Source organism: Budorcas taxicolor, chromosome 20 (assembly GCF_023091745.1).
Source record: "Budorcas taxicolor isolate Tak-1 chromosome 20, Takin1.1, whole genome shotgun sequence".
Taxonomy (NCBI): Eukaryota; Metazoa; Chordata; class Mammalia; order Artiodactyla; family Bovidae; genus Budorcas; species Budorcas taxicolor.
The window spans coordinates 43,825,145-43,897,233 of NC_068929.1; positions in this window are offsets into that span (position 1 = coordinate 43,825,145).

Consider the following 72,089-nt stretch of genomic DNA (forward strand, 5'->3'; position numbering starts at 1 on the left):
TAATAAGCTATTTTAGGGTGGAAAAACTGGAACACTACTTTTAATCAATCTCTCTTATGAAAGTAAGAACACCAGAACACAAAAGTAGATGTATATAGGGATATTTTAGGATAATCTTTATGACAGTCCAAAAAATAGCTTTATTATACAATATATTATAATCAATTTCATTTCTATATGCTAATAATGAACAGTCTGAAAAAGAAATTACAAAGGCAAGTCCATTAACAATAGTATTAAAAAGAATAAAAAAGAATTCACCAAGCAGATGAAAATCTTGTACAATGAAAACTACAAAACATTGCTAAAAGAAATTAAAGACATAAGTAAATAGAAACAAATTCCATGTCATAGGTTGGAAGTCTTAATATTGTTAAGATGTTAATGTTACCCAAAGTAATTTGTATATTGAGTATAATCCCTAACAAAATCCCAAAGTCTGTTTTTGCAGCAACAGAAAAACCCATCCTGAAATTAATAAGGACCTCAAGGGACCCACAAATAGCCAAAATAATCTTGAAAAAGAAGAACAAAGCTGAGGGACTGACACTGATTTTCAAGTTTATTACAAAGCTACAGTAATTAAAACAGTGTGTTACTGGCATAAAGACAGGCATATGGTATAGATGTGGTCAAATGAGTTGTTTAAGGGTGAAATAACAGTTTAATGGTCCTCAATAGTCTTTTCAAAAAATGATGCTGAGAAAACTGGATATCCAAATGCAGAACAATGAAATTGTACCCTTACCTAACAATGTATACAAAATTAACCCCAAATGGGTCAAACACTTAAATGGAAGATCTTTGAGTGTTTGAGTGTCTCCTGCAGTGGCATGGGTCAGCAGTGGCCTGCCACAGTGACAGGGGCTCTGGCTTCAGCAGACCTGGGAGGTGTGTAAATCCTCTTGGAGGAGGTCGCCATTAGCCCCACCATAGAACCACTGAGCAGATGACCCACAAACTGGAGAGCAATTATACCAAAGAAGTTCTTGCACTGTTGCAAAAGTTCTAGGGCCCACAACAGATTTCCCAACCTGGGGATCCAGCAAAGGGGCTGAGAACCCCCAGGGAATTTGACTTTGAAGGCCAATGGGATTTGATTACAGAACATCCACAGGACTAGAGAAACAGACTCTTGGAGGGCACAAACAAAATCTTGTGTGCACCAGGACCTAGGAGAAAGGAGTAATGTAAGATCTGAAACTATAAAACTCTTAGAACAGAGTACAGGGCATAAGATGCACAGTGTTGAATGTGGCAATGATTTCTTGGCTATGACACAAAAGAAAAAGCAATAAAAGAAAGATAAGATAAACAAACTAGACTTAATAAAAAATTTTAAATTATGTGCAGTGAAAGGCACTATCAACAGAATAAAAGGGTCACTCATTTTGGAATTGATCTGTGAGTTCTTTTCTGTGGGATCTTCAAAGATCCCAGTTCTCAGGGAGTTGATTAGTGGATAATTTTCCCACATGTCTAAAAGTGGAGAATGCTTTTATAATATAATGATTTATTTTGTGTGGGAAGAAGTGATTGGTGAAGGGGGGAAATGCTTTGAAGCCTAGGGATCTCTCTCATTAGTACTGAGGCTGTAGGTCTAGGAATCAAAAGAACTATGCTCTGATCCTAGTTCTACTGGTGACTAGCTGACTTTAAGCAAAACTTAACCTGCTCTGTACCTCTTGTTTCCTTACCTGTATATAGAGATATGACAGAAGAAAGATTGTCTTTCACTGACTACATAGAATGGTCACAACGTTTGCTTCCTTATAGGAGTTTATAGAAATGAGTAATGTCTTGCCATTGCAGCAGCTAGATGGCACCATCACCTCTAACATTTGTTTTAATCATTCAAATTTAATTGCAGCTGATGCTTTCTTTGGCAACTTTTAGATTAAAAGAAATGTAGGTGTGTTTCTTTGAAATATTATGGATATTTTCAAAGAAGATTCATCATAGATAAACCTGAAGTCTTTTAAAAAACTGAAAGTCATCCTTTAGTAGAGGATGTATGTGTGTGTGTGTTAGTCACTAAGTTGCGTCCAAATTCTTGCAACCCCATGGACTGTAGCCTACCAAACTCCTCTGTCCATGGAATTTTCTGGAAAAGAATATAGGAATGGATTGTCATTTCCTTCTCCAGGAGATCTTCCCAACCCAGGGACTAAACTTGCATCTCCTGCACTGCAGGCAGATTCTTACATCTGAGCCACCAGAGAAGCCCTTAGAGGATTGTTGTTGTCCAGTTGCTAACAACTATGTGTCCGAGTCTGCACCCCATGGACTGCAGGATGCCAGGCTTCCCTGTCCTTCACTATTTCCCAGAGTTTGCTCAGACTCATGTCCATTGGGTTGGTGATGGTATCCAATCGTCTCATCCTCTGTCATCCCCTTCTCCTTTTGCCTTCAATCTTTTCCAGCATCAGGTCTTTCCCAGTGAGTCAGCTCTTCGCATCAGGTGACCAAAGTGTTGGAGCTTCAGTGTCAGCATCAGTCCTTCCAATGAATATTCGGGATTGATTTCCTTTAGGACTGACTGGTTTGATCTCCTTGCTGTCAAAGGGACTCTCAAGAGTCTTCTCCAATGCCACAGCTCGAAAGCATCAATTCTTCAGTGCTCAACCTTCTTTATGGTCCAACTCTCACATCCATACATGACTACTGGAAAAACCACTGCTTTCATTATATGGACGTTTGTTGGCAAAGTGATATCTCTGCTTTTTAATACAGTCTAGATTTATCGTAGTCTTTCTTGCAAGGAGCAAGCATCTTCTAATTTCATGACTACAGTCACTGTCCACAGTGATTTTGGAGACCATGAAAATAAAATCTGCCACTGTTTCTACTGTTTCCCCATCTATTTGCCATGAAGTGATGGGACCAAATGCCATGATGTTAAGCTTTTGAATGTTGACTTTTAAGCCAGCTTTTTCAGAATCACCCTATTCTAATCACTTCTTGGGTCATAGTTGCCCTAGTTTCATCAGAGTACTCTCTTTTCACTCCAGATGCCAGACTGACAGGCCAGCCTGAGGGAGTAAAATTATGTGAGAAAGGTTGTGTTTATTCAGGAAGGTTCTGTCCTTACCACATCTCCAGATCCAGGGGAAGAAATCTACAGAGTTACTAACTATATGCTTTACTGCCTGCCAGGCTCCTCAGTCCATGGGATTCTCCAGGCAAGAATACTGGAGTAGCTTGCCATTCCCTTCTCCAGGGGATCTTCTGGACCCAGGGATTGAATCCAGGCCACCTGCATTGCAGGTGGAGCCTTTATCATCTGAGCCACTGGAAAAGCCCAGTTAAATCATAGGTTTTAGCAATACCTGAGCAAGCCAGCTTCTGCATTTTACAACTAAGTATTTGAAACTATAGAGGTTATGTGATTTGTTCAAGCTTAACACCCACCCCCACCCTAACCCCTGCAAAGTAGTAGTCTTCAGACTCCCATCTCTTGTTTTCCCACTAGGCTGCTTTTTTTTTTTTTTGAGTAAACTTAGCTGATTTGCCTTGAGTGTTACAACTCAGTGGGAGTTTGCAAGATCACTTTATATCTACCAAATAAATAAATAAATTGAATCTCATAAATGGATGAAATATTTAAACCAGTTCTAGCTCCTTTATCACCAATGAGCTCTAGATCAAGGGTGCTTTGGGCACCTGGGAAATTATGTGTGATCAAACTCTTTGTGATTTAAGTTCTCTATTTCTTAAAAATGATTTAAGAAATATCTCGCCCTTCTTTAAAATATTTCACTAAAAATATAAGAAAATTAAGGAGATAATGAAGTAAAATTTCTTTTTAATTTTCTAAAATAATATAAAAATTTAGCTCACTGTCTTTTTTCTCTTAATTTTTCTTTTAAACTTATGTCTTAGTTATTTATAATATTTTTTTCAGTTCACAAGATACCTAGAAGAACATACTAAACAAGGAGGTATCTTCCACCTCACCTCTAGCTTTGTTGATTTAAACAGGAGAGATTTGTGGATTTGGCTTCATCTACTTTCTGATATGACTGCCTTAAAATTATGGAAGTCTCGCTATGCCAACATAATGCTTCTTTTCTTTGGCTTTTCTTTCTTCAAGTGTTTTGTTACTGAATCATGAATTTCAAAGAGACGCTAAGACTTTAGAAATCTGCTTGAAAGACACTAGCAGTTTTGCTGGATAGTACATTGAGCAATAGTCATATTTTTTCTCTTTTCATCAACTCTGTCCCTTGCAAAACAAAAGATTACTCAGCAATTTATATTTTTTTATGGTTTTGACAAACCGTTCCTTTTTTTTTTTTCAATGTGTAATATGTCGTGACTATAAATCACTTTTCCCAGAACTCTGAGAAAGGATGGTGAATAGTTTTAGGAAATGATGATGATAGTAACTTGATATTCTGAGAGCAATGTTTCCCAGTCTGTTTGAAACCTTTAAAATGAAGAAGATAAATTGAAGGAACTTTGCATGATAATAGCTATATTTATATGTGTTGACTGTGAAAATATATAAAAACAAAAAGTAACTATAAATTCAGTAATACTGTTTACTTGAATTAGTGTTTTAATAGTCATAAAATATCCATATATATTTGAAAAATAGGAGTTCTTCTATGAGCAAAATATATCATGTATTTAGTTGAGAGATAGTACTAGATACCCCTAGAGATTTAGATTCCAGTTCTCTATTGCTTCCCCAAAGCTGTAAATCGGAAGCCATTGTTGATAAATATCTCCAAGTGAACTGGATTTTAATGATAATATTCAGCTGCAGTCACAAGTATATGGGAACTTAATATGTTCTGGAATTATGCAAAGTTGCCTTCCATGTGTTAACTAACTTAATCCCCATAATAGTCCTATAAGGTAGGTATTACCATTGTCTCCATTTTATAAACGTAAAGAGAGAAGCTTAAAAGGTTTGAGTCACCTTTTCAAGGTCATATAGCTAATCAGTGGCAGATCTAAGCCCCAATACAAGAAATTCCAAAGCATGGCATTAACCACAATACCTTTTTCCTTCACTTAATTGAAATCTGGTTCTCACTTGAAAGTTTAAGATGATTTTAACCTATAGGTAATTCTGATCTTCATGCCTGTATCACACAATCAGAGGGAAGCTGAGATAGCTGTCAATTTAATGCTCTTGGAACAAAAGTGTATTTTAATAAAAATGCAGAGTCACCCAAAACATCTGGAAGGGACTTCAGAGATCATACAATACAGTGGTTCTCAAGTAGAATAGGGGGACACTTGGGTTAGTATTAAATCCAAACTCCACCGTAGACTTACAGAATCCAGGTTTCTAGGGGGCAGATGGACTTAGATATGTATGTTTCAAAGACAGCCCCAACTGAATTTAATGTGTGTATATATATACATGTATGTGTGTGTGTGTATATATATATATATCTGGTAAGAATCACTGGTCTAATTTACCTTCCTCTTTGAAGAACTTGAAGTCCAGAGGGAGAATAAGTTACTCCTGTTCTAGATCTAATTTAAAATCTTTGCAATCATCACCATAAATATTTTTTTCTCTTTTCTGAAATCTAAGAGATAAAAAATCCTTTTGAATGTCTTATAATCTGAATACAGAGGAAGAACTTAGGCATAAAAACATAAAAATTGAAAGCAATGAATGCTATGTAGAGAAATGAGTGGTGGCAGAAAGAGAAGGTGTTTAGTTGAGAGAGACATCTCTAAGGTAGGCTTTAGGATGGGGGTGAGTTTTGAAAGAAGAGTAGAACTTAGTGAAGCAGAGATGGGGAGAAGGAAGTTTTTCAGACAGAAGTGGTGTAATAAAAAGACAGGGAGGGAGGCAGGAAGATGAACAGAAGTTTGGTGTAAATGAAAAGACCATGCTAGCTATGATAGATGGCTTTCTAGGGGAAGAAATAGAAGACAAGTAGAAAAGTAGTTGGAGGCTAGATTGGTGGCCTTGTGTGCTAGCCTAAGAAGTTGGCACTTTTCCTATAGGAAGAGGAAAGCTATGAAAGTCTTAGAGGATGAGTGAAAATGATATTTGTAAGTCCAGTGGCTGAGTTTGAGAGTATAAAGTTAGATTCACCTGATGATTTGGTCTAATGATGGCCCAGCAGGAAAAAAAAAAAAAAAACATCTTCCTGCATTACAGGGGACACAGGAGACATGGATTTGACCTCTGGGTCAAGAAGATCCCCTCAAGAAGGAATGGCGACCCACTCCAGTAGTCTTGCCTGGAGAATCCCATGGACAGAGGAGCCTGCAGGGCTATCGTCCAACGGGTCACAAAAAGTTGGATATGACTGAGTAACAGCATGCGCAGTACGGAGGAAGAACTTGCATACAACTAGAGAATAATGGAATGGGTTGCCATGTCCTCCTCCATGATGCCCCTCTGGATCTTCCTGACCCAGGGATTTTGATCCCTTGTTTCTCACCTTTCCGGCATCGGCAGGCGGGTTCTTTACCACTAGCGCCACCTAGGAAGCTCAGAACTTCTAATATTTGTGTTTAAATAGATTAGTATTTTAAATTTCAGAGAGAGTTGAAGCGACAGAATTTAGTCTGAGGTTTTAAAAATTTGCTCACTACTGTTTTTATTCTCACTCTAGCCAAGTATGCCTATTTATCATTCTACTTTCACAAAATTTCAGTCAGTGGTGACATTGGTTTTGCCTCAGAAAGAGAAGTAAACTAGAAAGCCATGGTAACTCTTCAGGAAGAATTTATTTATTTTTGTCCACCTTTGTGGAGTTTTTTAAATTAAATGTTTTGTTCTGGGGTAGCCAGAGATCCACACACAGTTGTTGCCTCTAATACAGAAGAGTTCTATGTACCCAGGTTCCCCCAAGGGCAACATCTTGGAAAACTGGAACTCAGTATCATAGCAGGATTCTGGCACTGGTACAGTCAAGATACAAAATATCACATCACCACAGATATTTCTGCTCTCCTCCTTTTATACTAGCCATATTCAGGTCCCTCCTGCCCTTAACCCCTGCTTTACCTCAGCAACTACTAATGTAGTCCCCATTTCTCTGGTTTTTTAATAATATGCATCAAAAATGTTATATAAATACAATAATATAGTATTTAACATTTAGGGATTGACATTACTGAGCATAATTCTCTGGAGATTCATCCAGGTTGTTGTACATATCAGTAGTTTGTTCCTTTTTTATTATTTTCTATAGTGTTTTAGAGTGTACCTCTTTGTATAGCTTTTTTAGTAATTTAGATATTATATTATGTGTGCATTGCTCATCACAGTCTACTGGTGCCATCATTTTCCCAGTTTGAAGGAGTGTTAGAGACTTACCTCCCTTTACATCTTACTGCTTTCCATCATTTACAAAGTAATTATCTTAAATATTTCCTCTATATGTATTTAGAATTACACTGGATAGTGTGATTTTTGCTTCAACCATCAAACATAATTTAGAAAACTAAATTAAAGTGTACTGAACTTATTCACATTTTTGCATTTATTCACATTTATTAAGTGTATTGCATTATTCACATTTTTGCTTACCATATTCTTTCTTCCTGATGTTTTCAGTTTTCTTTTATAATTTTTGGTAAAAAAAAAAAAACACAAACTTTTAGGGTAGGTCTACTAGTGACAAATTCTCTTAGTGTCCCTTTATCTGATAATGCTTTGATTTCTACTTTAATTTTTTAAATTTAAATTTATTTATTTTAATTGGAGGCTAATTACTTTACAATATTGTATTGGTTTTGCCATGCATCAACATAAATCCACCACGGGTGTACACGTGTTCCCCATCCTGAACCCCCCTCCCACCTCCCTCCCCATACCATCCCTCTGGGTCATCCCAGTGCATCAGCCCCAAGCATCCTGTATCCTGCATCTTTTTTCTAATAGTTCTTGAGGTACCTTAGATTCTTAATTAGGTAATCCTTTTGTTGTATCTTCTGGTTTGCTGAGTGTTCTGTCTCTTTTCTGATATTGAGCTTGTCCACTAATTTTTTATTTCAGTAACTATTTTTCAGTTCTAAAATTTCCATTTGGTTCTTATTTATATCTTCTATTCTTTGCTAAGACTTTCTATTCTGTTTCAAGTGTATTTGTAATTGCTCATCGAACCATTTTATCATGGCCGCTTTAAAATCTTTGGTAATTCTAAGTTTTCTATCATCTTTGTATTGGCCTCTGTTTATTTTTTTTCCATTCGGTTTAAATATTTCCTGGTTCTTTGTACAATATGTAGTCATCAGTTGAAACTTGGATATTTGGGATACTGTTATGAGACTCTAGATCTTACTTGAATCTGTGTTTGGTTATGGCTTTCTCTAACACCAAGGGAAGGAGAGATGCTACCTCCTTACTGCCAGGTTCCTCCCTTCTGGCTCCTTTTACACAGGGTCAGGTATTCCTTGATACTGGGCAGAAATGTGTCTTCCAGCTCCCCACTGTGTCTTCACTGATATACTTCTGTCTGGGAAGCACCTCCTTATTGCTATCTATCTGGCCACCACTGACACCACAGAGACAGGGGGAGTGATCTCATTTCTCCTGGAAAATGGCGGAAGCCCTCACTCTGTGCTAGGGCTCTTTGACAGCACTCTAGCAGGAAGGCAGTGTGACACGGTATTACTGCTGGGTGAGGACAGAACTCCATGCTGCCGTGTGGTCTCCACAGACATTGTGGATGTATGTATGAGAGGGTGGCTCATCACAGCCCAGCAGAGATAAATATCCCAGTTTCATACTTCTTTCTTTGATATTACTATGTTGGTAGGTGTTGGGCTGTCTTATTACAGCCTGATGACAATGGCAGTCTAGGGTCCTCTCTTGTCCCCTGCTGGTGGAGGTGAGGGTGAGGGTAGGGGTCGGGTCAATTTCTTCTGTGTGGCTTATTTTCTTTAGTGTTTATTTTCTACACATTTTCTCTCTTGTTATACTACCCACTTCCTGGACCTTTGGCTAAAGAAAGCAGGCTGTCCTCAAGGTTTCAGTTCAGTTCAGTTCAGTCACTCAGTCGTGTCTGACTCTGTGACCCCATGAACCACAGCATAGCAGGCCTCCCCGTCCATCACCAACTCCCAGAGTTCACCCAAACCCATGTCCATTGAGTCAGTGATGCCATCCAACCATCTCATCTTCTGTCATCCCCGTCTCCTCCTGCCCTCAATTTTTCCTAGCATCAGGGGCTTTTCAAATGAGTCAGCGCTTCATATCAGGTGGCCAAAGTATTGGAGTTTCAGCTTCAACATCAGTCTTTCCAAGGAACACCCAGGTCTGATCTCCTTTAGGATGGACTGGTTGGATCTCCTTGCAGTCCAAGGGACTCTCAAGAGTGTTCTCCAACACCACAGTTCAAAAGCATCAATTCTTCGGTGCTCAGTCTTCTTTATAGTCCAACTCTCACATCCATACATGACCACTGGAAAAACCATAGCCTTGACTAGACAGACCTTTGTTGATGTCTCTGCTTTTCAACATGCTGTCTAGATTGGTCATAACTTTTCTTCCAAGGAGTAAGCATCTTTTAATTTCATGGCTGCAATCACCATCTGCAGTGATTTTGGAGCCCAGAAAAATAAAGTCAGCCACTGTTTCCCCATCTATTTCCCATGAAGTGATGGGACCTTGTGCCATGATCTTAGTTTTCTGAATGTTGAGCTTTAAGTCAACATTTTCACTCTCTTCTTTCACCTTCATCAAGAGGCTCTTTAGTTCTTCTTCACTTTCTGCTGTGATGTCATCTGCATATCTGAGGTTATTGACATTTCTCTAAACTAAATTTGTGTTTCTGGGTTGCTGACTTCTTCACCTTCAAGTCTGGAATATGCCAGGCTAAAAGAAAAAGAAAATGCAGAGAATTCACCCAAGTGAGTTTTCACCCATGTGCCTTCTTCTCTTCACTTTTCAGTCTTCTTACATTTGTTTTATATATAATATCCAGGGGTTTCTATTGTATTTAATGGGAGGAATAAGGAAAAATATATCTACCTTTTTGAAGGTAGATATCTACTCTACCTTTTTGAAGAGAGGTTGCCTGCATGATTTATTTTTAAACATTCATTTAGATCTTCAGGATTCCAGATATTCTGAGTTGTTTTTTATGTTGGTTTATCCCTTTAAAAGTTAATGAATTTTCTCTAAATAAGTGAGTTAGTACTTTTTTAAGATATTATTTTTTGCCACTTTAATTTTTTTAATTGATGGGTAATTGCTTTATAGAATTTTGTAGCTTTCTGTCAAACATTAACAAGAATCAGCCATAGGAACTAATTTCTACTGAAGCATTAAATAGGAACTTAAAAAAACACACACCTCTATAAAGTGGCACCTTATTCTCTAATCAGTGTTTCTTATTCTCTTTTGGAGGAATGGGAGAAGGTGTCAAAAGGCTCCTCTGTTCATGGAGTTCTCCAGGCAAGAATACTGGAGTGGATTGCCATTCCTTTCTCTAGGGGGTCTTCCTGACCTAGGGATCAAACCTGGATCTCCTGCATTGCAGGTGAATTCTTTGCCATCTGAGCCTCCAGGGAAGCACTGGGAGAAGGTGTCAAATCTGATTAAAGAATCTGATTAAAACAATACACTTTATATTCCCAAATGTTTCTTACCATTTAGGATGTCCACAGATAGGATGTAGACCCATGGTAAATAACCCTATTCTATGTATTGATAATATAGGCTAAACTACCACAAATGGAAAAGGGGGGAAATGATTAGGAAATACAGAAATCAAGGCTTTTTCTATAATAGGCTGAGGAGTCCTCACAGCCAGACTCTACAAAACTCCATTTCTGTTGGCCAAGAAAGATGTACTGGAAAAAACTTCTGTCAATTTCTATTAATACAGTCCTTAAAAGCAGTGGAGCTACCATTTCAATGTAGGTTTTCTTTACTTTAATTCTTATGTTCTATTTCTTATGTTTTAAATGCTCAAAGTATTTTCCATTTCTTTTATTAACAGCTCGCTGTTTGGGAGGTTTGTAGTCATGTAGGCCACACCCCTACCTTAGGATTGACCAAAATTTGGTGTTAAATACAACCATTATGTGATTTAAAAAAAAAAAAAAAAAGAAGAAGAAGAATGTTTTAGTAAAGACTGAGATTTTCTTCCCTCTTGAACAGCAGATTGAGGTAAAGTGCTGGATAACTGTTGCCAAGGAAGGATTGGTAATGACAGCTTTCTACACAGCTGTTATCTTCTGTTATATGACCAATCACCCCAAAACAGTAGTTTAAAGCCACAGCTATTTATAATTTTTTTCAAAATTCTCTGAATTGACCATCTGGATGGCTCTTCTGCTGGTCTTGACTGGGATCAATGATTATATTTGTATGATGACTTTCCCTAGTACTTCTGGAAACTGATGCTGGCAGTCAACTGGGCTACCTCGGTTCTCTTCTACATGGACTTTTATCCTCCCTTTGATGACAGTGGACTTCTTCCAGGCATGGTGGCCTCAGGGTTCCTGGAAAGAGAGAAATTAAAGTTGTAAGGCCCTGAGGGCCTGGCCCATAAAGTCACACAGGATGCTTCTGCATTCTGCTGGTCAAAGCAAGTCACAGGGGTGAGCCCAGATTTAAGTAGAGGGTTAAGGGACTCCATCTCTCAGTGGAAAGAGGGACAAAGTCACAACTCAAAAGGGCATATGAGATGAGAGAAATTGTGACCATTCCTGCAAACTGTCCACCCCAGGGAACAGGGAAGTGAAGTGCTGAGAACACAGAGAATTTGTACCAAAGACTGCAGTGAGTGGGGGGTGAGCTACTGACACAAGGCCATGTGTCCTGGAGCAAACTCAAGCTGTGAACAGCAGCCAAAGAAAAGAGTGTGAAGCAGCTGGCAGGGAAACATTCTGTGATGATTTTAGATAGCTCTGGGGACTATTTATTGAGACTCAGCCAGTGGACAGAACTAGGCTTTTTCTTCCCTAGAATTTTTCCCTTACTGCAGGCAAAGGCTGAAATCAACAGGCTACAGTTCAATTTGGATACATTATCAGACTGAGACAAAAAGGTTTTTCCCAAGCTAAGCACCTCATGGGCTTAAAAAAATTCAAATATGAAACAAAACTGTCTGCAGAATACCTATTATGCAAACATTTTGGCTGCTAAAATAGTGTTGTAGGCAATGAAAAAATGAAGACTGTGAGATTTTGCAAAATAAATTATCTTTTTGGTGCATTCAATCCAATTGATTAACATCAGTAAACTAGCTCTAAAAAAGACATCGTGGCTATTTCTTGATGGTGTTGGTACTGTACCATCCCATAGTGTGCCAGCTGGATTGCTCTAGTGAGAGGCTCCTATCACGCATTCACTTTAGTGGTGTGACAGTGCCTGTGATAGAATCAGCTGCAGCCAGGAGGGATGTGCACATGATGAATCGCGTGGGTGAATTTCAGTGCTCCTGTGTCTCCAGTCCTGTCTTTTATAATGCCAGCCTTGCAAGTCTCACCATTTGGGATCTCTGAGCACTAGATATACAACCTTACTCTATCACAGCATTGAGGAACAGCCTAGTACATAACAAGACCAAAACATGGCAGTGATTACTGAGAGCTCTTCAGAAGTTACCTTATTGTTCTGTATGTATTTCATTCCTTTAATTGAACTATTTCTAGGTTGTTGGCAATAGGCAAGCCACTGTCATGGAAGACAAACATAGACAGTGTGTGAAGCTGTTCTTATACATGTCTGGAATAGCACAGTGATCTGAAGGATTTTAAGAAAGGAGCATTGGTCGCTCACTCATGTCCAGCTCTTTGCAACCCCATCGGCTGTAGCCCACCGGGTTCCTCGGTCTGTGAAGTTCTTTTTTTTTTTTTTTAGTTTTTTATTTTTTTAATTTTAAAATCTTTAATTCTTACATGTGAAGTTCTCTAGGCAAGAATTCTGGAGTGGATAGTCTTTCCCTGCCCCACAGGATCTTTCCAACTTAAGGATCAAACCCAGGTCTCCTACATAAGAGGCAGATTCTTTACCATCGGAGCCAGCAGGGAAGCCCTTTAAGAAAGGAGTTAATTCCCAAAGAGTATCCTTTCTGGCTCATTTCTGACATCTGAAATTTTATCACTAAAAAATTCTTTCTTTCCTTTCTTTCTAAAACTGTTTCCTGTAGGTTTTCTATTTTAAAATGCAAACATTCCCGGTATGTTGCTGTATGAGGCTTCATGATATAGTGGAAACCATACAGTCCTTGATTTCTGACTCTGTTCTTATGAGCCATGTGATCATGGGCAAGTTACTAAACTTATGTTAAATCATTGGGTTGTGTGAGGATTAAATTTTAACATTCTCACAAAATGCAGTGAGTGAGTAAATTTGGTAAATAACATATGTTCAATAAACATTAGTTTCCTGCTTCTTTTTTTAAATTTACTTTTATTGAGGGATAATTGCTTTACAGCATTTTGCTGTTTTCTGTCAAACCTCAACATGAATCAGCCATACATATACATATATCTCCTCCCTTTTGACCTCCCTACCAACATCGGCTGGATCATTGAAAAAGCAAGAGAGTTCCAGAAAAACATCTATTTCTGCTTTATTGACTATGCCAAAGACTTTGACTGTGTGGATCACAATACACTGTGGAAAATTCTGAAAGAGATAGGAATACCAGACCACCTGACCTGCCTCTTGAGAAATCTGTATGCAGGTCAGGAAGCAACAGTTAGAACTGGACATGGAACAACAGACTGGTTCCAAATAGGAAAATGACTACGTCAAGGCTGTATATTGTCACCCTGCTTATTTAACTTCTATGCAGAGTACATCATGAGAAACGCTGGGCTGGAAGAAGCGCAGGCTGGAATCAAGATTGCCGGGAGAAATATCAATAACCTCAGAGATGCAGATGACACCACCCTTATGGCAGAAAGTGAAGAGAAACTAAAAAGCCTCTTGATGAAAGTGAAAGAGGAGAGTGAAAAAGTTGGCTTAAAGCTCAACATTCAGAAAACAAAGATCATGGCATCCGGTCCCATCACTTCATGGCAAAGAGATGGGGAAAGAGTGGAAACAGTGTCAGACTTTATTTTTGGGGGCTCCAAAATCACTGTAGACAGTGATTGCAGCCATGAAATTAAAAGACGCTTACTCCTTGGAAGGAAAGTTATGACCAACCTAGATAGCATAGTCAAAAGCAGAGACATTACTTTGCCAACAAAGGTTCATCTAGTCAAGGCTATGATTTTTCCAGTGGTCATGTATGGATGTGAGAGTTGGACTGTGAAGAAAGCTGAGGGCTGAAGAATTGATGCTTTTGAACTGTGGTGTTGGAGAAGACTCTTGAGAGTCCCTTGGACTGCAAGGAGATCCAAGCAGTCCATTCTAAAGGAGATCCGTCCTGGGTGTTCTTTGGAAGGACTGATGCTAAAGCTGAAACTCCAGTACTTTGAACACCTTATGTGAAGAGTTGACTCATTGGAAAAGACTCTGATGCTGGGAGGGACTGGGGGCAGGAGGAGAAGGGGACGACCGAGGATGAGATGGCTGGATGGCATCACTGACTCAATGGACGTGAATCTGAGTGAACTCCGGGAGTTGGTGATGGACAGGGAGGCCTGGCGTTCTGCGATTCCTGGGGTCGCAAAGAGTCGGACACGACTGAGTGACTGAACTGAACTGAACTGAATATTCCATTGTGCATATGTATCACAATTGCTTTATCCATTCATCTGGCAATGGACATCCAGGTTGCTTCCATGTTCTAGCTTTGGAAATAGTGCTGCAATAAACAATGGGATACATGTGTCTTTTTCAATTTTGGTTTCCTCAGGGTATATTTCTAAGAGTGGGATTGCTGGGTCATATGTTGTTTTTATTCCTAGTTTTTAAAGGAATCTCCATACTGTCTTCCATAGTGGCTCAATGAGCCTACATTCCTACCAACAGTGCCAGAGCATTCCCTTTTCTCCATACCCTCTCCAGCAATGTTTGTAGACTTTTTGATGATGGCCAGTCTGACCAGTGTGAAGTGATATCTCATTGTAGTTTTCTCTAATAATGCATTTCTCTAGTAACGAGTGATGTTGAGCATCTTTTCATGTGTTTTGCTAGACATCTGTATGTCTTCTTTAGAGAAATGTTTCTTTAGGTCTTTTTCCCACTTTTTGATTGGGTTGTTTGTTTTTCCGGCATTGAGTTGTATGAGCTGCTTGTATATGTTGGACATTAATCCTTTGTCAGTTGTTTCATTTGCTATTATTTTCTCCCATTCTGAGGGTTGTCTTTTCCCCTTGCTTATAGTTTCCTTTGCTGTGCAAAAGCTTTTAAGTTTAATCAGGTCCTACTTGTTTACTTTTGTTTTTATTTCCATTACTCTAGGAGGTGGGTCATAGAGGATCTTGCTTTGGTTTATGTTATTGAGTGTTCTGCTTATATTTTCCTCTAAGAGTGTTATAGTTCTGGTCTTACATTTAGGTCTTTAATCCATTTTGAGTTTATCTTTGTGTGTGGTATTAGGAAGTGTTCTAATTTCTCCTGCTTCTCTTAAAACAGCAAATTACCAAAATGCCTAGGTAGTATTTTCTTTCACTGTTCTTTCCTGACAGTAAGGCAAAGGTTTGTAACTTGGGGTCCATGAGTAGAAATCTGAGGATTCTGTGAACATGGATGGGGAGAAATTACATCTTTACTTTTATTAATCTTTAACTGAAGATTTGCATTTTCCTTCAGTATAAATGTAGGCTACAAGCAACAATATTGACAATAATAGTGATTTTTGTCATCAGTAGGAGTCACAGATATTCTATAACATTATGAGTCACATAAATTTTGAAACATGATTTATAGTCATGACTTCTTTAAAATTGATAGTTATTAGATTGCCACTAGATCTTATTATTGAATTTATTGGTATGTACATATATTACTGTCTCACAGATTTGTTTACTGATTTGATAAGTATATCTCATTATAATTGATTTCATTTTTAACTAATGTGTTTTATTATATACATTTAAAAACATTATTCTAAGAAGAGATCCATATATGTTAAAAGAAAAAAATGTAGTAACACCTTAAGCTTGTTGCTTGCACTTGCCCAGTGGTGATGTTTTGATACTAACTTACAACTGTTGTAAGGCTTAATCATGTCATCACTTACTTTTAGGATTTTTGATCAATAGGCTGTAGACATGGCTGTCTTTTAATAATTCACCATTTCCTTATTTCAAGCAGTTTTCCACAGTAATTCAGTTTATTATTGAATAGCTAAAATACATATATGTAGCATATCTACATAATGAAATACAAACTATTTTAAGGAGAAGTGAGGAGTAGTTATATATACAGCTATGGGGGTCATCTCCAGGATTTAATTTAAAAAGAGAAAAATGAAGAGAAATCTATATAGTATGCCATATTTTCTCTAAGAAATAACTGTATAAATATAGAAGTAAAATATATGCTTGCTAGCTTATTTACATAAAAATGGCCTACATACAATGGAATATCAGTGTTAGATCCTGGAATAGAAAGAGGACATTTGTGTAGAAACTAGTGAAATCTTGGGGGGGTGGGGGGGGAAAGAAGAAGCCTGTAGTCAGTTGATAGTGTTGTGACAGTGTTAGCATCCCATTTTGCCAAGTGTACCATGTTTATGTAAGGTGTCAGCAAGGAGGAAAGCTGGCTGGAAGACCGATGGACCTTTCTGTACAACTCTTTTGAAAACCAATAATTATTCCAAAATAAAGTTGAAAAAAAGAGTAAGGGAAAAAAATGAAAGGATAAACCAGAAAATAACAAAAATGTACTTATAGTGGGGAGGAGGAAATAGGATAGAGGCAGTATGGATAGCAACTAGAAGCCTCCTAAAGTATCTTGTTTTGTAGATTTAACTCAGCCAAACCACTGAGATGTTTTATGTTACTTGTAAGACAAATTGAGTAAAGAAAAAAAAAGTCCTTTAATAAAAGGAGAATTAAATAAAAGTAGAATTACTTTTTGCATTGCTGGCTTAAGGACATAGAGAGGAATCGTTTTAGAGGTTTTTGAACAGTAATTTGACTGCACACATGTAGTGGGATGTATCCTATGGCCAAAACAAACTGCAAAAAAAAAAAAAAAAAACACCTTAAACTATCTTTAGTAATCATATTGTAATAATATTGCTACTGGTATTTTAAACTGATGTATTATTATGTGTAAGTATAGAATATACTAGGTACTTTGAACCAACCTATTATTATGTGTATGTACAGTATATAGTAGGATAACACTAATAAGTATGTTGCTGTCATTGTATGTGTGTATGTGTTAGTTGCTTAGTCCTATCCAACTCTTTGGGACCCCATGGACTGTAGCCCACCAGGCTCCTCTGTTCATGGGATTCGCCAGGCAAGAGTACTGAAGTAAGTTGCCATTTCCTTCTCCAGGGGTCTTTCCGATCCAGAGATCAAACCCAATATAGTAGAAGAACACTAAGTATATTGCTGTCTTTACTAGTCACTATTCTCAGTTTAAGAGAAAGAAATAAAACATAAAATCAAAGAAGTAAAAGCTCTGCAGTCATATAAGTGAATTGTAGATATTGGTGTGAATTCATGAGAATTTTCTCATAAAGGATATCCAGGACAACATGATTTCTTACTTTCCTGGTGTTTAGAAGCAACAAGTTAGATGGTGGTAAGAAGGAGGTTCTGCTCATTACAGCCACTGCAAAATGGGAAGAAAGAATACTCTCCAGGTAATGAGTATAGGACAAAATAATACTTTATACCTCATCAAATGAGCATATTATAGTAAAATGAATGATATTCATAATCATGATTTGAATCAAGAAAACTCCGATTATGACCATATCCCTCTGTTGGAGAACAGTTAAATGTTTTAATATATTTGAAAATAAATAACACATGTTTTGGCATTTAAAAATGTTTCAGATATGTTAAAATTTACTTATATGGTGTTCCTTATTCTCAGATGATATTGAAAAATGAGGAGTGGTTATATTTAGAAATACTTCCAAGTGTGAGCTAATGTCCCCTATTGATTTGCACCTTGTGACACCTTAAAGCATCTTGGTAGGAATAATAAGTGTCTGGCCTGAGTCTATGATTATGAAAGGAACTGGCTGATAAGTAGTTTTGTGACTCCACATGTCTCTCAGACTGTACATGCTGCCTGAAGAGGTCATTGCAAGATGATTAGGGCTGTCTAAATTTACAGCTAATCTTGAAAAGAAATCAGAGTGTCCTTTCGTTTACCCACTATGCCTTGCACACTAGAGATGACTGTGCTGATTTAATTTTTTTTCAGTCTAACTTCCTTATTTACCTCTTTATGTCTGTTTTTTTTTTTTTTTTAAACACCAAAAACATTTGTATCAGGGTATAGCCAATTAACAATGTTGTGGTAGTTTCAGCTGAACAGCAAAGGGATTTTTATGTTTTAAAAAGTTGTAGCACTGTAACTTGTTTCACATTTTAACCTTATGGTTTGTGAGTCACTAGGCTCAGCTACCAATGGCATAGTGTTATTTGAACTTGTCCTGAGGTTCTCAGTCATCAATAGCTTTCCTTTTTGGTCTAATAGTTAAATTCTTTAATTGCACTATTATGTTATCTGTTTCCTGGGACTAAAGGTAGAGAAATATACTGAAATGATCACATTATAAGGAGAACAAATGATCTTATTTTTTGAAAGAAGGGCAAAAATGTACTCCGTTGTAAAAAGTGTATTAATTTATTCATTCCTGAAAGTGAAAGTGTTAATTGCTCAGTTGTATCTGACTCTGCAACCCCATAGAATGTGGCCTGCCAGGCTCCTCTGTCCCTAGAATTCTCCAGGCAAGAATACTGAAGTGGGTAGCCATTCCTTTCTCCAGGGGATCTTCCTGACCCAGGGGTTGCGCCTAGGTCTCCTGCATTATAGGCAGATTCTTTACATCTAAGCTAATACCTATATACCAAGCACTATGCTAAGATACTGTAATATACAGAGATGATATACATAGAGAATGCTCCTCATTATATTCTTGCCTATTCCTGCCATTTTCTGATATTATCTAAAATTCACTACGTAGTTATATAAACTTCCTCATTTGCTATCATATATGTTTTTTTTTAATGTGTATAAAAGTTTTAAAAATATGTTAGAAGACCATCATCATCTTAGTGTTAGCAGATTCAGAGTTCTTCTGTTGTAACAACTCTCTGAAGTGAATCTCATTGAGAAAATGAACTTTTTTTCTTCAAAATGAGATTTGTAGAAGAAATTGATAATCAGTTTGGCACATTAGGTATTAGCAGTGGGGACACGCAGACAGCTATAAAACAGACAGTGGGTACCTAAGGAATCTAGAGTAAGGAGGAGAAAGGGGTAACGAAAGGAAGATCCGTTTCTGAGGACACACTGCTTTGTAAAGCTCCATGGACTGACATGGTGTTCCATCTCTGAGTTGTTTCCCTTGGTGTTACATCCCTTGCTCCAGGTTCTCTCCCATCTCTCCCCTTATCCTTCTCATTTGTTGAGGCTCTTCTTTAAGACATATCAATCGGAATATTCTAACAGTTTTCAAATCAACAAATCTGCCAGATTAATCTTTTAAAAACATAAACCAAATAATTTGTTTGTTGTTTAGTCGATAAGTCTTTTCCTACTCTTATGCAATCCCATGGACTGTAGCCTGCTGGGATCCTCCGTCCACAGAGGACTATGAGCAAAACCAAATAATATCACCTTGCTTAAAACCTTCCAATGGCCATTTCCCAGTACACAGACTTAAGAGTCAAACACTATGCCTCCACCTACGAAGTACTACTTGATCTGGCCCGGGCCTGTTTTAGGACCTCATTTCCCCACTGTTCTCTCTTTGTGCTTCAGTCACACTGCCTCTCTCTCCAGAATTTGCACATACTGTGTATATTCCTTGTTCATGGCTTTGAACTTGTAATTATGTCTCTAAGCCTATTAACTCTTTCCCTAAGCCTATGTTTTCATCCACCCAAAATTTACACTCTAAATGGAATTAGCATATACTTTGTTTACTTTTCTATTGCTTCTCTTGTCCTACTAGAATATAAGCTCCATAAGGGTAGAACTTGTTCTGTCATATTTTCCACCATTCATTAAAGATGTGTTAAATTAATCAATGAAACAAATTTTATTTTGTTTTATTTAACTTTTTATTTTAGAGAAATACCATCTGTAAACAATGTCACATTTTAATTTAATTTACTCTTCAAAAAACCCCCACAGCTTCCAGATAATATACAAATATATGCATAAACTGAAGAGTCTTTGTCTTACTTTTAAATCTCGTTAATTTGGAGCCATTGAAATGGTAAGAGAGCACATAGCTAGCTCTCTTGTTCTTATAGTTCATATTTATGCTGAAGGGCAGAAAAAAATATTCTTAAATTCATGGGATGTATTCCCAGCGGGTCGACCAGTGGTTGGCAGAATATCCTCTCTTACTGAATACCAAAATGGGCAAGACAGATGTCAGAGCAGCAGTACTGCTCTCCGTCTTATGTGATTTTATTCTTACTGTGCCAACATCCTTCTTACAGATCCTCCAATTAGTTTGGAAGCTCCTTAAAGATGGAAATTTGATGGTGTAGTTTTCTCCCCAGTAGTGTCTGGTGTCTAGCATGGTGCTAGAGGCATACTAAATAATCAGTAATCATTTTTGATCAAATAATAATAATAATGAAAATAACTTCAGTTTTATGCAGATCTTTATAGTCTCTCGAGATGTAACATATATTTTCTTATAAAAACTCAGCAAAGTAGCAAGGAAAATATTCGTTTCTTCCTTTTACACTGAAAGACTGCAATTGCAGAGTTTACCAGAATTAAGTTCACTCAATGGGTAGTGAACTACCCACTGAGTGAGTAGGTAGCTGAGTGGGTAGGCACTCAGTGGGTAGCCAAGATGAGTCTTGAATACTTTCTTAGTGATAATGATATCACTTAAAACTTAAAATGATTAAATTATTTCAGCTAGGATTTAGTGAAATGACTGTTCATCCTTTGATAACAGAGTGAAAATGTGAATAAAGTACTTGAAGGACAGTGTACAGTACTTTCAGATACCAGTGAGGCCTCTGAGTGTCTGCTGGCATTGTGGTGGGGGAAGAACAAATGATTCCCACTGGGCCTCCTTAGCCATCAAGGCTTACTATTCTTTCCAAACTTACTTATAACCCGCTCAATATGCCACAAAATACTCCACTATTGATGAATGCAGTGATATCCAACAGATTTTCTTTTGCTTCCAAGAGAATTTTGAAAAACTGTAACTGTTGTTGTATGTTTTAAAAATTGACATCCAAAATTGTTATTTTAAGTGAAATAACCACAAATGATGCATTGTATTATAAATACTGACATATTAAAATAAAACTACTGTATCACTTTTGGAAATGTGGCCCAATGACATTTAAGTGCAGTTATTTGTTAAAATGCAATAATCTGTTTTAAAAGTTCATGAATAAGCTCTTTTTAATAGTTAGAAAATTTTCTCTCGCTTTTTCTCCGAAAACCACAATTCGCATTCCATTTTTCTCTCAGAAGTCATAATGTAAATGGCTTTATGTTTAACATCCTTTACAGACCACTTATGATACTCCTCTTTAAAAAGATACATATTCGTTTTAACGGCTGAGTACTACTCCATTGTGTATATGTACCACAGCTTTCTTATCCATTCATCTGCTGATGGACATCTAGGTTGTTTCCATGTCCTGGCTATTATAAACAGTGCTGTGATGAACATTGGGGTACATGTGTCTCTTTCAATTCTGGTTTCCTTGGTGTGTATGCCCAGCAGTGGGATTGCTGGGTCATAAGGGAGTTCTATTTGCAATTTTTTAAGGAATCTCCACACTGTTCTCCATAGTGGCTGTACTAGTGTGCATTCCCACCAACAGTGTAGGAGGGTTCCCTTTTCTCCACACCCTCTCCAGCATTTATTGCTTGCAGATTTTTGGATCGCAGCCATTCTGACTGGTGTGAAATGGTACCTCATTGTGGTTTTGATTTGCATTTCTCTGATAATGAGTGATGTTGAGCATCTTTTCATGTGTTTGTTAGCCATCCGTATGTCTTCTTTAGAGAAATGTCTATTTAGTTCTTTGGCCCATTTTTTGATTGGGTCGTTTATTTTTCTGGAATTGAGCTGCATAAGTTGTTTATATATTTTTGAGATTAGTTGTTTGTCAGTTGCTTCATTTGCTATTATTTTCTCCCATTCAGAAGGCTGTCTTTTCACCTTGCTTATATTTTCCTTTGTTGTGCAGAAGCTTTTAATTTTAATTAGATCCCATTTGTTTATTTTTGCTTTTATTTCCAGAATTCTGGGAGGTGGATCATAGAGGATCCTGCTGTGATTTATGTCTGAGAGTGTTTTGCCTATGTTCTCCTCTAGGAGTTTTATAGTTTCTGGTCTTACATTTAGATCTTTAATCCATTTTGAGTTTATTTTTGTGTGCGGTGTTAGAAAGTGATCTAGTTTCATTCTTTTACAAGTGGTTGACCAGTTTTCCCAGCACCACTTGTTAAAGAGATTGTCTTTACTCCATTGTATATTCTTGCCTCCTTTGTCAAAGATAAGGTGTCCATAGGTGTGTGGATTTATCTCTGGGCTTTCTATTTTATTCCATTGATCTATATGTCTGTCTTTGTGCCAGTACCATACTGTTTTGATGACTGTGGCTTTGTAGTAGAGCCTGCAGTCAGGCAAGTTGATTCCTCCAGTTCCATTCTTCTTTCTCAAGATTGCTTTGGCAATTCGAGGTTTTTTGTATTTCCATACAAATCTTGAAATGATTTGTTCTAGTTCTGTGAAAAATATGGCTGGTAGCTTGATAGGGATTGCATTGAATAAATTTTTAAAATTCTCCTGTATTGTATTATCACTATAATTATTGTTAGAACATGATTAGTCAAAATAAAATAAATATATTAGACTTTTTGATAATTAGTAACATAAAAAGAAAAAATTTATTAGAAATACACTAATGAAATAGGTAAAGCAGGTCTTTCTCCTGTAATTCATGTATCTGTGGATACTATAAGTTACTATGACTAAACAGAATTTGGTATCAGTTTTCTTCTGTTTTTAAATGCATAAATGCTAATAAATTAATTTATTATCACAGTATTACTTAAGGTGATATTATAGCAATATCACTCAGTTCTTTTTTTTTTTTTTTTTTTTTGTAATAAATGCCAAAATCCACATAGTGAATTTTTTATGAAGACTAATGGTCTGTCAACTAACAAGTTGATTTTGGTCCTCCAATTTTTTTACTTAAAAGTAAAGAATTTAAAGCCATCTGATTTACAAAAACTTTTGCTATACTCTCATTCAGTTCAGTTCAGTTCAATCACTCAGTCGTGTCCAACTCTTTGCGACCCCATGAATCACAGCACACCAAGCCTCCCTGTCCATCACCAACTCCCAGAGTTCACTCAAACCCATGTCCATTGAGTCAGTGATGCCATCCAGCCATCTCATCCTGTCATCCCCTTCTCCTCCTGCCCCCAATCCCTTCCAGCATCAGGGTCTTTTCAAATGAGTCAGCTCTTTGCATGAGGTGGCCAAAGTATTGGAGCTTCAGCTTCAGCATCAGTCCTTCCAATGAACACCCAGGACTGATCTCTTTTAGGATGGACTGGTTGGATCTCCTTGCAGTCCAAGGGACTCTCAAGAATCTTCTTTAGAATAGTTCATTTTCTCAGTACTGATGCAGGTATTTGAAAAAGTTTCTTTGTGTGGTGTCCAGAAATTTTGACATTCGTTGATCATGAACCATGACCTGGTAAGTTTACGTCTGGGAGAAAGTTTCACATGTCTTTTGTAAAGAGGGAGGAGACTGTGAAAGAACAACCATAAGCATCAGCTTTAGAATGTATGGAAATTGAAGATTTGGCAGTAAAATTATTTATAAAGCCATTTTGAACACCCCTGGATTAATGGATCAGCTGTGGGAGTTTAATGAAGCACCTTGGTAAATAGGATTAGAAAGAGAATTATCACAAGCTGCCACCATTCACATTTTCTTACCCCCAAGTTAGAGAAAAGCTCCAAAAGAGGGCCAAATACATTGACTTTTCATTAATATCTCAGAAAATTGCTAAGTCAAGACGGGAGGGATGTTCAAGTGGGAGGCAACGTGGGTAAACCTATGGTTGTTTCATGTTGATGTTTGGTAGAAACCCATGAAATAATGTAAAGCAATATCCTTCAATTAAAAACAAATAAATTTAAAAAAAGAAAATTGCAAAGTCAGTAGAGGAAAATAAGACATATCTTCAACTTTTATCATTTGAAAAGGTTTTGCTTGTGTTTTGAAGATAGAAATGTAGTGTTTGCTGAAGGCAAATGGGTGTGAAGTTTTTGCAGGGATAAATAATAGGATATAACAAAGTTATCAGATTGGCATATTCTCATATCCTGCTTCAGCATGTCTTTCTTTTCTCTTATTCTTCAGTTCTTCAACTCTTGAGCTTCTAATGATCTACCCACTCCCAACCCCTTCCCCTGAATTTTAAGAGGAAATTCCTGAAGAGTCTAAAACCTACAAGACATAAAGAACACAAGATAGAAAAGAGTAGTGACAAGGAGTGAGGAATATTCTCTTAAACATACTTCACAGATAATGCTACTTCGTTCTTCCATGGTCAGTTCTGTGGGGCTGGGGAGGATAAGTAAAAGCCAGTGTCAATTCCCTGTGCTGGGTCAGTGGATATTCTGTAGTCCACAAGTAGTATTTTTTTTAAGCCAATTGATCGCCTTAGATTGCTATCCAAGACTGGGTTACTCAGATAGATTCACGTAATATAAACATTGCATATCATATGAAACTGAAGCCCATGACCAGATACTAACTTCCCAGAATATGGCACCAAAACATTAATGAATGGGTGAAGTTTGGGTTTGTGATGTCAACTTGGCTTTTAAAAAGGAGTTGTGAGCAATGGTAGTTGACAAGCAGTCACAGGACTTTGGATCTAGGTCTAAACAAACAAAATGATAGGACCAGACTGAATATAAATAGATGAAGATTTTCTTTAGGGCCAAGATAAAGCACATAGCAAAGCAGTTGGTTGAAGGTCCTTGCCCTTGAGAAGGGTGATGTGTATTTTCATACATCTTCCACACTAAGTTTTATTTTTAGAGAAAGCTTTGTATCAGTTTCAAGAGAAATAGTATTTTTGAGTCTGTATAATTCCCATATTTTTTATATGTAAAATTGAGTTTATAGGATATTATCCGACAAATTTTTAAAATGGGACCAGTTTTTTCCTCAAGAAGCAAAACCACTCTTGAAAAGTCTGTGAGAAAATGCTATACTGTTATGTTCTACATTTCCAGGAAAGTTCTTCCAGCACTGTAAGTTACAGGCATCATGGTCAATCTTTGAGTCAATCACCAGAGTGTTTCTATATTGCTCATGAAATCATAACATATGTTATATCCTCCACAGCATACAGGATAAAATTGTCTTGAAACAGAATATGCTCCTCTAGGGACTAATGCCAGAGTAACCACCTTGCTTCTGCTGCTGCTGCTAAGTTGCTTCAGTGGTGTCTGACTCTGTGCGACCCCATGGACAGCAGCCCACCAGGCTCCAACGTCCATGGGCTTTTCCAGGCAAGAGTACTGGGGTGGGTTGCCATTGCCTTCTCTGAACCACCTTAGATGGTGCCATTAATACATAGGTCATAGAATTTCTGCTGTCATAGGATCCGAGGAGATCCCAGTCCATTATTTAACGAGATCTAGAGGTCTAAAGATTTGTCAAAGACTGTGTCATGAGTTGGTCCCAGAGCTGTGACTGAGTTTACATCCCCTGACTTTCAAATCAGTGCTTCTCCCACTATTCCAGCTGGCCTCCTGAGAGCCCACTGGCCATATGCACACATACAAAAGGAGGTATCAGAAAAGCAGGAAATAACCGTAAGCCCTTCCCCTTGTCCTATCAGAGCCTATCAGGTAGTATTTTGCTTCAACCTTTTTCTCCCTAGAGACATCAGAGTATTTATTCTTCACCCTGATGATCAGCGTTAGAACTTTAGGATGTGTGGTGAACTGTAAAATCAATGATATATCCTTTAAAATTTAAGAGTGGTACACCTAAGAAATGCTGGAATCCAGCAGAGATCCACTGGCCAGGTATGGGAATACACAAAGCAACTCTGGGTGAATTGAATATTTGCTGTAACATTTGCAAGTTTGCAAACCCTATTTATATAGGAAATGCTCTGATTGAAGTTAGGTGAGCGCTCTGGAACTCTGTCTACTTATCTTTCCCTTTGCTCTGAGCAGCTGCCCCTTCAGAGATCCTTGCAGTTTTGCAAATTCACCTATTGAAAACCACGGGGCTAAGTAAGCTGACTTGCAAAGGAATCTTCTGCTTAAAAGTACAGAAATATTATCTTATTCCTTTAGTCTTTAACTCAACAAATATAAAGTGATGAAAGAAAGTAAAAATGTTAGTTGCTAACTCATGTCCAACTCTTTGCGACCCCATGGACTGTAGCCCACCAAGCTCCTCTGTCCAAGGGATTCTCCAGGTGAGAATACTGGAGTGGGTTGCCATTTCCTTGATAGATTATGCAAATTTATGATGTTCTATGTTTCATTCTAATCTCAGATAATGCTAAATGAGGTGGTTCCTCAATAATGTTTTTTACATACCAGTTATTGGATAGTGGAGAACACTTTACCAAATATTTCCATGTATATGACTCACTCAATCTTCATAACAATCCAATAAAATAGATATTTTAAATATTCGTTTCACAGGTGAGGCAACTGAGCCTCAGAAAAATTAAGTGACTTGTCCAAGGCTAGACTCTTAACCTAAGATTTCTAACCACAAGTCTAAGCTTTTTGGATTGTTTTCCATTGTAGTTAATTAACCTAAGTGACCTTTCCCATTGTCTTTCATACAGTCTGTGAAATTGCTCTATAGTCTGCAGTCATGGAATCTGCCAAACCATATTTGGTTTATAAAGTACTGAAAACCATGACCTCAGTCTCACTGCACCTCACTAACTAAGCTAATGGGCCATAGAGAATTAAAATCTTCATGGTGCTTATCACCGATGTTTAAGCATGCTTAATTTTAAGCTGGAATCCTATATCATTTTCATTAGTATATGCTTCAAGATTCACTCTTGTTATTGAAGCATAGACTACAATACTTTGTGGGTCCTATAATCGGAACTGTCTCACCATATTAAGAGAATTTTCCCTAGACTTTCTTCTCTACTCTGTGTGTTGATGGAAGGGAAATAACTGAGGGAGGTGCGTGACAAGGAGGATGTCATCCTGCCAGCAGATGCACATAGCTACATGAACATAACTAACTCACAATTTCAGTGGTTCATCGCCAGAAGACAGAAAATTTCTTTTGTTTCACTCTCAAGCTGTCCTTCCATTACATTCTTTTAAAATTCATCACTGTCCATGATGTCCATTTTAGTAAACTTCACTTTATCAGAATAACACAGATGTGGAAATAGAAGAGTAAGTTCACACTGATTTTCTCCCCAAGCCCCATCCATAGAAAAGTTGCTGCTTAGGAACTTAGGAAAGTTGCCCTGTGAGGCGTCAACATGCGTCTTTTACGTGTTCTCAACCGAATGTTGAGCTGTACACTGTACCTGTGCCCTGAACACAGACAGAAGCACATGACATGGCTGTCTTCTGGCGGCAAAGAAGAATCATGAGCAGGAGGAAAGTGGTAATGAGATTTTGGCTGTTTCTTTTTACGATCGTATCTTACCTGCCTAAAATATAAAATTGGAGGACTTCTAGCTCCAGTTTACAAGTTTGGTTAGACTTAGGGAATCATTTTGATCTGCTATGCAACCACATACTTGTTTTACTTGTCTGGGAGTTCAGTCATCTCTTCCCTGGTGGCTTGGTTGGTAAAATAGCTGGCTGCTATGCAGGAGACCTGGGTTTGATCCCTGGGTAGGGAAGATCCCCTGGAGAAGGAAATGGCAACCCACTCCAGTATTCTCACCTGGAGAATTCCACAGATAGAGGAGCCTGGCAGGCTACAGTCCTCCGGGTTGCAAAGATTTGGACACAACTGAGCAATTAGCACTTTCACTTTCACCTCCAGTCATCTCCCCTCCTTAACCTTATACTCTGACCTTCTCACCTCATGGTTAGGAAGTTTGAAAATATTTGACATGGACCTCCAGGGTTTCTCCAATATGAATTTGTAACTAATGTTCAAGTTCTCAGTCCTGGGAGTCAGTTGATATCAATCAGGATCTCCTGAGGCCACTTTAAAGCTAAGCACCCATATATTTCAGCCTTGAGTTAGGCTTTCCTTCTTTCCTTAGTTCTTGAAGTTTAATGCCAATTAGATGCCACCACCATGGTAATCTCCTCAGGGTTACCCCTCCAGGTGTGGGGAGCAAGTGTGTTTAGTACCGGTTTAAAAGTTTTCCAAATACATACTTCTCTTCCCGCCCCCTCTACTCCCCACCAACGACCTCCCCACCCCCACCTCAAGGCAAGCCTAGTGGCATTTTGAGGAGGTCCTGATGAGAGAGTAGAGCTTGTGTTTGTGTTTTCTGTGTTGAATATATGGCCTTTCTCAAACAGTAGTGAAAACGAAATCTCTTGGTTTTAATGTGTACAGAGTTTCTGGTGCAGCTTTAAATGTTCTCTGGTTTATAACCTGGTGTGGATTTCCTGCATTCAGCAGGCATTTAATCTTTTTCCCACCACCCTCCTATTTTTTAGGCACATTTAGATTGAATTCAGAGTGTCAGAGTAAACCAGTTGGTACAAGACTGTGGTATTTTTAATCCCATCAAACATATAATTGTTAAGTCCTTGGTTGTGGGGTATAAACTGTGAAGGTCAGAGGAACTCAGACTTGGGGAGTATCACTGTTACCTATATTTTTAGTCATTCAGCTTATATTTATTGAGCCTTCCTTTGGAAATTGACTAGATTATTTTAATTTATTTCAGATATTTTATATTGAGAGAAAGAAAAATGTTTCAAAGAAAATAGAACAAAAAGGTTCTTGTGTTTAGTTATGGCTATTGATTGTTTTGAAAAAACGACCACACTGATTCATGTGTGAATTAAGTAAATACATTTAGGGGCTCTCATTATGGGTCCAGTTACTAAATAGTAAATATTCAGCAAGCAAATGGTTCTCACCACATGTTCTCAAGTCTTTTCCTGAGTGGGTGGTCCATATTTGCACGTAGAAAAAGAGGCATTATTGGCATGCCTCATTTCTATAGGAATGGTATATAATTTGGAACTCAATCCTTGGATCTTTAATTCATTGCTTTTTATCCATCCCCTGCTTCCTTAGGATATGATATATGAGAAAGTATGTTTCTTAAAAATATAGCATATTCAGGAAATTCCTGATTCTTCATGGTAATGTCAGAGTTTAATGGCTTGGATAATTTTTAAAAAACTCAAAATTATTTGTTTTTACTATTGATTATACACATATCTGCAGATAACACAACCCTTATGGCAGAAAATGAAGAGGAACTCAAAAGCCTCTTGATGAAAGTGAAAGAGGGTGAAAAAGTTGGCTTAAAGCTCAACATTCAGAAAACGAAGATTATGGCATCCGGTCCCATCACTTCATGGGAAATAGATGGGGAAACAGTGGAAACAGTGTCAGACTTTGTTTTTTGGGGCTCCAAAATCACTGTGGATGGTGATTGCAGCCACGAAATTAAAAGACACTTACTCTTTGGAAGGAAAGTTATAACCAACCTAGATAGCATATTCAAAAGCAGAGATATTACTTTGCCAACAAAGGTCCATCTAGTCAAGGCTATGGTTTTCCTGTGGTCATGTATGGATGTGAGAGTTGGACTGTGAAGAAAGCTGAGCACCGAAAAATTGATTCTTTTGAAGTGTGGTGTTGGAGAAGACTCTTGAGAGTCCCTTGGACTGCAAAGAGATTCAAACAGTCCATTCTAAAGGAGATCAGTCCTGGGCGTTCTTTGGAAGGAATGATGCAAAAGCTGAAACTCCAGTACTTTGGCCACCTCATGTGAAGAATTGACTCATTGGAAAAGACTTTGATGCTGGGAGGGATTGGGGGCAGGAGGAGAAGGGGATGACAGAGGGTGAGATGGCTGGATAGCATCACTGACTCAACGGACGTGAGTTTGAGTGAACTCCGGGAGTTGGTGATGGACAGGGAGGCCTGGTGTGCTGCAATTCATGGCGTCCCAAAGAGTCAGACACGACTGAGCGACTGAACTGAACTGATAAACATATCTTCACTAATTTGTTTTATTCAGAAAAATTTTAAAAGATTTTCCCCCAAACACATTAAATGATGACTTGGAGGTTAGTTTACATAAATGTCTGAGATTATAGATATATTATGAGGGGACAATGGAGGATAAGATGGCTGGAAGGCATCACCGACTTGATGGACATGAATTTGAGCAAGCTCCGGGAGTTAGTGATGGACAGGGAAGCCTGGCATGCTGCAGTCCATGGGGTCACAAAGAGTCGGACATGACTACAACTGAACTGAACTGTACATATAATAAAGCATAAATTCCGTATTAATTTTTTTCTTTTCTGGTGATTTAAATTACTGTTTACTTATACTATCTGGAAAGCAAGAATGTGTTTAGCATGTTTTTCTAAAGTCACAGACATTTGCTAGATGGAGATTCCATTCATTTCCAGATCTGTCTCTTCCCAGCCATACCTAGCTTCTCCCTGCTCTCACCGCTGGAGGCTTGACAGATCTGGACTTGTCAGTTGACTCTGGTCTTTTATCCTCTGGATGCTTTTGGCTGGTAGCAGCTTTGGCAGTCATTCATGATATTCTCCATACAATTGTACTTTGGATGGCTGATCCTTCTTTCAGAGGCTACCATGTGATATGATACACTGCCCTCCTGGGTTCTGGTCACCTCACCCCTTTTCTTTTGTGCCTAAAAGGAGTAACAGATCCTCTGGTGTTAAGAAAAAAGCTCAGAGTTAACTAGTTACTACAGTTTCCCTTGTGATTCCCCCACACTCTCCTGCACCTTTGTACACAGTCTATTTGTAAACAAATTTATTCTCAATTTATCCTGGTTTGAGTGTGCCATCTATATCCCATAGAGGCCCTGAATGACTCAAAAGAAAAACAAGCAAACAAAAAAACACACACACACAAAGAACAGAGCTCAGAGTACAGGAGAGCTGTATATTACTTTCATTTGTAAACAATTAAGGAACTGATAGAGGAGGAGGAAGAATAAAAAATTGCTACTTACTTTCAAAATTTTCAGAAAAAGTACTTAAAATTCCTAGAATAAGCACATTTATTATTTTTCTGTCTCAGACAAATATAAATTGGCATTTTTTAACCTTGTGTTTGCTCAAAATTTTATACACAGCTCAAAATTTTAATGATGGTAGATTTACCCATATATAAATCAATATGGATAAAGAATAACCATGGATTAGATTCTCTCTATGGGGGAGAGAATTCTTTATTCCTGAGATTTTATACAGGTTTTTCCTTTTGGTCCTGGAATGATCCCTTACTATCTACGGTGATTCTGCTGTTGGAATTCCTGAGGATGACTAATAATTCTGTCACTACAGATTACATTTAGTCTTTCCTTTGCCAAGTGAGTAAAGGTACTGTTTTGTCTGTTATTCACTGGGCTTCCCAGGTGTTGCTAGCGGGAAAGAATCTGCCAAGAGGAGGACACGACTGAGCGACTGAGCTGAACTTAACTGACAGAAAACGTAGGTTCAATCCCTCAGTTGGGAAGTGCCCCTGGAGTAGGAAATGGCACCCATTCCAATATTCTTGCCTGGAAAATTCCATTGGCAGAGGAGCCTGGCAGGCTAAAGCCCTTGGGGTTGCAAAGAGTCGGACATGGCTGAGCACAGCACATACACTCTTCTCTATTCAACAGCTACAGGGACTATATACTATACTAAAGGTATCTGCTCTAGCCCTAGCAGAGCATTTGGAATGATGAATGATGGAGGACATAATTTCTGCTCACTCAGGACTTTCAGACATAGGCAAAAAAACATAACTTTGTATTCTTTTAGCTTTTTATTCGGAGAAGGCAATGTCACCCCACTTGAAGCCTGGTAGGCTGTGGTCCATGGGGTCTCTAAGAGTTGGACACGGCTAAGCGACTTCACTTTCACTTTTTGCTAGGAAATGGCAACCCTCTCCAGTGTTCTTGCCTGGAGAATCCCAGGGACGGGGGAGCCTGGTGGGCTGCCGTCTATGGGGTCGCACAGAGTCAGACACGACTGAAGTGACTTAGCAGCAGCAGCAGCACCTTTTTGTTTTGAAATGATTTTCAGTTCACATAGAAGTTGCAAAAATAGTACAGAGAGTTTCTATGCCCTCCTTCCTCAACCGCCCACAATGATGATAAATTACATAACCATAATGCTATATTTTATTTTTAAGGTTTTTCATATAATTGATTTATTGATTTATTCCTGTTCTCTGTATTTCAGTTCCCATGAGCTATTATTAAAGTGCCTCCATCTTTCTATTTTTATTTTGGGAAAAAGTTAGGATGAATTTTAAGAAGGAACAAATAGTATAATAAACAACATCACTTTGCTAGAAAGTAGTAGCTGCGTAGAGAGTGAAAATGCTGCTCGGCTGATAGAATTTTTAGCAGTGACAACTAAATATTGATTTTTTTTCTAAAGCAAAACAACTGAGTATGATTTATTGTATACCAGAGATACTTTCCTAACACTGCCAAGCTATGTTTGGGGAAAGGCTATATAGTGAGCCTTTGTTTTTTTTTTTTTTAAAAGAGATGAGAAAAATTAATTTCTCCAATATTTTGGCTTATTACAACAGGCACATTTTTCCTATTTATAAAACCATTTCTAATGTCTGTCTACAAAATTAATTCTGATAGAGTATATCAATATATTTTATTTCAGGAACATTATTTATTTGAATATTTGACAATAGTTCCCATATCATGGTAAATTTCTACTCTTATACACTTAAGACACCTAGGCCAATGGCCCTGAAAGACTCCCTTACTATTGACTCTTTAAGAAAAGTCTTCAAATGGCCAAGAATTGAAAATGCAGAGCAGTGAATTTTATGCTTACCTTGACTTTCTCACCACCCTATCATGGTTATTATCCTTTCTGATGGCTGTGAATTATTTTGTACTTATATAAAATAGTTGATTGTGTTTAATGACTGAGGAGGGGCTTCCCTCGTGGCTCAGTAGGAAAGAATCCACTTGCCAATCCAGAAGACTCGGGTTCGATCCCTGCATTGAGAAGAGCCTCTGGAGAAGGGAATGACAACCCCTTCCAATATTTTTGCCTGTGAAATCCCATGGACAGAGGATCTTGGTGGGCTACACTCCATGGGGTCGCAAAAGAACTGGACACGACTTAGCGACTAAACAGCAACATCAGTGACTGTGGAATGATCATGTGCTGTGCTGAGCTCAGTCAGCTTCAATTGTGTCCAATTCTTTGCGGCCCCATGGACTGTAGCCTGCCAGACTCCTCTGTCCAGGGGATTCTCCAGGTAAGAATACTAGAGTGGATTGCCATGCCCTCCTCCAGAGGATCTTTCTCACCCTGGAATCAAACCCACATCTCCAGCATCTCCTGCCTTGCAGACAGGTTCTTTACCTGGGAAGCCCCTGGAATGATTATAGTTTTGTTCAAATCATCCTGGCCAGCTAAACCCTGTTTGCTTAGACACATATTCAGATGAAAGTATGTGGAAATAGCTGCTTCCCTAGCAGTACTGCTGTCAAGAGGTAGACCATTGGTCTTTTAACAAATTATTGGTGTTAACTGCTTTTCACTAGAGGAAACTATTGCTCAGAAAGCAGACACAACATATAAAAACCAGTAACTATGTAAAAGACCCAGATGCCAGTTTCCAAGTATTATTTGAAGTGTTCGGATTTAAAATTGGAGAGGAAAAACGTGCTTTTAACTAGACAAATAGATTTTAATGACAGCTAATTTCCAAGGATCTATTTGTATAACTGAAAGCAAATGTAAACCATTTAAACGATCCATTTATTGCGCTACTTTCAGGCACCGTTGTTGCTTAGTCTCTAAGTCATGTCCGAATGTTTTCGACCCCATGGACTGTAGCCCGCCAGGCTCCTCTATCCATGGGGTTTCCCAGGCAAGAATACTAAACGGACTGCCATTTTCTTCTCCAGGGGATCTTCCTGACCTAGGGTTTGAACCCACATCTCCTATGTCTCCTGCATTGGCAGGTAGACTCTTTACCACTGAGCCAACAGGAAAGCTCCCTGACTGAAGACAAAAATATGATTAATTATCCTTGTGGCAAATTAAATCATCTCCAATTAAAAGTTTTTGTGTAAGTATCTTTCTGCTGGAGAGGAAATTTTAAAGATGAAACTGAAGTAAAAGAAACAAATTCTATTTAGACAATACCTGATTTCATTAATTCTAGGGTCTACAAAAGGACTAGCCACTCAGTGGTAGAGTCTTAAGGAGCTGTGCATTGACAAGAAGAATAGGACTTCCTTCTGGTAACCTTCCTCCTTACCCTTCCTCTTATGGTTTTTGTCTTGCTGAGATTGATATTGTTGCAAATAAAGAGATGCAGTAAGGAAAATCTCTTAGATATCGCTTATGATATCTTTTTTCATGAGTTCATATTGGCCCTCACACTTTACTATTCTTTCAGGCCTATAATAAGATTGGCATGTATTGCTATTGACTTGAGAGAGCCAAGAATCAATCCTGTGAAAGACAGTTCATTCTCTTTTAGGGTCACAAACTTTATTGCTAATCTGGCTTATGTACTACTGGTTATGAAGAAGACTAGGCAAAAAAAAAAAAAAATCAACACTACAAGAAAAATCATAGTACTGGGATTCAAAGATTCATTAGACACAATTCCTGTCCTCTCTTAGTTCATAATCTAATCAGAAGAATAAGTAAATGCAGAATTACAATGTACTACAATAAGTGGTATAATTGGGCTCCAAAATCACTGCAGATGGTGACTGAAGCCATGAAATTAAAAGACACTTTCTCCTTGGAAGAAAAGCTATGATCAACCTAGACAGCATATTAAAAAGCAGAGACATTACTTTGCCAAAAAAGATCCATTTAGTCAAAGCTATGGTTTTTCCAGTAGTCATATATGCATGTGAGAGTTGGACTATAAAGAAAGCTGAGCACCAAAGAATTGATGCTTTTGAACTGTGGTGTTGGAGAATACTCTTGAGAGTCCCTTGGACTGCAAGGAGATCAAACCAGTCCATCCTAAAGGAGATCAGTCCTGAATATTCATTGGAAGAACTGATATTGAAGCTGAAACTCCAATACTTTGGCCACCTGATGTGAAGAGGATACTCATCTGAAAAGACCCTGATGCTAGGAAAGATTGAAGGTGGGAGAAGGGAGTGACAGAAGATGAGATGGTTGGATGTCATCACTGACTCAATGGACATGAGTTTGAGTAAACTCTGGGAGTTGGTGATGGACAGGGAGGCATGGCGTGCTGCAGTCCATGGGGTCACAAAGAGTCAGACATGTCTAGTGACTGAACTGAACTGAACTGACTGAATTAGTGTGTATATCAAGCTTGAGTGTATGCATGCTCAGTTGCTAAGTCATCTTCAACTCTTTTCAACCCCATAGACTGTATCCCACCAGGGACTGAACCTGAGTCTCCTACCTGGGAGCACACAACTATGATCCTTTTCTGAGGGTAGAGTAGGGATTTGGGAAAGCTCCTGGTGGAGGTTACCTGTGAGTGCTGGAAATGCAAAAACCTGTAAGTCAGCAAAGGGAAGGATGGAGGTAGGAGTTGGATGGGTCTGTGAGGAGTGGCATAGCAGAGTTGCAATGGTTAGGTGGTTAGGTTGAGATACAGTTGTGAATAGGACAGTGTATAAGCTTTGCAGCTTTCATTTTTCAGCCTCCAAGTTGTGTCTCTTTGTGATCTCATGGACTGTACCACACCATGCTCCTCTGTCCTCCACTCTCTCCCGGAGTTTGCTCCAGTTCATGTCCATTGAATTGGTAGTGCCATCTAATCATCTCATCCTTTGCCGCCCCCTCTCCTTTTGCTTTCAATCTTTCTCAGCATCAGGGTCTTTGTCAATGAGTCTGCTCTTTGCATCAGGTGGCCAAAGTATTGGAACTTGAGCTACAGCAAGTCTTTCTAATGAATGAATATTCAAGGTTGATTTTCTTTAGGGTTGGCTGGTTTGATCTCCTGTTGTCTAAGGGACTCTCAGGAGTCTTCTCCAGCACCACAATTTGAAGCATCAGTTCTTTGGTGCTCAGCCTTCTATGTTATCCAACTCACATCTGTATGTGACTACTGGAAAAAACTGTAGCTTTGATTATACAGACCTTTGTTAGCAAAGTGTTGTCTCTGTTTTACAATACTCTGTCTAGGTTTGTCATACCTTTTCTTCCGAGGAGCAAGTGTCTTTTAGTTTCATGGCTGCAGTCACTGGCCACAGTGATTTTGGAGCCCAAGAAAATAAAATCTGTCACTGCTTCCACTTTTCCCCCTTCTCGGACTGGATGCCATAATCTTAGTTTTTGAATGTTGAGTTTTAAGCCAGCTTTTTCCACTCTGCTCTTTCAGCCTATCAAGAGGCTTTTTAGTTGCTCTTCACTTTCTGCCATTCAGTTCAGTTCAGTTCAGTCACTCAGTCGTGTCCAACTTTTTGTGACCCCATGGACTGCAGTATGCCACGCTTCCCTGTCCATCACCAACTCCTGGAGCTTACTCAAACTCATGGCCATTGAGATGGTGATGCCATCCAATGATCTCATCCTCTGTCATCCCCTTCTCCTACTGCCTTCAATCTTTCCCAGCATCAGGGTCTTTTCCAATGAATCAGCTCTTTGCACCAGTGGCCAAAGTATTGGAGCTTCAGCTTCAGCATCATCCTTCCAATGAATATTCAGAACTGATTTCCTTTAGGATGGACTGGTTTGATCTCCCTGCAGTCCTAGGGACCCTCAAGAGTCTTCTCCAACACCACAGTTCAAAAGCATCAATTCTTTGGTGCTCAGCTTTCTTTATAGTCCAACTCTCACATGCATACATGACTACTGAAAAAACGATAGCTTTGACTAGATGGACTTTGGTGGCAAAGTAATGTCTCTGCTTTTTAATATGCTGTCTAGGTTTATCATAGCTTTTCTCCCCAAATGTGAGTGTCTTTTAATTTCATGGCTGCAGTCACCATCTTTGGTGTTTTAGAGCCATTCAGTTCAGTTCGGTCACTCATTCGTGTCTGACTCTTTGCGACCCCATGAACTGCAGCACGCCAGGCCTCCCTGTCCATCACCAACTCTCGGAGTGCACCCAAACCCATGTCCATCAAGTCCGTGATGCCATCCAACCATCTCATCCTCTGTCATCCCCTTCTCCTCCTGCCCTCAATCTTTCCCAGCATCAGGGTCTTTTCAAATGAGTCAGCTCTTCGCATCAGGTGGCCAAAGTAGAGCCACTAGAGTAGATCATCTGTATATCTGAGGGTGTTGCTATTTCTCCCGGCAATCTTGGCTCCAGTTTGTGAATCATCCAGCCCAGGATTTCTCATGATGTACTCTGCATAGAAGTTAAATAAGCAGGGTGGCAATATACAGCACTGTCATACACAGTGCTGTATATTGCCCTTTCACAATTTTAAACCAGTCAGTTCTTAACCAAACTAATTTCAACCCAAAATATTATATCTATTTCAACCCATTTCTCAGGCAAGCCAAAATATTATATCTATTTATACTTAGAAATCATTCAGCCAGTATTTGAATTCTGTTCTGGTGACTTCAGATTCTTTCTTTTCAATATGCCACTTTCACCAAGAACATATAAAATAAAGAGTGAATAGGAACATCTTAACTAATAAAATGTACAAGTTTTCTTCCTGCAAAATTATTCATTTTTTGAGTTGTACTATTTGTTATTTAATTTTGTACTCTCAAGCATAGTGCTAGACTTATAGGCATTGACCAATCATTATTTTGAATTGAATTCATGTATAGGTAGCCAGACTTTTCTTGAATGAAATTAGGGCTTTCTGCTTTTTGCTCTCCTCATTTTAGTTCCTTTCCAGTTTATTCTTGTTTTTTGCCACACACCATATGGCATCTTATTTTCCTGACCAAGGATTGAACCTGCACCCCCTGCATTGGAAATGTGGAGTCTTAACCATTAGACTGCCAGGGAAGCCCATTTAGTCTATTCTTATTTTCCTAGGTGTTGTACATTAGAACTTCATTCCCAGATCCTAAACTTAGAACTTCAGCTTTCTTAACTCTCTAATCAGATTCCCTTCTTGCATACTAAAGGCTTCCTTTTCAAATACATTTGTGTAGAACTTATCCAACACATCTATTTTTGTTTTATTGAGTATGTCAAACCCTTTGACTGTGTGGATCACTAGAAATTGTGGAAAATTCTGAAAGAGATGGGAATACCAGACCACCTGACCTGCCTCTTGAGAAACCTGTATGCAAGTCAGGAAGCAACAGTTAGAACTGGACATGGAACAACAGACTGGTTCCAAATAGGAAAAGGAGTACGTCAAGGCTGTATATTGTCACCCTGCTTATTTAACTTATGTTCAGAGTACATCATGAGAAACGCTGGACTGGAAGAAACACAAGCTGGAATCAAGATTGCCAGGAGAAATGTCAGTAACCTCAGATATGCAGATGACACCATCCTTATGACAGAAAGTGAAGAACTAAAGAGGCTCTTGATGAAAGTGAGAGAGGAGAGTAAAAAAGTTGGCTTAAAACTCAACAATCAGAAAACTAAGATCATGGCATCTGGTCCCATCACTTCATGACAAAGAGATGGGGAAACAGTGGAAATAGTAGAGACTTTATTTTTGAGGGCTCCAAAATCATCGCAGATGGTGACTGCAGCCATGAAATTAAAAGACACTTGCTCCTTGGAAGAAAAGTTATGACTAACCTAGACAGCATATTCAAAAGCAGAGACATTACTTTGCCAACAAAGGTCCATCTAGTGAGAGCTATGGTTTTTTCTAGTAGCCATGTATGGATATGACAGTTGGACTATAAAGAAAGCTGAGCACCAAAGAATTGATGCTTTTGATCTGTGGTGTTGGATAAAACTCTTGAGAGTCCTTTGGACTGCAAGGAGATCCAAACAGTCCGTCTTAAAGGAAATCAGTCGTGAATATTCATTAAAAGGACTGATGTTGAATCTGAAACTCTAATACTTTGGCCACCTGATGTGAAGAACTGAGTCATTTGAAAAGACCCGGATGCTGGGAAAGAGTGAAGGCAGGAGGAGAAGGGGACAACAAAGGATCAGATGGTTGGATGGCATCACCGACTCAATGGAGATGAGTTTGAGTAAACTCCAGGAGTTGGTGATGGACAGGGAGGCCTGGCATACTGTAGTCCCTGGCGTCCCAAAGAGTAGGACATGACTGGGTGACTGAACTGAACTGAACTATCCCACACATTTTTTTTTCTCTCCATGGTCTCCACTCCAAATAAAATCTTGACAAAGGAAATTATACCTTTGTCTGGGTAAATGGTCTTTGTTATCAGTTTTCATTTCTTGAAGCACTGGTATAAGGGTTTAACATTCAAGGCTTTCTGTGAAGACTTTGGAATAACTGTATCCTATTTCTCACACTTGCTCTTGGCTAGGGAATGATGACATTTTGGCTTTCAAGTAGCATTTACTTTCTACCTCTACTTGAAGTTGTCTAATAAAAGAAAAAGAAACTATATGAACATAATTAGTCTGCAGAGGAAATTAGAAAACATTTGATGCTGATCTGATGTTAACTGAGGACAAAGATGAATTTAAGCAAAAGAACTGGATTGCACTGATTATTCCCTACTTTCCAGACTTTGAATTGTGTTGACATTCACAAGTGCTGTGTGGGGCCAATTTTGTGTCAGAAAATCTTAACTTCCAAAAAAATGTGCGGAGATACATCTATGGAAATAATTGGATGACTCTAATGGCTCATATTCCCCACTGTAATGTGGGCTAACAGTCCTAAAGGATGAGCTACATCAGTCATCACTGGAAAGGCCTGTTAGCCCCTGCTCCGGGTTGGAGTGGCCCCTGGTGTGTGCTTCCCCTGTATCCAGAGTTCCTATTGAGGAATCCACCATTTCTCTCGGAAGCCCTTCCAATTCTCTGTCCATCACAGCTTTTTCCAGACAGGGAGACGTGTTTTTTGCAGCTGTGTTTGGCCAGATGGTCCTGTGGGGTCATTCTCCTAGGCTTATCCCCATCATGCCCTATTATGTGTGGACCTCAAAGCTCTGATTTGGACTAGAGTTGGGGGAAAGGAAATGGGAGAGTGTTGTCAGTTAACTTGAAGACTCACGTTTCAGTGTTACATTTTTGCTCTTAGTTAAGCCTCCAGGATTCCTATCACGAGTTCCTTACAAATGTCATGTAATACACATAAGGACATCTAGCTTTATGTTTGGTCAGTATTTAGTTTCACAGTGACAAACCAGTACCTCCAAGACCCAATCCTAAGTCCTTATCACTGTAGTTACATCATCGCGGGGATCTAGTGTCATAAGTGACATGATACATTCACTTAAACAGTACACCAAATGTTCCTGGCCTCATTTGCAAGCAGTGCTCTATTGGAAAATTATCCATGATTTTCTGGCTGCTGACATTCCTGGGTCTCTGCTTTCCATAACCTCTCATTCCTATTGAACAGCTGTGCTTCTGATTAGTTTTCCCTAGGGATATTAACTTTTCAGCACTTTGCAAAAGGAAACTTTGAAGTAATGGGAACAATGGGCCCATCTTTGCTTTGCTAAAGCCAGTTAGTCAGTTGTGGCTCAGAAAGCTTCTGGAAAAGAGACATAAGACTAAACTAAATTAAGAATTCATCTAAATGTTTCTTAAGACAAATTTGAATCTTGGCATTATGAGAATTGTGATTATCTATTTGGGGTAAGGAGCAATTTCATGTTACTTGTATATATTTCTTTTGTCTATTTTTTTCATGTATTTTGAGAAACAAATATTTAGTTATCAATATCATATGCCAGATTTCTGACTATTTGAGTGGAGAATGAATGGTCCTAATTGCTACAGATAGCTGTATATAACCACATTTTACCTGTTTTCCTTGACCATCTAGTTTAGGTTAGATTCCATTATTACACACTCACTGAATGGCATTTTTAAAATAATACTTACCATTTGTTTTATTAAAATAAAAAATACCTTTTAAACTTCTTCTTAATAAGAATATATAATGACTGTTAATAAATGAAACTGTTTGGGGCTTCCCTGGTGGACCAGTGGTTAAGAACCCACCTTGCAGTGCAGGGACACCAGTTTGATCCCTGGTCCAGGAAGATTCCATATGATGCTGGGCAGCTAAGTCTGTGCATCACAAGTATTAAGCCCGTGTTCTAGAACTTGGGAACCACAACTACTGCCCATGAACCCTAGAGCCCGTGCTACACAACAAAAGAAGCCCCCACATTGAGAAGCCTATGTACCACATTTTTAAAAATTTTAAAACCATGACTATATGTGGCTCTCATCTGCTCATCAGAATATGTTGTCATTTCCAACTCCAGGGGATCTTCCAGACCCAGGGATCAAACCCAGATCTCCTGTGTCTCCTGCACTGGCAGGTGGATTCTTTACCACTGTGCCACCTGGGAAGCTCCAGCACAACAGTTTGTCAGCTCAGCAAATTTTTATAGTTTAGTTAGTCCTTATTTTCTCATTAGAAACTAATGTTAAGATACTATCATTCTTCTCAGTGCTAGCCCAGAAACAGTCAAATTTGACTTTATTTTGGAAGTCTGTTGTTTAGGAAGTTTAAGTTAGATTTCCCTGATCCTTCATTTTCAAAATGCAAACATGCTGCTGTTGTTGCTAAGTCACTTCAGTCGTGCCCAACTCTGTGTGACCCCATAGACATCAGCCCACCAGACTCGCCCACCCCTGGGATTCTCCAGGCAAGAATATTGGAGTGGGTTGCCATTTCCTTCTCCAAAGCATGAAAGTGAAAAGTGAAAGTGTTTAAACTAACTAGGTTTTTAGACCATTAACCCTTGTTTCTTTTCTGCATTTCCTGTAGTTTTTCAATTGCTTTTGTATAAGGTACTTTTCTGGGTTCAAAACACAGAGTTCCTCCTCATATTCCACTCCCACCCCCAGCCCATACCAAATACACACAACAAAAATGCCAGGAAGAAAGAGGTATGAGTCATAGGAAAATGAAAAAGGAATGTCTTAAACCTTAGGATGAGAGGACTACTCTTCTCATCTAACAGAATTCTCATTTCCTGCCCTGAATCACTTGTTCCCATTGAAATAGCAACAACTGTAATTCTAGCTAGGGGTGTGTGAGTGTGTATATGGGGGGGAGTTGGCAGAGGGATGGGAGGGCAGGATGTGTGATTTTGGGAAACACTAGAGAAAAGAGGGTGTGAGGCTCTTGTTATTCCTTGTTTATGAATCTATCTTTGGGTTATGGTGGTCTGGTCTAAAAGAGTTAGAATCTTTGGACCTCTGTGGTGTTTGTGGTGGTGGTGGGCAGTTTCGAAGGGTGGTAAGCTAGTAGGGCATGCTGGATCAGAGTTCTTTGGGAGTGGGAATAGCATTAATAAATAATGTAAGACAATCAGAGTGGGAAACGAGCAGAGTAATTGCGGATTTCACCTTCTCATCCCAGGTGGCTCATCTGTATAGATACAATTCTGAATTTAGTCTTTAAGCTTCCATGTGAAACTAGTCAAATCTGAGATGTTTTGGTCAGTCTGAACAGAAAGGAATTTGTTGTTGAGTTGCTAAGTTGTGTCCAACTGTTTGCGACCCCATAGACTGCGGCACTTTAGGTTTCTTTGTCCTTCAGCATCTCCTTGTGTTTGCTCAAACTCATGTCCATTGAGTCAGTGATGCCATCTGACCATCTCATCCTCTGTCACCCTCTTCTCCTCCTGCCCCCAGTCTTTCTCAGCATCAGGGTCTTTTCCAATGAGTCAGTTCTTTGCATCAGGTGACCAAAGTATTGGAGCTTCAGCTTCAGCATCAGGATGATTCAGGGTTGATTTCCTTTAGGATTGACTCCTAAAGGAGTCAAGGAGTTTGATCTCCTTACAGTCCAAGTGACTCTCAAGAGTCTTCTCCCTCACCACAGTTTGAAATGTCAATTCTTCAGTGCTCAGCCTTCTTTATGGTCCAACTCTCACATCCATACATGACTACTGGAAAAACCATAGCTTTGACCATACGGACTTTTGTCAGCAAAGTGATGTCTCTGCTTTTTTATATACTGTCTAGGTTTCTCATAGTTATTATTCCAAGGAGCAAGCATCTTTTAATTTCATGGCTGCAGGGAGAGATGGGTATATCAATGTTGTGGGGCTTCCCACGTGGCACAGTGGTAAAGACTCTTCCTGCCATTGCAGGAAATGCAGAAAATGTGGGTTCAACCCTGGGTGTCAAGAAGATCCCCTGGAGAAGGGAATGGCAATGTGCTTCAGTATTCTTGCCTGGAAAATCCCATGGACAGAGGAGCTTGGTGGGGTATATACAGTCCATGGGTTCAAAAAGAGTCGGACACGACTGAGGGACTAACACTTTCACTGACTTTCTAGTCCCTGTTTGATCCGGATAACAGCTGTCTCTCTGAAGGAAACCTCTGTTATTAATGAGGTCCAGATCTGAGTCACTAATGGGCATCTACAGAACCCATGCTTTCAGATGTCTCTTTCTAACTGTTTACTTCTGGACCAGTCTGATCAGAAGTAGAGTCCTTCAAGTATATAGGTTATCTTAAAGAATTCTTCTTATTATAGTTATGACTCTTTTTTTGTAATCTAAATATACAATAAATCTCTTTTGGCCACTTTAAAGGGGAAATTTCCAATTCAAAATGACAACAAACATGGGTTGATGTATCAAAATATCAAATTAGTGCCACAGGAAGGCTTGGGTTTTCTAAAACAGCAAGAAGTATGCAATCCTATCACTTGTACTAATGAATTGTCAAGTAGTACATAAGCCAACTATCATTCTTATTAAAAATGATAATATTTACATATTATGAAAATTCTGTCCCAATTTTGTCCCCTTGTACAAATGTTTTGTTTAAAATATGTCAAAACTTCTTTTAGGAAGTTTTTATGATGTAGTACTATGTGTCATAAAAGCACCCCTTTTTGTATTATGCTTATGATAAAATGTTATTTTGCATCTTTTATCTGACATATTTGGAAACTTGTCTTTAAAAATATAATTTTTCATCAGTAAAGTAATATTGCATTATGACCACATTACTTTCTTTCACATGGTTTATTCTATTATTGACTGTAGTATTGGCAAAAATAAATCCATTTATATATTGTGCTTTGGTAAAACATAGCTTTGCCCGTACAAATTTAATTTTCTCACAAAATATTTGTGAATCCCCAAGCCAGTATAAGTTTGATTCAACTGCAGAAGCAGAAATTGAAAACCTGTTATCCCTATGTGAAATTATATAAGATCTTTGTTTTCTTTTTTATTGCTTCCTTCTGGAGAGTATTGGGTTCCATGAGAACAGGGATTTTGTTTTTTTCAACTGCTGGATTCCTCACTTTTAGAATATTTTATAGTGCCTAGTGAGCTATTAATAAATATTGCTGAATGAATTCACTTATTAAGACAGAGTTTATTGAATTTCTATAATGTGTCAAATATCTAGGCACTGGGGAGAAAGCAATGAATAGGCCAAAGTCCTGGATTTTTGGTTTACTTTCAATGAGAAGAGACAATAACAAGCAATTAAATGTGTAAAATATCTGGTGTTAGTAAGTGCTAAGAAGAAAAGTGAAGTAGATCCAAGGGGATAGAGGGCAGGGTGGAACGAGAGAACTGCTGTCTTAGGAATTCAGGGAAGGCATCTCTGAGAACGGGAGTCAAGTGGGTGAATGTTACTGTTCTGTGCTGCTGCTGTTGGGGACACTGAAAAAACATGAGACCTGGTCATTGATATAATCTGATCTGATGATGACAAAATCAGTATTATATATCACATGCAGAAGTTGCATACGCATAGCTGTCATGCATACAGTGCTATGGGAACAATGTTTGGAGAATGGAGCATAATTAGACATCTTTAGCGAGTAAAGTACATGGTTGTGGGATCAGGGATGACTGTAGAAAGGCTGAAAATACAGAAGTGAGTGTAGGCTTTGAAGATTCTGCCAGATTGAGGACTTTGCGCCTCAGCCAGTAGGCAATGGGAGACTGATGATGGTTTTTAGATCTGAAAAGGAAACAATCAGATGTTTATTCTAGAATACTGTGTTTAGTCACACAGTGGAGGATGGATTAGAGAGCATAAGAATAGATGAGCTGATGTTTTTATAGAATTTTTGTGTTCAAATATTATTTGAAATAATAGACCATTAGTTGGGCTAAATCATCTTCTCCACCCCAGCTCCCAGGCAAAAAGAAAAAAAAATGGCTTTCAAGGTTTATTTTTGTTTCAAACATTATTTTCAAGGTTAGTTTCAAAAACGTACAATATTTTTTGGCCACACCATGCGGCATGCAGGATCTTAGTTCCTTGCCCAGGGATAGAACCCATGCCTCCTGCATGGGAATCATGGAGTCTTAACCACTGGAGTGCCAAGAGAATCCCCTCAATGGTAATTTTAGTGGTAGAATTGGATCACTATATGAAGTCAGAAGGAAAAACTAATGTTTGATGGTAAAAATGTTAGCTGAAATACCCAAATCAAGAGAAAGGCAAGAGAAAAGATTTATAATCTTAAAATTATAGGATAATTAAATTGATTCAGGGAAACACCCAGTTTATCTGTGTACACTTGTGTTTCCCTGTATAATCCACACGGTGTCATTTTTTACATGTGTTTTCTCAGAGCAGTTTTTTTTCATTCACAGGCAGTAGTGATGACTCACTTTATCCCTTTTGGGTATTAGAGGATCTGATTTCATTCAGGAGATTTTCCGATTAACTAGACAGTATATTAGACATTATTGTCTAGTTGGAATTTGCCTGGGTGGTGGTGGGGGGAAATCCTTAAATAAACACATCGACGTTGCTTACATATTTTAGCAAAAATTTACATACATATTTTAGCAAAAACTGTTAGTAAAAATTCAACTTGATGAGGAATTTATATTAGTTTCTTAGGACTTTCAGAGCAAAGCACCACAGACTGGGTGACTTAAACAATGGAAGTTACTTCTGAGGGCTATGAGGTAAAGATCTGTTCCAGGCCTCTCTCTATGGCTGACAGATAGCTGTTTTCTCCTAGTATATTCACATGTCTTCGCTCTGTATATCTGTTTCCAAATTTCTTGTTCTTACAAAGACACTAGTCATTTTGTTTTGTTTTTTTTTTTTTTTTTTTTTTTTTTTATTTTTTATTTTTTTTTAATTTTTAAAATCTTTAATTCTTACATGTGTTCCCAAACATGAACCCCCCTCCCACCTCCCTCCCCATAACATCTCTGTGGGTCATCCCCATGCACCAGCCCCAAGCATGCTGTATCCTGCATCAGACATAGACTAGCGATTCAATTCTTACATGATAGTATACATGATAGAATGCCACTCTCCCATATCATCCCACCCTCTCCCTCTCCCTCTGAGTCCAAAAGTCCGTTATAGACAGCTGCATCTTTTTCCTGTCTTGCATACAGGGTCGTCATTGCCATCTTTCTAAATTCCGTATATATGTGTTAGTATGCTGTATTGGTGTTTTTCTTTCTGGCTTACTTCACTCTGTATAATCGGCTCCAGTTTCGTCCATCTCATCAGAACTGATTCAAATGAATTCTTTTTAACGGCTGAGTAATACTCCATTGTGTATATGTACCACAGCTTTCTTATCCATTCATCTGCTGATGGACATCTAGGTTGTTTCCATGTCCTGGCTATTATAAACAGTGCTGCGATGAACATTGGGGTACATGTGTCTCTTTCAATTCTGGTTTCCTCGGTGTGTATGCCCAGCAGTGGGATTGCTGGGTCATAAGGGAGTTCTATTTGCAATTTTTTAAGGAATCTCCACACTGTTCTCCATAGTGGCTGTACTAGTTTGCATTCCCACCAACAGTGTAGGAGGGTTCCCTTTTCTCCACACCCTCTCCAGCATTTATTGCTTGCAGATTTTTGGATCGCAGCCATTCTGACTGGTGTGAAGTGGTACCTCATTGTGGTTTTGATTTGCATTTCTCTGATAATGAGTGATGTTGAGCATCTTTTCATGTGTTTGTTAGCCATCCGTATGTCTTCTTTGGAGATGTGTCTATTTAGTTCTTTGGCCCATTTTTTGATTGGGTCATTTATTTTTCTGGAATTGAGCTGCATAAGTTGCTTGTATATTTTTGAGATTAGTTGTTTGTCAGTTGCTTCATTTGCTCTTATTTTCTCCCATTCAGAAGGCTGTCTTTTCACCTTGCTGATATTTTCCTTTGTTGTGCAGAAGCTTTTAATTTTAATTAGATCCCATTTGTTTATTTTTGCTTTTATTTCCAGAATTCTGGGGGGTGGATCATAGAGGATCCTGCTGTGATTTATGTCTGAGAGTGTTTTGCCTATGTTCTCCTCTAGGAGTTTTATAGTTTCTGGTCTTACATTTAGATCTTTAATCCATTTTGAGTTTATTTTTGTGTGTGGTGTTAGAAAGTGATCTAGTTTCATTCTTTTACAAGTGGTTGACCAGTTTTCCCAGCACCACTTGTTAAAGAGATTGTCTTTACTCCATTGTATATTCTTGCCTCCTTTGTCAAAGATAAGGTGTCCATATGTGTGTGGATTTATCTCTGGGCTTTCTATTTTGTTCCATTGATCTATATGTCTGTCTTTGTGCCAGTACCATACTGTTTTGATGACTGTGGCTTTGTAGTAGAGCCTGAAGTCAGGCAAGTTGATTCCTCCAGTTCCATTCTTCTTTCTCAAGATTGCTTTGGCAATTCGAGGTTTTTTGTATTTCCATACAAATCTTGAAATTATTTGTTCTAGTTCTGTGAAAAATATGGCTGGTAGCTTGATAGGGATTGCATTGAATTTGTAAATTGCTTTGGGTAGTATACTCATTTTCACTATATTGATTCTTCCGATCCATGAACATGGTATATTTCTCCATCTATTAGTGTCCTCTTTGATTGCTTTCATCAGTGTTTTATAGTTTTCTGTATATAGGTCTTTAGTTTCTTTGGGTAGATATATTCCTAAGTATTTTATTCTTTTCGTTGCAATGGTGAATGGAATTGTTTCCTTAATTGCTTTTTCTACTTTCTCATTATTGGTGTATAGGAATGCAAGGGATTTCTGTGTGTTGATTTTATATCCTGCAACTTTACTATATTCATTGATGAGCTCTAGTAATTTTCTGGTGGAGTCTTTAGGGTTTTCTATGTAGAGGATCATGTCATCTGCAAACAGTGAGAGTTTGACTTCTTCTTTTCCAATTTGGATTCCTTTTATTTCTTTCTCTGCTCTGATTGCTGTGGCCAAAACTTCCAGAACTATGTTGAATAGTAGCGGTGAAAGTGGACACCCTTGCCTTGTTCCTGACTTTAGGGGAAATGCTTTCAATTTTTCACCATTGAGGATAATGTTTGCTGTGGGTTTGTCATATATAGCTTTTATTATGTTGAGGTATGTTCCTTCTATTCCTGCTTTCTGGAGAGTTTTAATCATAAATGGATGTTGAATTTTGTCAAAGGCCTTCTCTGCATCTATTGAGATAATCATATGGTTTTTATTTTTCAGTTTGTTAATGTGGTGAATTACATTGATTGATTTGCGGATATTGAAGAATCCTTGCATCCCTGGGATAAAGCCCACTTGGTCATGGTGTATGATCTTTTTAATGTGTTGTTGGATTCTGATTGCTAGAATTTTGTTGAGGATTTTTGCATCTATGTTCATCAGTGATATTGGCCTGTAGTTTTCTTTTTTTGTGACATCTTTGTCAGGTTTTGGTATTAGAGTGATGGTGGCCTCATAGAATGAGTTTGGAAGTTTACCTTCCTCTGCAATTTTCTGGAAGAGTTTGAGTAGGATAGGTGTTAGCTCTTCTCGAAATTTTTGGTAGAATTCAGCTGTGAAGCCGTCTGGACCTGGGCTTTTGTTTCCTGGAAGATTTCTGATTACAGTTTCAATTTCCGTGCTTGTGATGGGTCTGTTAAGATTTTCTATTTCTTCCTGGTTCAGTTTTGGAAAATTGTACTTTTCTAAGAATTTGTCCATTTCTTCCATGTTGTCCATTTTATTGGCATACAACTGCTGATAGTAGTCTCTTATGATCCTTTGTATTTCTGTGTTGTCTGTTGTGATCTCTCCATTTTCATTTCTAATTTTATTGATTTGATTTTTCTCTCTTTGCTTCTTGATGAGTCTGGCTAATGGTTTGTCAATTTTATTTATCCTTTCAAAGAACCAGCTTTTGGCTTTGTTGATTTTTGCTATGGTCTCTTTTGTTTCTTTTGCATTTATTTCTGCCCTAATTTTTAAGATTTCTTTCCTTCTACTAACTCTGCGGTTCTCCAATTCTTCCTTTTCTAGTTGCTTTAGTTGTAGAGTTAGGTTATTTATTTGACTTTTTTCTTGTTTCTTGAGGTATGCCTGTATTGCTATGAACTTTCCTCTTAGCACTGCTTTTATAGTGTCCCACAGGTTTTGGGTTGTTGTGTTTTCATTTTCATTAGTTTCTATGCATATTTTGATTTCTTTTTTTGATTTCTTCTATGATTTGTTGGTTATTCAGAAGTGTGTTGTTCAACCTCCATATGTTGGAATTTTTAGTAGTTTTTCTCCTGTAATTGAGATCTAATCTTAATGCATTATGGTCAGAAAAGATGCTTGGAATGATTTCGATTTTTTTGAATTTATCAAGTTTAGATTTATGGCCCAGGATGTGATCTATCCTGGAGAAGGTTCCATGAGCACTTGAGAAAAAGGTGAAATTCATTGTTTTGGGGTGAAATGTCCTATAGATATCAATTAGGTCTAATTGATCTAATGTATCATTTAAAGTTTGCGTTTCTTTGTTAATTTTCTGTTTAGTTGATCTGTCCATAGGTGTGAGTGGGGTATTAAAGTCTCCCACTATTATTGTGTTATTGTTGATTTCCCCTTTCATACTTGTTAGCATTTGTCTTACATATTGCGGTGCTCCTATGTTGGGTGCATATATATTTATAATTGTTATATCTTCTTCTTGGATTGATCCTTTGATCATTATGTAGTGGCCTTCTTTGTCTCTTTTCACAGCCTTTGTTTTAAAGTCTATTTTATCGGATATGAGTATTGCCACTCCTGCTTTCTTTTGGTCTCTATTTGCGTGGTATATCTTTTTCCAGCCCTTCACTTTCAGTCTGTATGTGTCCCTTGTTTTGAAGTGGGTCTCTTGTAAGCAGCATATAGAGGGGTCTTGTTTTTGTATCCATTCGGCCAGTCTTTGCCTTTTGGTTGGGGCGTTCAACCCATTTACGTTTAAGGTAATTATTGATAAGTATGATCCCGTTATCATTTACTTTATTGTTTTGGGTTCGGGTTTATACACCCTTTTCGTGTTTCCTGTCTAGAGAATATCCTTTAGAATTTGTTGGAGAGCTGGTTTGGTGGTGCTGAATTCTCTCAGCTTTTGCTTCTCTGTAAAGCTTTTGATTTCTCCTTCGTATTTGAATGAGATCCTTGCTGGGTACAGTAATCTGGGATGTAGGTTATTGTCTTTCATCACTTTAAGTATGTCTTGCCATTCCCTCCTGGCCTGAAGAGTTTCTATTGAAAGATCAGCTGTTATCCTTATGGGAATCCCCTTGTGTGTTATTTGTTGTTTTTCCCTTGCTGCTTTTAATATTTGTTCTTTGTGTTTGATCTTTGTTAATTTGATTAATATGTGTCTTGGGGTGTTTCGCCTTGGGTTTATCCTATTTGGAACTCTCTGTGTTTCTTGGACTTGGGTGATTATTTCCTTCCCCATTTTAGGGAAGTTTTCAACTATTATCTCCTCAAGGATTTTCTCATGGTCTTTCTTTCTGTCTTCTTCTTCTGGGACTCCTATAATTCGAATGTTGGAGCGTTTCATATTGTCCTGGAGGTCTCTGAGATTGTCCTCGTTTCTTTTAATTCGTTTTTCTTGTTTCCTCTCTGATTCATTTATTTCTACCATTCTATCTTCTATTTCACTAATCCTATCTTCTGCCTCCGTTATTCTACTATTTGTTGCCTCCAGAGTGTTTCTGATCTCATTTATTGCGTTATTCATTATATTTTGACTCTTTTTTATTTCATCTAGGTCCTTGTTAAACCTTTCTTGCATCTTCTCAATCCTTGTCTCTAGACTATTTATCTGTGATTCTATTTTGATTTCAAGATTTTGGATCATTTTCACTATCAATATTCGGAATTCCTTCTCAGGTAGATTCCCTACTTCTTCCTCTTTTGTTTGGTTTGGTGGGCAACTCTCCTGTTCCTTTACCTGCTGAGTATTCCTCTGTCTCTTCATCTTGGTTATATTGCTGGGTTTGGGGTGGCCTTTTTGTATTCTGGTAGTTTGTGGAGTTTTCTTTATTATGGAGCTTCCTCACTGTGGATGGGGTTCTATCAGTGGCTTGTCAAGGTTTCCTGGTTAGGGAGGCTTGTGTTGGAGTTCTGGTGGGTGGAGCTGGGTTTCTTCTCTCTGGAGTGCAGTGGAGTGACCAGTAATGGGTTATGAGACATCAAGGGTTTTGGAATAATTTTGAGCTGCCTGTATATTGAAGCTCAGGGGAGTGTTCCTGTGTTGCTGGAGAATTTGAGTGGTATGTCTTGTTTTGGAACTTGTTGGCCCTTGGGTGGAGCTTGGTTTCAGTGTAGGTATGAAGGCATTTGATGAGCTCCTATTGCTTAATGTTCCCTGAATTCAAGAGTTCTCTAATGTTTTCAGGCTTTGGACATAAGCCTCCTGCTTCTGGCTTTCAGTTTTATTTTTACAGTAGCCTCTAGACTTCTCCAACTATACAGCACCGATGATAAAACATCTAGGTTAAAGATGAAAAGTTTCTCCACATTGAGGGACACTCAGAGAGGTTCACTGAGTTACAAGGAGAAGAGAAGATGGAGGGGGTAGTTAGAGGTAACTGGAATTAGATGTGGTGAGATCAAAAGAGGAGAGAGCAAGCTAGCCAGTAGTCACTTCCTTATGTGTGTTCTATAGTCTGGACCGCTCAGAGGTATTTACGGAGTTATATGGGGAAGAGGAGAGGGAGGAAGTAGACAGAGGTGACCAGGGGGATAAGAGAGAGGAATGAGAAGGAGAGAGACAAATCCTGCCTGTAACCAGTTCCTTAGGTGTTCTCCACTGGCTGGAACACACAGAGATTCACAGAGTTGGATAGAGAAGAGATGGGGGAGAAAAGAGGTAGAGGCCACCTGGTGGAGAAAAAGGAGAGTCCAAAGGAGGAGAGAGTGGTCAAGCCAGTAATCTCGCTCTCAGGTAAATTTGGGTAGTGAAGTTTGGGTTTTTAGATGTACAAAATTGACAACAGAAACCTAAGAGCAAAGATTAAAAATCTAGAGTAGAGGTTGGATTTTAAAAAATACAATATTAAAGAAAAGAAGCAGAAGGAAAAAGGAAGAAAGAAAAAAACACACAAGAATTATTTAAAAAACAAACAAACAAAAAAACAAAACAAACCAAAAAAAACCAAAAAACCACCAACAACCATCCAAAGGCTATATATGGTGTTTGCCTTAAAAAAAAAAAAAAAAAGTCTTTTTTTTTTTTAAAATATTAATAGTAGGTTATAGAAATAAAAATTAGAGGATAAATAGAAGACTTAACAATTAAAAAAATAGTTAGAAAAAAAAAGAAGAAAAAAAAAGGAAAAAAAAAAAAAGGAATGATTTTAAAATTATTAAAAATATATCTGGCCGTTCTCTGATGTTTTGGGCCGTGTGGGATCACTTCCAAGGTGGTTCCCTCTGTTTAACTTCTTCTGTTTGCTGGTTTTTTAGGCTCACTAGTTCAGTCGCGCTGTGGGGAGGGGGGATGCTGCAAACAAATAGCACTGTCGTGTGCACAGTGTCTCAGCCCCGCCTGACTTGTCCCTTCTTGCGGCGTACAAACCGCTCCGGCTCTACGATGCTCCGCCGGGAACCGTCTGGGGCCGGCCCTAGGCTGCGTGCACTTCCCCGGTCCAAGCCGCTCAGGCCGCCCTCAGAGGCACAGATTCGGCTGGGACTGCGTTTTGTGCCCTTCCCAGGTCCGAGTAGCTCAGGAGTTTGGCGAGCGCGATCGCCGCGGCGTGTCACCTTTTCTGCCGCTGCTGTTCAGCTTTCTGGGTGGACCGCTGGCGTCCCCCGTGAGGCAGATTGTGAGTGTCCAGCACCCCCAGAAGTCTTAGCAAAGAGGCCTGCTTGCAGTTAGGTAAGTAAAGTCTCTCCGGGTCTGCAATTGCCCCTTTCCAGTCCTTACGGCTCTGGCTGCCTGTCCCCGGCGGGGGATGGTCTGCAGCCGGCTTTTTCCGTTCCGTCCTTTGTTCTGTGCTCGGTCCTGGCGGTTCGAGCTTTTCGCGTGGTAGCTATCCCACAGTCTGGTTTGCTAGCGCAAGTTAGATCGTTCTGGTTGCGCGTGGGGCGTTCCTGCCCGATTCTTACAAAGCACTGCAGCCCGCGCCTCCCGCGCGTCCCTGCCCTGCCCCCACTTCCCAATGGCGGATGCAGGCGTCTGTGCCGCTTTTCCGCTGGGGGAGTTACTGTTGGGCTTGTAATCTCTTGGTCTTAATTATTTCTTTATTTTTCCTTCCTGTTATGTTGCCCTCTGTGTTTCCAAGATTCGCCACTGACTCGGCAGGGAGAGTGTTTCCTGGTGTTTGGAAACCTCTCTTCTTAAAATTCCCTTCCCGGGACGGGCTTCCCTTCCCGGGACGGAGCTCCCTCCCCACCTCCTTTGTCTCCTTTTTCGTCTTTTATATTTTTTCCTACCTGTTTTTGAAGACAATGGTCTGCTTTTCTGGTTGCCTGATGACCTCTGCCAGCCTACCGAAGTTGTTTTGTGGAGTTTGCTCGGAGTTGAAATGTTCTTTTGAGGAATTTGTGAGGGAGAAAGTGGTCTTCCCGTCCTATTCCTCCGCCATCTTTTCGCAAGCCCCCGACACTAGTCATTTTGGATTAAGGCTCCTGCTAATGACCTCGTATTGACTTGATTACCTCTGTAAGGACCTCTGTAAGGACCCTGTCTCGAAATACAGTCGCATTCTAAGGTACTAGGGGTTGGAATTTAATGCAATTCAGCCTATAAAAGAGTCTGATTCTTTTTTTTTTCTCTCCAGATGTCCAGTTTCCCTAAAGAGGGAATACCTAATAGACCTGACTTCTTTGACAGGAACTTCTAGTTTCTTACTATGATTACCAGCTGTCTTCATTAGCTATGTCCTCATAAAGTATCTAGCTGTAACATGATGAGATTCTATGACATGATCAGATACTAATGATGCATTTGCTTGGACTTGTGATTCTATGGAACCACAGCATACTTCCTACATTCTTTTTCCCACATGAGTTCCCAGACTTTGGTGAGTCATATTATTTAATTAACTTGGCTTTAGGAATTGTGATATTAAACTTGAATTCATAAATAAAGATATTCTTTTCTCCAGTTTGATGATTAGCAATGGGCAAGTTTCTCTATTAAAGATCATTCCAGATATGCGGAAAAACAGAGAAGTCAAGAGTATACTGGATACACTGAAAATGAAATTATTGGATCTTCCAGTTGATAAAATTGTGTTGTGATAGACACATACTATCAATACTTTCTTGCAAATGAAGTGGTGGCCTAGGGGTTAAGACTCCATGATTTCACTTCAGGTGGCACATGTTCAATCCCTGATCTGTGAAATAAGACCCTACATGGCCAAAAAAATGAACAAAAGCAAAAAGAGAGCAGAACCAGGAAATTGTAAAAAAGAAAAAAAAAATATATATATATATATATTACTTTTTTGAAAAGAGAAGCAAGAGTGGGATGAATTGGGAGAGTACCGCTGATATATAGGCCAGGCTAGGCTAAGTCACTTCAGTCATGGCCAACTCTATGCGATGCTATGGACCATGCCAGATTCCTCTGTCCATGGGCTTTTCCAGGCAAGAATACTGGAGTGGGTTGCTAATTTCCTCCTCCTGCCAATTTCTTCCCAACCCAAGGATCGAATCCACATCTTTATGTCTCCTGCATTGGCTGGCAGGTTCTTTACCACTAGCACCACCAGGGAAGCCCACCATTGACATATATGCACTACCATATGTAAAGTAGTTAGCTACTGGCAAGCTGCTGTATAGCGCAGGGAACAAAGCTTGACGTTCTGTGATGACCTAGAGGGGTGGGATTGGGATGGTTGTGGGAGGGAGGCTAAAGAGAGAGGGGATATATATATACTTATAACTGATTCTGTAACATAGGTGCTTTTATGATCTGTATTTTACAGATGGAGAAGCTGAGATATGGGACAGTTAGTAATTGTTCAAAGGACAGCAGAAACTAACACAACATTGTAAAGCAGTTGTACTCCAATTAAAAAATAGAACAAAAATAAAAAAAAAGAAAAGAAGATATAGTAGGCTCAGGTAATTTTCCCTTCAATTGTGAAATCTTTGGGCTACTTGTTTATTATGGTTTCATAATAAAATAAGGTTTTAAAAATAAGCAGTATTTTAAGAACTTGAAATAAACAGTATTTCTTTGTTGTGTAATATCAGGAAACATCATCTCACTGGGCTAAATTACTGATCCCAAGCACCCACTCTTTTCAGTGTGGTGATGATCATGTCTTCCCACTCTTTTGTCAATGTTAAAAAGTCTCAACTCAAGGGTGCTAAGGACAGTTATTTTATTATGAAAGGTTTGGTGACTCTTTTGGTGACTCTCAGGAGTCTTGCTGAATGCATTCAGTAAATATTTTTTGAGCAGAGGCCATGGAGCTGGTCTGCCTGGATATGAAATTTCCATTCCAACACATAGCTGTGTGTCCTTTGAAAAATTTCTTAACTGCCATGTGTCTCAGTTTCCCCAGCTGTAAAATACAGATTATAAAATAACCTATGTTATAGAATTGTTTTGAAGATTAAACAAGTTAAAATATTCAGAATGCCTGACATGTTATAAGCATGAACTAGCCTATGTCCATACCATTTAGGTGAACTGGTATGAGTTGATTAACTGTTGCTTTTAATATTAATTATCTGAAGTATCCTGGTCAACTTTGTTCATGTGCTTCATCTTAAACAGAATATAGAGAGACTGATCATTAGGATCCAAGCTATGTATTATATCCTTCTCTCTTTCTTTCCCTATGCCTTTCTCTTCCCTTCTTGTCTCTCCCCTCCTCCCTCCATTTTCTTGCCTTTCTTTCTTCCTTCTCTCCCTCCTTTCCTCTCCCTTCATTCATTCTCTCCTTTCTCCTTTTTTCCCTACCTCTCTGCTTTCCTTCCTTCCTTCCTCCACAACAAAGCTTTAATGAGAGCCCTTCGCCAGGCATTTAGCATTCAAGCCTTAAATAAGGTCTAGTCTTTGTCCTCAGGGAGCACAAAATTGTTCCTCAGGGAATAATTACTAACTTTGTCCTCTTTGTCCTTGGTCTAGTAGGGCCGATTCTAGGGGGGTGAGGGGGGCAAGATAGTAATTATAAAATAAGTTGGTAAGTTCTTAAGTACCAAAAATATTGGTGTACTCTGTTAGGGTTAGATAATATTTAGTGTTAGGAAAGTGTCAGTCGCTCAGTGATGTCCAATTCTCTTTGATCCCATGGACTGGGTCTCCTGCCTTGCAGGTGGATTCTTTACTGTCTGAGCCATGCTTTGTAATACTGTTAGGAAATGCATCCCAATTGAGTTGTTAAGTGGTCGGGACTAGCCAGGCAAGGATGGGTTATTGCAACAGAGGGGGCTGGTTGGAGTTCATGTAGATTAAAGGCAGAACAAGCTTACAGTGAGTGGCACCAGGTCAAGAGACAGCAGTGTTGGGAGCTATAGCCTACAGTTAAACAGGGGAGTTGGGGGAATGAAGCTGCAGAATAGAGAGAGGTGAGATCACTGAGAGATCTCACTTTATATAAAGCAGCTTGGACTTTATTATGGGTGAGTGGAAGCCACTGACAAATTTTAAGTCCTACGGTGACAAAGCCAAATCTCTTTTAGAAGTGACAAATATTACTTGATTCAACTGCCTTGGTATATCTGGTCCTCAAGTGTGACTAAAGTCATGCTTTATGAATTTATAAAATAGGGATGCTAATTTATAGCCCATAAAGATGATGAAATTGATCTCTGCCTCACAATTTATATTAACATTAATAAGTTTTTAATGCTTAGTTATATTAATTAACATTTTATAATGGGATGATACACATTATCCCTTGGAGAAGGGAATGGCAACCCACTCTAAGATTCTTGCCTGGGAAATCCCATGGACAGAGGAGCTGGTGGGCTGTGGTCCATAGGGTCACAAAGAGTTGGACACGACTGACATGACTTTGAACACACGTACATCGTGATGTACATTAATGATCTTGTTGTTGTTTAGTCACTAAGTTGTATCTGACTTTTTTTGCAACCCCACGGACCATAGCCCACCAGGCTCCTCTGTCCACGGGATTTCCCAGGCAAGAACCCTGGAGTATGTTGACATTTCCTTCTCCAGGAGAACCTCCTGATCCAGGGATCAAACCCAGTTTTCTGCATTGGCAGGCAAATTCTTTACCACTGAACCACCGTGGAAGCCCCATTAATGATCTACATTGAGGCAAATTTGTAAATCTGATAAATTAGGAGAGAAGTGTTGGTAGTACTTTTTTGTTTCTTTTTTCTTTGAAAAGTAAACTTCCCATTAAGTATAGAGCTCCTCTTGTGCATTTTAAAAAGTACTTTATAGTAAATTCACCAGGAAAAATAAATTACATGAAACAAACTGTATATGTATAAAACACTGTTAAGCATGTTTACAGGACATAAAACAATTATAATCTCTATCTTTTTAAAGCCTACACTCTAATGTCAAAACAAAGCAGCATGAGCTATTCACACCAACAAGGCAATTGTTGCCCCAATAATGTATGCATTCATTTCTCTTTTCCTCACTTGTTTTGTATTTGTCCTTTTATTTTTCTTCTGGCAAGAACTGAAAAATAGTGAATGGAAAAAAAGGTGTCTCATTTGTTAACATTCCCTGTGTGTCATTCCTCAACTTAGAAGTCAACTTCTGTCTTTAATTTTGCAGAGAATCTGCTGTTGCAAAAAGAATGTGTTTTCATCAGAGGACTTTTTGGGTGAGGGCAGCTAGCCTGTTCTTGAACTTTAAGATATAAAGTTGGCCTAGAGCACAGAAGCACAATAGTAAGAGATGGTCAGCACTCGTAATTTATTTAGCACTGAACCATCTATAAACAATCCAACCTACTAGTTAAGGTTTAAGGTTTTATATATATGTGTATGTATGCATTCCTGTTATGGAACTTTCCATTTTACTAAACTTTTTGAGTTTCATGGTTGACCTTTGTTGTTGTTCTTTAGTCACCCAGTCCTGTCCGACTCTTTGCAACCCATGGACTGCAGTGTGCCAGGCCTCCCTGTCCCTCTCCATCTCCCGGAGTTTGCCCAAGTTCATGTTCACTGTATCAGTGATACTGTCCAGCCATCTCACCCTCTGACACCCTCTTTTTCTGCCCTCAATCTTTCCCAGCATCAGGGACTTTTCCAATGAGTCAGCTCTTCACATCAGATGACCAAGATACCAGAGCTTCAGCTTAAGCATCAGCCCTTCCAGTGAATATTCAGGGTTGATCGCTCTTTAGATTGACTGGTTTGATCTCCTTGCTGTCCAAGGGACTTTCAGGAGTCTTCTTCAGCACCATAGTTTGAAGGCCTCCGTGACCACTGGGAAGACCATAGCCTTGACTTATACAGACCTTTGTTGGCAGAATAATGTCTCTTCTTTTCAATACACTGCTTTTAGGACCTGCAAAAAAACCACAAGATACATTAAACAAAAATAAAATATTCCCACCCAAACCAATTTGGAAGGCTGGCCCCCAGCCTATCGACGTGAGGTTCTTGACCTATGCTTGCTCCTCTTAGTGTAACACACACAAGATTTGAGGGAAAACATACCCTTTAGGAAACAGGGGAGACTGTCCCAGTGTGGGGTTGTGGAACTTCTTGTAGTGCCCCGGGTTTCACTAAAACCTCCCATCTAGCTTTGTGAAGCGCTTTTCTCCTTGCTTAAAATCACCCCACATGTTTTAAACCGTGTGTTTCATATTCATTTACACATCTCATTAAGCTGGAGTTGGGTAAGAATCACTTTGTGTCCAAAAAGGCCTTTCCTACTAGCCTTTGGTTCTTAGAAACAGAAAGTTAGACTTTGCCAAATGCAAATGAATTCCAGACCCTTACATTTTAAAGGGGATTTGCAAAACTTGGGCGGGAGGTGGTGGGAGGGACTCCATGTCTCTGTCCTTATTTTCAAGATATTCAGGCATGATAGTCTTTCTCAAAGTGTGATCTCCCTATATGAGAATAACAGAACAGGAACAGGAACGTTGCTCAGTCATGTCCGACTCTTTGTGACCCCATGGACTGTAGCCCACCAGGCTCCTCTGTCCATGGGATTTTCCAGGCAATAGCACTGGAGTGGATTGCCAAGGGTTGTTAAAAATGCCTCTTCACTGGTCCCAACATAGCTCTACAAAATTTAAACCCCTGCTTATTTTATATGGTGTGATTCTTTTAGAAAGAACTGAAGGCATACAGTAGCTACTCAATAAGTTTCAGCTATTCTTATCCAAGTGATTTCTAGACTTCTCAGTTTGTCCAATAGGCATTTGGGATTCATCATGTTTGAAATTAAACTCATCATCTTTCTCCTCATGTAATGAATAGCATGCCTTGTTCAGTGCAGGGTCTCACCACTGTCTAAGCCAGAACACAGCACTCACTCCCTTCGTATTTCCCATTGGTCAGTATGTCCTGTAGATTTTCCCTGTTTGCAATTTCCTGGTTATTTCCCTCATTTCCAGGTCTCCTGCTACTGGCTATTTAGATCTGTAAATAGATTCCCTACCCCTCAATTACTGCAATCACTTTTTCTCTTTGCCATCAGTTGTCCAGCTTCTGCAGGAGCTAATCTGTCTGCCACACTGTGATCTTTCTTATGATATGTATATCTTATATATATACCTAACTATCTATATAGTGATGCCATCTTCCTTCTTCACTGTCAGGGTTCAAACTATGTTCTTGTTCAGTCACTAAGTTGTGTCTGACTCTGTGGCCCCATGGACTGTAGCATGCCAGGCTCTTCTGTCCTCCACTATCTCTTGGACTTTGCGTGAATTCTTGTCCATTGAGTCAGTGATACTACCTAACCATATCATGCTCTGCTGCACCCTTCTCCTTTTGCCTTCAATCTTGCCCAGCATCAGGGTCTTTTCCAATGAGTCAGTTCTTTGCATCAGGTGGCCAAAGTAATGGAGCATCAGCTTCAGCATCAGTCCTTCCAGTGAATATTCAGGATTGATTTTCCTTTAGGATTGACTGGTTCGATCTCTTGCTGTCCAGGGGACTCTCAAGAGTCTTCTCCAGCACCACAGTTCAAAAGCATCAATTCTTCAGTGCTCAGCCTTCTTTTTGGACTGACTCTCACATCCGTACATGACTACTGGAAAACCATAGCTTTGACTGTATGGTTCAAGCTATAGTTCCATTTTAATGTCTGGAGTGAAGTTTAAGTTTTATTTTAATACCTGTGACCCTCATGATCTGTCTGTTTCATACCTCTGCAGGTAATCTCTCACAGCTTTCCATGTGAATCCTTTGTTCTAGCCACACAAAGTTTTCTGAATGCCTTATGCTGTTCCATGCTTCCATGCTTTTACACATACAGTTATCTTCTTCCTTCAGTACACCATCTTCTCCTAGCTTCTTCTAGATAACTCTTCTGTGTCCTTTAAAAATCAGCCATTAACATCACCTCTTCTTGAAAGTCTTCTCCTGACTACCACTCTGACGTAGTTGCCACTATGCTTAGCATAGTGTGATAAATAATAAAATTGACCCTCCGTTCTTTCTTGGGAGAAGTTCAAGTAGATTTTATCATACTTTAGTTAGTTATAAAACTTGGATTGAGATTCACCAATTCTTCTATATTTATTCTAGGACTTTCTAAATGTATCCAAGTAGTTAATCTTTGCAATGCTTATTACACTGAGAGGGAGGTATCTGAGAGTAGGCATAAGGACTTGCTATAGGACTGACAGTGTTCTATATATTGATCTGTTCCGTATATTGATACTTCTATATCAGCTTATCATTCTGTATACTTAAATTTGTGCACTTAACTATAAATTATGGATCAGTTTAAAAATGAATGTAAATAGCTGAGCTTTCAACTATAAAATTGATTTTAAGGCCATTTTTTTTTCATTTTCCTTTTTGCCAATTAAATGAAATCATAAAAACGTTGCCATGAGAAGAGAAGATAACTTTAAATGTCTTTATGGCAATGGACATTAAGCTTTCTGGGGAAGAGAGTTCTTAAAACATTACTGTCTCACTAGACAATGAAATAATAAAATGGGATTAATTGGAAAAGTGGTTGAATACTTGCTTTACTTATGTTTCTGCTATTTCCTTTATCTTTTCCAGATATTTATTTTATTGGGCTATGTTTTAATCTCCTTGTGACTGCTGTGTTCTTTTTAGCTTTTCAGTATCACCAAAACTAAAATTTGTATGAATTATTAAGATTTATTATAAAAGTGCCAATAAGAAAAATGACTAGTGCTTCTTGATTTTCAACTTGAGATCTTTTTAATATAAATTTATTTATTTTAATTGGAGGTTAATTACTTTACAATATTGTATTGGTTTTGCCATACATCAACATGAATCCACCACAGGTATACACGTGTTCCCCATCCTGAACCGCCCTCCCTCCTCCCTAAACAACTAATCTCAAAAATATACAAGCAACTCCTACAGCTCAATTCCAGAAAAGTAAACGACCCAATCAAAAAATGGGCCAAAGAACTAAATAGACATTTCTCCTAAGAAGACATACAGGTGGCTAACAAACACATGAAAAGATGTTCAACATCACTCATTATCAGAGAAATGCAAATCAAAACCACAATGAGGTACCATTTCATGCCAGTCAGAATGGCTGCGATCCAAAAGTCTACAAGCAATAAACGCTGGAGATCTTTTTAAATTCTTCTGTTAATCATTGTACTACATGATCTTTAAATGAATGAGAGTCTCTGATTCCACTTGGCTCAGAGGATAAAGCATCTGCCTGCAATGCAGGAGACCCAGATTCGATCCCTGGGTTGGGAAGATCCCCTGGAGAAGGAATTGGCAACCCACTCCAGTATTCTTGCCTGAAGAATCCCATGGACAGAGGAGGTTGAGCAGGCTACATTCCACGGGGTCACAAAGAGTCGGACACGACTGAGTGACTTCACTTCACTTCACTTTGGCTTTCCATGGAGAGAGATTATTGGTAAGAATTGCATTCACTCTTGGCTATATCTTCAAGAGGAACTTATCTTTAAAAATAAATGTGTAGGGAGCTTCCCTGATGGTCCAGTGGTTAAGAATCTGCCTGCCAAAGCAGGGTACACTTGTTTGATCCCTTGGCCTGGAAGATCCCACTTGCCTCAGGGCAGCTAAGCCCATGCACCACAACTACTGAGATCACCTCATACAACTACTGAAGCCCCCGTCCCTGGAGCCCGTGCTCACAAGAGAAGCCACCACAGTGAGAAGCTTGTGCACTGCAAGAAAGAGTAATCCCTGCTCACCACATGGGAGAAAGCCTTCACAGCAACGAAGACCTAGGCAGCCAATGAATAAATAAATAAAATTTAAAACATGGATTTGTAATTTCCATCAGAGACTGTTTAGTTTACTATTGTATCTCCAGCACTTAGAACCTTCCCTGACACATAGTTGATGGTCAGTTATAATAATATTGATAAGCAATATTCATGACTTAATAAATGAAATGACTGAAACACTGCAAAATATGCTACCCACTCCTCCGCTTCTGTTGCTGTTTAGTTGCTCAGCCATCTCTGACTCTTTCTGCGACCCCAAGGACTGTAGCCCTCCAGGTTCCTCTGTCCATGGGCTTTCCCAGGCAAGAACACTGGAGTGGGTTGCCATTCCCTCCTCCAGGGGATCTTGTCGACTTAGGGATTGACCCCGCATCTCCTGTGGATTCTTTATCACTGAGCCACCTGGGAAGCTCAGCTTCTCGATCTGCTATAATTCACAGATTAACCTCAACTGCTTAATTTTGGTCATTTGTCTTCTGAACAATTTTGCATCTAGAAAATCAAATTGTAATTTGTGGGAAAAGCCTTCATAACAGTTTCCAAATTTCATTTACTATTTTAGTGAATGTGTTTCTTAGTGAAGAAACACTTCAATGGGTGCTAATTTTTTCTTTGCTGAAAATTAAAAGAGAACTAGCAATATATATCATGGACAGACTTTAATATGTTTACTTTTGAGAGAGTTCATGACTTCTTAAATTTGAAATTTTTCTTAATATGGCTAAAGAAGCAAGTGAAAGAGGCAATTTAATTTATCCCTTATCCCCTCCTATGCCAGACTGATGCATTAGTACAACCCATACCCCTGGATTAAGTTCTGAAGATCAATTTAGTGATTCTCTAGAGCTAGAGATGCCAGTTGATACCTGAGAGAAGGTAATGGAACCTTCTAAAAAGAGTTTTCCTTTCATTGATTATTGCCTTCTACTAAGGGCTTCCCTGGTAGCTCAAATGGTAAAGAATCTGCCTGCAATGCGGGAGACCTGAGTTCAATCCCTGGGTTGGGAAGATCCCCTGGAGGAGGGCATGGCAACCCACTCCAGTGTTCTTGCCTGGAGAATCCCCAAGGACAGAGGAGCCTGGTGGGCTCCAGTTTATGGGGTTGCAGAGAATCTTCTACTAATGTTTTCTCAGGCTTTGTAATGCATATTGTTATGTTTTGACATTTTTCAGTCTGTTCTTAGAAGTAAGAATTTATATATGAGATCTAATTATTTTTACTTAAAATTAGCCCTTCATTAAATCTAGATAGTTGTGGAGAGGAGGGACGGGGAATGCATATGGGGAAGGAGAATAAAGTTTCTTAAAAAAACAAAAACAAAAAAACCTGCTACATAAACTAATAAAACTGAGAGAAAGCAAGTGTCCAAGTTCTCCTGTTGTTTAGTCACCCAGTCATGTCTGACTCTTTGCGACCCCATGGATTGTAGCCCACTAGTCTATCCAAGTCTAGAATACTGGAGTACATTACCATTTCTTTCTGCAGGAGGTCTTCCTGACCCAGGGATGGAACCTGCATCTCCTGCATTGGTCGGCAGATTCTTTACCACTGAGCCACCAGGGACGCCCTCAAGTCCTCATGCATGCTTAGTTGCTTAGTCATGTCCGACTCTTTGTGACCCCATTGACTGTAGCCCGCCAGGCTCCTCTGTCCATGGGGATTCTCCAGGCAAGAGTACTGGAGTGGGTTGCCATGCCCTCCTCCAGGGGATCTTCCCAACCCAGGGATCAAAACCAGATCTCGCACACTGCAGGCGGATTCCTTTTTTTTTTTTTTTTAATACTTTATTTTACTTTACAATACTGTATTGGTTTTGCCTTACATCAACATGAATCTGCCACGGGTGTACACGTGTTCCCAATCCTGAACCCCCCTCCCTCTTCCCTCCCCATACCATCCCTCTGGGTCATCCCAGTGCACCAGCCCCAAGCATCCTGTATCCTGCATCAAACCTAGACTGGCAATTCATTTCTTATATGCTATTATATATGTTTCAATGCCATTCTCCCAAAGCATCCCACCTTCGCCCTCTCCCAGAGTCCAAAAGACTGTTCTAGACATCTGTGTCTCTTTTGTTGTCTCGCATACAGGGTTATAGTTACCATCTTTCTAAATTCCATATATATGTGTTAGTATACTGTATTGGTGTTTTCCTTTCTGGCTTACTTCACTCTGTACAATCAGCTCCAGTTTCATCCACCTCATCAGAACTGATTCAAATGTATTCTTTTTAATGGCTGAGTAATACTCCATTGTGTATATGTACCACAGCTTTCTTATCCATTCATCTGCTGATGGACATCTAGGTTGCTTCCATGTCCTGGCTATTATAAACAGTGCTGTGATGAACATTGGGGTACATGTGTCTCTTTCAATTCTGGTTTCCTCGGTGTGTATGCCCAGCAGTGGGATTGCCGGGTCATAAGGCAGTTCTATTCCCAGTTTTTTAAGGAATCTCCACACTGTTCTCCATAGTGGCTGTACTAGTTTGCATTCCCACCAACAGTGTAAGAGAGTTCCCTTTTCTCCACACCCTCTCCAGCATTTATTGCTTGCAGACTTTTGGATCACAGCCATTCTGACTGGCATGAAATGGTACCTCATTGTGGTCTTGATTTGCATTTCCCTGATAATGAGTGATGTTGAGCATCTTTTCATGTGTTTGTTAGCCATCTGTATGTCTTCTTTGGAGAAATGTCTATTTAGTTCTTTGGCCCATTTTTTAATTGGGTCATTAATTTTTCTGCAGGTGGATTCTTTACCGTCTGGCCAAGTAACTTGTTAATCCTTTTTTATCAAGAAATATCTAAACCCAACTATGCACAGTAGGGATCTCTTTGTTGTGTTATATGCTTAATAATAAAAGTAGGCTTTTAAAGTACCTATTTCTGGAAATCAGGAATAATAATCTCTTTGGTGCTTCTTGTCATAGCTACTCATCAACTAATAATTCTGGAAAAGCAGCCTGTTTGTTATGGTGTTGTGACAACAGTCAGTTTTCAATGTTTGGATGAGTTTGAAGGAAGTATCATTTTCATTCTGTTGCGAATTGTGTACATGTCTTTGATGTCACCATAAAATAAGGAGGCAGCATTTCATTAGCCACACACGAAATGTTTTCTTTATTTAATAATTCCATCAGGTAAGGCAATCTAATCCTATACATTAACTAGATTTATATCAAGTATAAAATCCTTGAGCACAGCATTGCTATATTCTTGAGAGATGGAAGCATCAATATTGTGGTTGTTATGACTTTAGAACAAGTTTTGACCTTAACTCAGGAAACAGAAGTAAATCTAGATTGGAGTCCATGTTTTTTCAAGTACCTTGACACCTTGAGATTTTTAATAACTTTTGTGCTCTAGTCAAATAGGAACAATAAAATGAGAATAATGCTGTCTCCTCTATTTTTAGAGTAGTATTGAAAAAATAGGAAATGTGCTACCTACATTGAAAGAGTTTACAACTTTGTAGAATAAAACAGAGATTGAGGGCAAGAGGAGAAGGGGGTAATAGGATGAGATGGTTAGATGGCATCACTGACTCAATGGACATGAGTTTGAGCAAACTCAGGGAGATAGTGAAGGACCGAGAAGCCTGGAGTACTACAGTTCATGGGGCCGCAGAGTCAAATACAACTTAGCAACTGAACAACAATAATACGAATAAAACAAGTTATATATTTGGCATTTTATTAAACAATTTTTTGGAGATTACACAAATAATTATAATAGTTTTCATACCCACAAAAAAAGGTCTAACAAAAGATCTAGCCTATTAAACTTCCTTTAACTTGGTTTTGCAGTTAGGATATTCCTCAGTACAAATGATGCCCCCTCAGTGTTCTGACCTTTGATTAGCCAATAATCTCTATTCATTGGTACTTTGTTTTGTATTTAAAATAATTGTTTCTTTTATTTGAATTTTATTTATTTATTTATTTTTAACACCAAAACCAGTTTGTATTGCTGTATAGTTGATTAGCAATATTGTGATAGTTTCAGGTGAACAGTGAAAGGACTCAGCCATGTGTATACATGTATCCATTCTCCCCCAAACCCCCTCCCACCCAGACTGGCACATAACATTGAGCAGAGTTCCCCCTGCTAGGCAATAGGTCTTTGTTCGTTATCTATTTTAAATATAGCAGTGTGTACATGAGCTTCCCCAAGTCCTTAACTATCCCACTTCCCTCCCCAGCAACCACGAGTTTATTTTCTGTGAGTCTCTTTCTGTTTTGTATGTAAATTAATATTTATCATTTCTTTTTAGATTCCACATATAAGGGATGTCATATGATATTTCTCCTTCTTTGTCTGACATACTTCACTCAGTATGATGCTCTGTAAGTCCATCCATGTTGCTGCAAATGGCCTTATTTCATTCTTTTTAATGATTGAATGATAGTATTCCATTGTGTATACACACACAGACACACACACACACACACACACACACACACACCATATCCTTTATATCCAAATATTTCCTATGGAATACTGTAAAATCTTGATATGCTTTCTGTATCATCAGAATGTGATTAAATTTTGCTGAATTTATTTTTTTGTTGTTGTTTAGTTGCTCAGTCATGTCCAATAATTTGCCACTCATGGACTATAGCCTGCCAGGCTTCTCTGTCCATGGGATTTCCCCAGGCAAGAATACTGGAGTGGGTTGCCACTTCCTTCTCCAGGGAATCTTCCTGACCCAGGGATCGAACCCAAGTCTCCTGCATTGGCAGTGGATTCTTTATTGCTGAACCACAGGTAAGTAATTTAAACTTTTTATCTTCATGAGTGTAATTTCCTAGAGGTAAGAACCTATGTGTTTTACTTCCTTGTATACCCCAAGCATCATGTTTTGTGCATAAATTGAGACCATATTCCCCCTCAAATTTAAAGGCCTTGTCAAGAATTATTATATACTTATATAAATTTAACAATGGTTATGTGAAATGCAACAGTTTTGTTTAATTATACAAGGAAAAAATAAATTGAAATCTTAGGGTTACAATGTCTATACGAAGTAAAAAATTTCACATTATTACCTAACAGAATGAAATCTAAGTTATTTTCAGGTCTATTAAAACAATATTAGGATTTTCTCTCCCCTAGTTGCTGAAATGCTATATATTGTAAAGGATGTTGAAAGAATGAATAAGTATACAAGGACATGCCCTTGCTTCTTTCTAGCATTTAAATTTGTTATTCTTTGTAATACTGGCCAATACTTTCTATTAACTTAAATGATTCCTATCTCACAGAGTTTGACATTCAAGAGGCACACAGTAAATGTTTTTCAATTAAACTAGAAATTTTAATTAATAAGATAACAGACGAGAACACACACACACAACACCTGATACAAGCCCCAGTGTAGAGAAACCACAATAAAGATGAGTTTCTTGCTCAGCTCCCTGACTCATTCCAAATATTTTCTGTGCTTCATAATTTTACTGCAAGAATCCTTTGTTGAGTCCTTTGTTTAAAATCTCAAGGTCTTTGACTAAAGTGCCTAGTGATTATAACTGAATGTCCATGAATAATCTTTCACCTAAGGGCCAGTGGGAGGTATAGTGGAATTAGTCAAAATGTGTCATGTCCTACACTTGGTCGCTTTTCCCAATATGCTTCAACTAAACTTTTGTTTTGGTGAACTTTCACTCCAGTGCTGCAAAAAAAATGAAACATGTTGATTGGGAGTCTACCACAGCATTATAGTTTTTTTTCCTTAAAACACACTTTTTTTTTTTTTTCAGAGCTAGCTTAATCCTAGTATGACCTTAGCCATAATTATATTGACTCCATTCACCTTGTACAATTAATTAGATAATTGCATGAATGTGAACATTGCTTTGGCCAACCTTTTCCCCATATAATTCTGTAGGGGATATCCTCTTCAGCTGCAGTGTATTCTTCTGGGATCTAATTATGATGTCTCTTGAAATCTGGCCTGAGTACAAGAACTCAAGCTGATTTTCCAGGGTGGAGACCATCCAAACATCCCAATTGGATTCACTGAAACCCAGTTGTAAACATCATATTATTCAACTCCATTGTAATGGAGGAATCCATTGCAATTTTAATTTACACATTAAAATTGAATTGTAAAAGATGTCTTGACTATCCAACTTCTTTTTTAGCAGTCCTGAATGCTGATGTACTTACTGGGTGTTGACTGATACGTTTGTAAGGTTGATAGGCCCTATTGTGCTGTTAATAAGACAAGGTAATTGCTCTTAGTATAAAGTTACAGCAAATTGTATAATAGACTCCAGCCTGTAGGAAGGGCCAACATAGTTAATTTAGAGATTGAAATTATTTCTTTCCAAGGTGAAAGAAACTTGTAATGATGGTCTAAATATCTGAAATTCTTGCAAGAAAAGTTGAAGATGCATAAACCATTGCTCTATATTTTAACTGAGTGGTGGAAAATAAAAGTACCTGTTAATTTTCATATATTCTTGGCTTGTTTTGTTAAGGCTTCAGGAAGAGACATTGATGTTGACATGTCAGTGAAGGAGCCACAGTATCCTTCTGGGGGAATTATGTTTTCGTGGATTAGAATTTTTTAATTCATTGAGGACAAAGTACCATCGTTTCATAAATTAGTCACTATCTAAACTTACTTTCCTCTTTAAATGATGGAAATATTCACCAGAGAGAGAAGGATGTGGAAAAGTGATGTGTGGAATGAACAAATATGGCTACATGGATTCTGTTTGCCTCATTGGAAAAGGTCTGGATGCTGGGAAAGATTGAAGACAGGGGGAGAACGGGACAACAGAGGATGGGATGGTTGGATGGCATCACCAACTTGATGGACCTGAGTTTGAGCAGGCTCTGGGAGTTGGTGATGGACAGAGAGGCCTGGTGTGCTGCAGTCCATGAGGTCGCAAAGAGTCGGACACAGCACAGCAACTGAACTGACTGAGTGACTGATGTGGTTCAGAGTAGGTATTAATGAATCAGTCTGGTTGTTTGATTGCAGTTGTATACTTGGTGCTCCAGCTTAGGGTGGAGGCAGCTTCTTGATTTGTTTTTAACCCATGGGTTACTGTAAGAAATTAAAACTTAAAATGGTCCATTTTCAAGTTTGGCTGATATTGAGTGGAAAAGTTACTACCAGCCAAACTTGCTTAACAGGTTACTGATGTAGTAACCACCATAACGGTTACAAAACTAGAAAGTCCGGCAAACGAAGGGAGAATAGGATGCCTAGGATTTTCATGCGGGCTCATTCTGTTGGTGAATTCAAAACATAAAAACAGCAATGGGCGTGCAGGAAAGGAGGAAACAAGATGTTAGGGAGAGACCAGCCCCTAAAGAGGGAGAGTATAAACCTAGGCGACATCTGGGATGATTGTTCACCCCATAGTACTCAGCCAGTGAGGAACAGGGGGAGGGACTCACGTGCTAGAAAATAAATTGCTTGCTATAGGACACCGGGTGTGCTTGTCCCCCAAACACCCAATCTTGCAAGACCGTCGTTAAAAGTCTTGCTTTCCCTGTGTTTCAAGTCTCCAAGTCCATCCCTTGGTTTGGGCTCACTGTGTTTCTCACAGTTACCTACAACAGTGCCCTGTTTTGCTTTTCCATCCTTCAGGCTGTGTAACAAAATTCCCTCTATTACATTCCCACATTCCTGTTTTCTCAGTTGGACCATGACTGATGAGAATAGGTTTTGTTGTTTTGATGGAGAGAAAGAGTGGGAACGAATCAAAGAAGAGAAACAGAGAGAGAGAGTTTATGGATTGATAATAAATATTTTTTAATGTGTTTAGGGCTGGGCTGTGAGCTGTCTCTTTTTCCTCCTCCTATATCCCAAAGTCACTGCTCACCTGCGATAGTTTGAAGGACCTGAGGTGGACATCTGAATTTGTCAGGTCTCCAGTGATGGTTCTCACTGAGACCAATTTCTGCTCAGTCATTTGACTCCCTGTCAATTCAGTTTTTCTCCAAGAGAATATTGAGTTTGTCCACTGGAGGGCTTCTATATTTTTCTATTAATGCAATACATGGAGAAGGATGAATTCTTAGCAGTTCAATATGGGAAATTAAACATTCAGTCCAAGAGAATTTTCTTGTTCCCCCAAGAGCAGCATTTATGAAATTTAGACATTATTTGGCTTCTCAAACCAAATCATAATAGCAATAATTTTTCTGCATATACTTTGAAATTTTCTCCATAAATAAAGCGTCTACTAAAATGACTTCCTTAATATGATGTTAGATGTGATTAGTTCAGTGCAAAACCACAGAAAAATAATATTTATATGATCAACACTATAAAGGTAATACTTCAGATACTGTCTGGTCATGTGAGTGCTCTGTGGAATGCAATCCCCATGCTCTTTCCATCTCTGCATTTAGAGAGACCTAAAGAAGCCACAGCAGTTTCAGCTTCTTTAACATAAAGGTCATCAATCCTTTGGTAAAGTTTGTTAAAGGATGATTTATTGAATTGGATTGTGACAAAAACATAAAATAAATATAACATCCAACAATTTGTCCTCCTAGTGCTAATAAAAACCTGGCATAATTGTATGTCTTTTAAAACTCCAGATTTTCTGTGGTTTCAAAGCGTAAACAGTATTAAAACATTCAGTCATTTAAAAGACAATCCAATGTGAAACATTCTTTGGAGGTTGGAGACCAGTAGGGTAAGATGGGTGTTGTACCTATCCCAGGGAGCTGGCTCATTTCTCTGAGAAAATCTTAAATTATTGATTGCCTGCAATTTATAGCATTCATGTTTCATATCAAAAAATTTCAGGTTAAATGGAACTCAGATGACCTAGGACTGACTTTAGGAACACCTTTACATGAATTAGAATTAGGATGTGTAAAGCCAAGCAGAGGCAACCAAGTGAATACCAGAGCTTTCTTTGGCTCACAGAAGGATTTGGACAGCCAGAGGCATTAATGCTCTGTGGGCATCCATACGTGAAAAGCCTTATGTAAGTGTCAGGTGCCAAGGTGGTGATGATGGGGTATTAAAAATCATCTGATAGGTGGTAACACAAATCCAGTCTCCTCGTAAAATAAGCTTACATGGTTTTTTTTGGTAGGAACCAACGCTAGGCTGCACGGTTAATGAGCTCCAGAGCTGTTTATTGGTTACTCTCAAGGAGCCTTATGAAGTAGTTCAGTCATGCTGAGATGCTGCTTGGGTGGTGCTGGAAACCTAGCCAGCCCCACTGCCTGTTTTCTCCCACCGTGGTGGATATTTCCATAAACCAGATGCCTGCATTTCTTCATGAGATCCA